The sequence below is a fragment of the Prionailurus bengalensis genome, chromosome A2 (genome assembly GCF_016509475.1).
Source record: "Prionailurus bengalensis isolate Pbe53 chromosome A2, Fcat_Pben_1.1_paternal_pri, whole genome shotgun sequence".
Classification (NCBI taxonomy): Eukaryota; Metazoa; Chordata; class Mammalia; order Carnivora; family Felidae; genus Prionailurus; species Prionailurus bengalensis.
The window spans coordinates 3447184-3505388 of NC_057348.1; the positions used below are offsets into that span (position 1 = coordinate 3447184).

Sequence of the window (58205 nt, forward strand, 5' to 3'; positions counted from 1 at the left end):
GAGCAGAGTAGTTGTACCGGTCTGGCCTGCAAAGCCGAAAATATTTACTCTCTGGCCTTTTACAGAGGAAGTCTGTTGACCCCTGATTTATGTGGATTCAGAAAGCCCCGAATAACCTGTTACCCCTTGATAGGTGCCTGGCAAAATAAATTATGGCACATTCATAAGCAGGAATAGAATACAGGTATTAAAAAATAGAGACTGGGATGTGATTCCCTGTCTGGAGCGAAGGCATCTTTCCTCTATATATGCTTTTGCACTCAAGTTTTATTATACTTTTTAAGCCATTAAAAATAAAAGCGGGGCTTCCCAAATATGGAGAGGGTGAAGGCGCAAGGAAAGGTCATCCTGCTGTTAGGAACTCATGTACCAGAGTGCCACCTGCTCAGGCAGTCTCCGGTCTCCCTGGGTCAGACGTGAGAGGGGAACGGCCTGCCCTCCTAGGTCGGCATTTCCCGATGCCCCAACCGCGGAGTCAAGCCTCTGGACAAACACAGGCACCAAAGGAAGTGAAGGCGGCCAGGGCAGAGTGACCGCCAGAAGGACTTGCACCTTGGCCTACGCTGTGGCCCTGAGGAAGCCTGTGGGCTGGACCAGGCCGGCCGTGACATCCTGGGCTGGGTCCCTAGGCGACTTGCAGTGGCTGCATCAGGACCCCGCGGCTGTCCTCGACGGGACCAGTCTGATGGGGGCGGGGCACCCTCCAGCCCGGGCAGCTCGCGGCTCCGTCGCCTCCCGGGACCCGCCCAGGCAGAGGCACAGCCATCAGCGGCCCCGGGGCTGGGAAGGAACCTTAGGCAGGTGGCAGCGCGTCCGTCCGGAATTGTTTAATGAGTCTACTTCTTACACGCATAATTATAAAAGAATAAGAATCGACAAAAATATTTTCTTTCCATAATATGTAGAGGTGGTTCGTTTCCGGTGGGGGTTTTCGTTTGTGTGTGTGGTTTTTGTTTTGTTGGTTTTTTTTTTTTTTTTTTTTTTTTGCTTCTTTTGTTTTCCTTTTCGCCCGCCCCCCCCCCCCGCAGGAGTCTTGGCGGGGAGGGGAGGGGAGGGGGAAGGCGAACCCTGAGGCGGGGGCGGCTCCGTCCCAAGCCCGGAGCCCCCGGTCTGCGCGCGCTTCCGAGCCGGGCAGGAGGCTCCCCGCTCCGGGCCGGGAGAGGACGGGAGCCCGCCCGGGGCTGGCGGCGGACCCCATCCCCGGTTTAGGCACCCTCTGCTCTGCTCGGTCTCTTAAATAGTCGTCAGAAGCGTGCCCCCCCCCCCCCCCAACAGAACGCGACATGAGGTGGGCGGGGCTGGAGGGCAAGGCAGTCGCATGCTTCGGTGGCGGCCGGCGCGCTGCGGGCCTGGGCCGGGCCGGGGACCGGGTGGGGAGGCCCCGCGACGGAGGCCCGGTCCCCCCAGGGTCTTCGCCCCCCTCCACACCCCCCGCCCCGTGCGCGGCGGAGTCGGGGCTCCCGGACAGCGTGGAGAGGAGGGGATGGCTTGAGGACGCGCCTCTGGGACGCGGGCCTCATCTCGCCGTCCTGGCCACCGCGAAGCAGCAGGCAAAACAGCCAGGAGCATTAAAACAATGAGAAAAGGCGCGGGGGCGGCGAAGGCGGAGGCCCCGGGGCGGGGCTGGCCAGCGGGGGCGGCGGGAGGAGGCGCCGAGTGGAGGGGCCTTCGGGTGCCACTCGGCCCCTCCCGCCAGCTCCCCCTGCGGTGGCGGCGGCAAAGCCACTTGTGCTCTGAATGTGCAGGCCCCGGGGCGCGGGGCTCAGAGGTACTCCTGTAGAAAGTGCAGCAGCGTGACTTCATAGTGCTCGCCGGACTCGGGGCAGCGGATGCTGTGTCTCTCGTTGGGGTAGATCTGGGGGGACAGAGGAGGCAGGGCTGGTGGCACGGAGGGACTCTGCCCCAGGTGCTGACCCACCCCGGCATCCTGTGTTCCCCGCTCCGGCCCTGGGCTCCTGGGGGGTCGTGGAGACGAAAGAGCAGGTACGCTGGGCTCGCGGACCTGGGTTCCAATCCCCCTCCGCCACCCACGTGCTGTGCAACCCTGGGCCCCTGCCGAGCTCCCTGACGGCAGCCCCACCCCCAAAATAAACCGGAAGAAGAACTCGGGCCTTTCTCCGCAGGTGCTTTCCAGGGCTCCCCAAGCTCCAGGCTCCACCCGCCGAGTATCTGCCCCCAAGGTAGGAGCTGCCCCCCAAACCTGGGGACACAGAGGGGCGCTGCAGCAGGTCTCAGGGACACTTGCTGCTGTCCACTGGGGCCACTTCGACTTCACCGGAAGTACCGAGGCCCCCAGGACAGGCGTCCCGCCCCAGGCCTTGTCTTACCACCCGAGGAGGCATTATCCCCACAGGGGGCAGTGACATGTTGGTGCCAAGGGCCACACCTAAGGAATCACCCGGTCCTTGAGACGTGGTGGAGCTGACATCCAGGCCCTAGGGTGGACGGCGACAGGCCTTCGGGCCTTGCTTCTGACCACGAAATGAGGGCCCTGGCACTCGAACAGGCCTCAGACCATGGGGATTCACGGGACAGCTTTGAAACCTGCTCCAGACTCTCCCAAAGTACCCAACCCTGGTCTCAAGTGGGACAGGGCTGGCTGGTGTCAGGGCCGGGGGCCTGTTCGTCACATCTTCCTGCCGGCAAGGCAGGTTTGTGAACCGAACTATCCTTTCCTCTCCAGGCCCATGGCCACTGCCCCAGCTCACTACCCTAGAATATGTCCAAGTGCCCAGGGGTCTCCCCTCCTCCTTCCTTGCCTTCTTTAATCCATCCCTGAATGAAGCCCGACTCTGATCATACTGTCCCCAGCTCAGAGCTCCGCAAGGACCTGCCAGCCTGACATCAAGACCTGCCTCCCCACGTCCTCCCAGGCCTCACTCCTTCCACACTTCGGGCACCAGCACTGCCTGTGACAGACCCTTCACACCAGCCTGGGTCCTGGCTGCCTGGTCACTTCTTCCTCCCCTTGGCTGTGAGGGCAGGGAGAGGGGTCTGTGCATTCCCCGCTGTGCCCCGGGCCTGGCCTGGGACAAGTGTGATGTGTGAACACGGAGGGCCCCACCAGGCTCCCAGCCAACTGTGAAACAAAAGGGGGTGCGTCCCGCCTCCTTCACAAGCTGCCAGGCTCCCATCCCCGTGGAGTGTCTCAGCTCGCCTCCAGCTTCTCCCGGGGAGGCAGGGGTACAGGACTACGGGCCCACCTGTGTGCTCAACGCTCTCCCGAGAGAAGCCATGTGGCCCTCGTAGCCTCACCTATGGCCACACACGGAAGCCATCCCAGCCGCCCGGCTCAGGGTCTCACGCTCAGGAAGGATGTGTGAGGGGGCACCTGGGCGGCTCAGTCGGTTAAGCGTCCACCTTTGATTTCCACTTGGGTCACGATTTCCCAGTCGTGAGATCAAGCCCCGCACCGGGTTCCTCGCTGACGGTGAAGCCTGCTTGAGATTCTCTCTCTCCCCCGTCCCTTCCCTGCTTGTGTGTACGTGTGTGTGCACTCTCTCTCTCTCAAAAAAAAAAAAAAAGACAGTTGAGGTTTCATCCTGGCCCTGCCTTACCCTGATATGCAGCTGCCTCTGGTCTGTTTGTGTGGCGTGTGTGCGGCTGGTGGGGCCTCCCAAGAGTGAGCTCTGCCTGCCCTCCGGCCCTGTCTGGAAAGGCATGCCCAGCCACAGGTCCCTATGGCCCGTCCCCACTGCCCTGTGGCCCTCAGTTTCCCCATCTGTTGAACTGGCAACACGGGCACTCCCCGAGGACAGGGCGCGTGGAGGCATCTGGGGTGGTGGCAGCCTGTGATAAAATCTGTCCCTCTCACCTCCCCAACTCCTCCTGAGTCTACCAGGCCTCCCACTCGCTCAGCCGGCCCCTTTCCTGCTGGGACAACGGCCTATGGCTCACGTCCCTCTGGTTCCCATGGGCCCCTGTCCACAAGGCAGCCAGAGGCTGGTCACTCCGGAAGCTGGCTGACACCTCTCCCCACCCTTTGATCAAAATCCAGCCGAGGCCCCGCCTCCACCACTGAAGCCCCGCCCCCCACCTCCAACCCCCTGGCCCCTTATAAGCCGCGGAAGCCTGCTGCCCCAAACCCCACCCCTCGCCAGAGGGGCCGCCCTCTGCCCCGCCTTGGCCCCAACTGCTCTCCTGCTCCCTCCATCCACCCTGGTCTTTCGCCCCGCGCTGCTGTCTCTGACAGCGAGCGTCCTGAGCCTGGTGTCTGCCCACCGCCCCCACCGCCCCACCAGGCTGAATCCCGTCCCTACTCTCTAGCACCCTCAAACGTCCCCTCCTGGGGGAGCGCTTCTCTGAGCCCAGTCACACACAGATGCTTTCAGCACCCTGTACCGTTTCTCGGTTCCAGATAAAATGGCGTGTGAGCGAGGATTTTCAGAACACCGGCCTCTCTCCACCGGCCTGGGCTGGGGTGGGTCTGGCCTGTCCCCTCGGCGTGCCCGGCACTGAGGGCAGCGTGGCCCCGGGCACCATCAGTGATCAGTAGTGACCGCTGAATGGACGCGGGGGACACGGGGCCTGGGGAAGGTTGGAGGAGGCCATCTGGGGGGAGGGGCCACCCACCTGGAGCTGGTAAGGTTTTCCGGCTCGGATCAGCTGGGAGACGAGGAAGTTTGTGTGGAAAAAGTGCACGTTCTCATCCAGGAAGCCGTGCAGGATCAGCAGGCGGTTGGGCCTGGAAGACAAGGCTGAGTGAGGGTCTGGTGGGACCCCCTTCACACACTCGGCCCCAGGGGCGGCCAGGAGAGCGCGAGGGCACCGGGGGCACAGGTGGGTCTGGAGACTCCCTCGCCTCCTCCCGGGCAAGGAGGGGCGCGGGTGTGTGGGCTCTCCGTGTGGAATGCCCTGAGCTACGGGGAAGTTTTTAGAGCAGTGCTGCCCCACGGTGCTGTGGGACGATGGAATGTTCTAGACCTGCCCTACCGAATGCGGTTATCACAGTCATCACCACATGTGGCTCCCGAGCACTTAAAATGTGGCAAGAGTGGCCAAGGAACAGTAGTTTGTTGGCTTGTTTTTTTTAAGTGGATTTTAAAAACTAACTTATTGAAGTGAAGTTCACGTAACCTAAAAATACCTCATTTTAAACTGAACGATTCAGGGGCATTTGGCGCATTCCCAGCGTTGTGTGACGGCCACCTGCATCCAGTTCTGGCAAAGCCCCCCCCCCCCTCCCCCAACCCGGCCTCCCACAACCACCAATCTGCCTCGATGGAGTTATTCGTTCGGTGGCTGTGGACAAACGCGAGCTTAGATTCAGTGGCCACATACGGCTCCCGGCTTCCGTACTGGGCGGCACAGGCCCAGAGCACTGGGGTTCCAGCTTGGCTGTCCCCAGGGAGCCCGGACCACACTCCAGACCGAGGAGAGCAGCCTCACCGGGACAGGGGGCCCAGGTGGGGTCAGCCTGCTTGGAGTGCCCGGCACTAAGGCGTGGGCCCAGGGCAGCCGTTCACCAGACAGAGCCACACCAGAAGGTGGCGACACAGTTCCTTCCTTCAGAGAAGGGCCACTAGCAAAGCGTGACTCGGTGCGTCTAAGCCGGTCCCACGGACCCGGATGTTACAACCACGTGGACTTGTGTCCTGAACCACCGCACGTCAAGTCCCACAGAACAGAGACCGATCAGGTTCAAGACCGACTGATGGCCCCACAGCGGGACACGTGCTTGGGGAGGGAGGGAGGCCCACGTGTGCAAGGCAGTGGGACTCTAGGGCCTTCTTTCCATCATTCTGAGGGTAGGGCCGAGGCCTCCTCCCTCCAAGAGCACCCGGGTGCCCACCTGCCTCGGTAGGCAGCAAGCAGGGAGGCCCTCAAGGGGGCGGGAGCCGCCAATGCGGGAGGCACCGTGGACACCCAGCTTCGTGGAGGACCGGCCTGGGGCGGCCTCCTGGACACAGAAACGGCAGGGGCCGGGGAGGGGTGGTGGGAGAGAAAGCGGGGGGGTGGGGGGGGGCCTTGGTGACCCAGAAGGCTGGAGCGGGCGGGGCCTTACTCATTGGGCAGCTTCTCCACGTGCAGAGCCACAGAACCCGCCTCGTAGCCGAGCTGGTTGTTCTCCGGGACGTCCATGTAGCGCTCAGTGTAGCCGGTGTCGTAGGCCATCCAGACTGTGACCGGGGCGCCCGCGATGGCCACCTGAGGGCCACAGTGGACAGAGTGGGGTTGGAGAGACAGAGAGGGGCGGGGGGAGGGAGAGGGAGAGAAGAGAGAGAGAGAGAGAGAGGAGAGGAGAGGAGACACACACACGCACAGGTCAGGTCTCGGGAGCCCTCGCTCGCCTGCCGGCTGTCCCGGGGCCTCCCCCGAAGGACGTGAGGAACGGGCATGCACGGGGGACTGGCGGGGGGGGCCCTCAGACCGTGCGCCCCCGTGGATCGTGGATCGAGCGCCGTCGAGGGAGGGCGGGTGAGCTGAACGAGTACGTTCAGGCCGGGATCGGCCCCTCCCCGGTCCCACCGCCTTCCTGCCTCCTCCTCCTCCTCATCGCCGCCCCGCGGTGCCCTGTCAGCGCCGCCGGCCTGGGGGCCCCTCCCCCGACGCTCTTCACACCATGCCCCACCTCTGCCCATCCGAGGCCGGGGTCCCGGGCTCAGCCTCCCACAGAGAGCTGCTGGTGGGGTTTTGTGCAGCCGGATGCCATCCTGGGGTCAGCAGTGGCGGGCAATGAGGAGGGGGGCTCGGCCCCACGGGGCTGCTGCGGGGAGAAACAGCCACGTGGCAAGGCCCCTGCCGAGATGCCTCTCCAGGGGGGGCGGGTTCCGAGGGGCACGGGAGGGTGCCAGCAAACGGGGGGGGGGGACGGTGCGGCACCCACCTTGAACACTTGGGGCTTATGGATCAGCCCCATGAGCGAGAGGAAGCCTCCGTACGACCACCCGTGGATGGCAACCCGGCTCAGGTCGACGAAGCCGTACTTCTCGGCCACGAACTGCAAGCCCTCGACCTGGTCCTCGATCTCCACCTGGCCCTGAGGGATGAGGCCAGGCACCTCTCAGAGGACTCCTCCCGCACGTGCGCCCTGCCGTCCCGCCTCCGTCCCTTGTGGACCAGAGACGGGTCTCTGGAAGCTACCCCTCTCTCCAGACCCTGTTCGAACCCGCTCTCTGGGGGGGCGGCCAGACGGGCCCGGCGCCAGCCCTGCCCTGCCTCTGCCTGGCTGGCTCTGAGAAAGTCACATCCGTTCTCTGGGCCTCTGTCTCCTAATCCCTAAAACAGGATGTCGGCGTGATAGGGCCCATTTCACAGTGGGCACAAAGAGGAAACGGGACGCTGAGTGTCCTGCACTCAGAGGCTGCCACCTGCTAAGGGCTCGGTGAACATCACCTTCATCATCTCCATCACCACCACCACCGCCATCATTCCCATCCTCTCATTCCTCATCACCACCACTGCCATCGCTCCTGTCTTCACCACCGCCGTTCCCATCATCACCACCATCATCACCACCACCATTATCATTCTCGCCATCGTCACCACCGCCGCCGTCACCATCAGTACCGCTTCTATAGCCACCAGCCCCCGGCTGGTCCAGCCCTTGGGACGTCCTGCCGATGGGGCCCGTGCTGATGTGTCTGGCTCATCTGGGCCTCGGGCACCAGGCGGGATGTGCCCGTGGGGTGCCGCTCAAAGGAGAGCACCAAAGTGGACATCTTCCCAGGCTCCAAAAGGCTGCCCTGCTTATTCCTGGCATCCCAGCCAGGCCCGCCCTCGGGGAGGGGCCCCGGGGCCGCCCCCACACCCCAGGGCTCCCCTCACCACGCAGAAAGGCCCGGAGAGACCACGAAGAGACGTTACCATTTGGTTTTTCAGGGCTCCTTCGAACCGAAGCCCCCGCTGACACGAGCCCCTGCCATCGATCACGACCACGGCATAGCCCAGGGATGCCAGCGTGTTGAGCCGCAAATACTTGATGCCTTTGAAGGAGTTGTTTACCAGCTGCACCTGTGAGGGGAAGGCGAGGAGGGGCCATGGAGCTTTGGACGAGCGGAGAGGCACCCAGTGCGTGACACCAAGCGGGAGGGGCCGGAGGCCGGTGGGCCGGGGCCGGGGGGGTCTCACAGCCTCATCGGGGCTCCTGTACTTTGCTGTCCAGGCTGCGGACGGCCCTGGAGGGGTTCTAGCCACGGGGGAGCAGGTCAGACGGGCCCACTCTGCCCCGAGCCCGTGCTCAGGAAAACAGAAGGGAAAGCCCCGCTCGGGCTCCCTCCTCGGCCAGGGCCTCTGCCGCCGGCCTTCCCTGGAATTACTCCCTGATTTCTTGAGCCACAGTCTGCCCTCTTTCTACCCTGTAGTTCCCTCTAAGAAAACAGACGAGAGCTGTCGTGCCAGACAGCCGTGTTCCCTGAGTCACCTGACTTCATCCAGTTCCTCGTTTTGGCCCTGCTGACGTCCGGAGCCTTATCGGTCTCCGTCACGGGGGGCCATGTCAGGGGCCGCAGGGTGTTGACTGACCCAGGCCCCCACCCCCAGCTGTGATGACTACAAATGTCCCTAGACATCGCCAAATATCCCCTGGGGGACGGAACACCCCCGGGTGAGAACTGCTGTCTTAGATGGACCCCAATTCCAACCCGGCCACCTGGGCCTGTCTTGTCCCCTTGTTGGAGAACTGGGCCCAGGGCCACCTCTGTCCCCAAGCTGGTGACCAGGGGTGAGAGGGGGTCACTGCTGGGCAGGTGGGCCAGAAGGACACACGGGTGCTAGCGGGGTTTCCCAGAGGGACAAGGGAACATCAGCAGGCGGAAGGGGAAGGGGGGCTGCATGGGAGGGTGGGGTGTGCAGAGACCCAAGGATCCCGTGTAGCCACTGGGGACGGGGCCTCCGTGCACTAACCCTTCTTTGGCCTGGCTGGTGCCCAGGTCCTGGCACGAAGGAAGGGGGGGTGTGGGGAGCAGGGCTGGCACCCACCTGGGGGCCTCCATATACAAAGAGGACAGTGGGGTGCTTCTTTCCTGGCTGCACGGCGTGTGGCTTGTAGATCATGCCGTAGAGCCGCACGTCCGACCGCGTGTGGAAATGGAAGATTTCGGGGGGCACGTAATCCGGGGGGCAGCCTGCAGAGACACAGCGGCTATGGCTCCTCGGGCCGGGGGCGCCCGCGAAGCACGCTGGCCGAAACCCACGCTCCGCTGGCCGGCCCTCAGCTGCAGAGGGCGCCTTCTGTGCTTCCTGACAGTTTAAATGACAATCCGAGGGCCCGAGGGGACTCTGGTCCTGGGAGTGTGCCCGGGGTACAGCCCCCTGACACCCGCTCATCTGACCTCCTGTGGGGGTGTCAACGCCACCCCTGGGATCTGAGTAGCAGCCAGTTTTAATCGTCTGCTTCTCTGACTTTCACCTTTGGTTTTGCAAAGCAACACCGGTTTTCCAATCGTGACAGTGCGGCAAAATCTTTTCAGCTTAGCTCGCAAGTTTACTGAGGTGGCAGACAGAGGAAGACAATTTAAAAAGAAAACCGAGTCAACTGTAAGGTAGGTTGGGGGCCGGCAACTGCTCCGCGTGAAGGGTCAGATGCTAAGTATTCTTGTCTCCGTGTCTTACCTACACACACAGCTTTGCTGTTGCGGCCCTAACGCGGTACCTAAGCGACCGGGAGCAGCCAGACCTGGCTCCCGGGCCACGGCGTGCCGACTTCTCACAGAGACGGTCTACAAACATGGCAAGATCGGGAGTTTCGGGACATGGTGCCTCGGTCCACCCGCCTGCAAGCCCGGGGCCGGGACACCTGACTTGCCACTGCCGTCCCCACTGCTGTGCCGTGTGTCCCGGTAGGACCCATCCTCCCCTGGGTGTCCCCGTCGGTGAAACCGGGACCAGGGTCCCTGCTCCGTCACGTCCGTGGTGATGTGGGGCGCGTCACGGACCGAGCCGGTCCCAGAGCGTGACGAGGTAACAAGATGCTTTCCAGCCCACAAACACCAGGGATTCTCATTACCTAGAATGTTCTGGAAATCTAGCAGACGGCAGCTCTGGGGTCAGGCAAGGGTGTCTTTTTTAGCGAGTGATTCCCGTGTGCCAGGCGAGGTACGGAATATTAAGGCCTTCTTCCTAGGGACCGCCTGCCATCGTGCCATTTCATAGAGAAGGGACACATCTGAGGGAGCCTGACCGCCTTGCCTAGGATTCCACAGCCAGCATTGGGCTCTGGGGCCACCCTGCGGGCTCCCGGGCAAACCGGCAAGATGCCTCATGTCCCCCGAGGCCGTGCTCGCGCCCCCGCCCCCGGCTCCACCACACACAAAGCCTTCGGGACACGTGCCCCGTGCAGGTGCCCTCGGAGACAGCTGCCCACGGGTGAGGACGCCCCGCACAGGGCCTGCCCGTGTGTGGCAGCTGGTCGTGAGCGGAATCTGCGCCCTGTGCTGTGTCGTCCTTAACTGCAGCACAGAAATGAGACGCTGTCCAGGTGGCAGGCCCCACGGGACAGTCAGGGCCACCGGCAATGCCCAGTGAGGAGCTCTCAGGGCTCCGGGGAGGGGCCAGCCCCTCGTGGCCTCGAGGCTGCCGGGACGGCCCCCTCTCATCGGTGTTACTTGAGAGGGTCACATCCCATTTCACAGATGGGCAAGCCGAGGCTCCTGGCAGGGGTGGGGGCCTCGGTCAAAGTCCCCGGGGATGTGGGGCTACTCACTGGCCGCCTCCATCATGCTGGCCCAGAACCGGGGCTGCTTGTGCAGAGGGTCGTCATCGGGGCCGCTCAGCTTATAGACGTGCACGCAGGGCGGCGTGCCCACGCTGCTGTAGTGGCTGATGAACATGTCGAAGTTCTGTAGGCGGGACGGGGCGCTGAGCACCGCACGACACCAGCGTCCTTCCCCGCCCCCCGTCACCCACCAACCTATTTGCTGTCTTTGCCCTGGGTGCTCACTTGTTTAAGCTTCAAACTCCTCTGCCCCCGCGAGAGGGGCGCTATTACCAGCACCCCCATTTCACAGGTAAGCAAACTGAGGCCAAGAGGAATTGGTCCTCTGGCCAAGGGCACACCCTCCCCCACCCTCCCCCCTCCCCCCCCCCCCCCCCCCCCCCCCGTGGTAACTGATGGACCCAGGGTCACACCCAGATGCTTCCGATGCCAGAGCGTGCTCACGTCGCTGGCTCTACAGCCGGCAAACTACCAAACGCTTGCCCTGGACTGGAAGTAGCCCTGTGCACGTTCACGGCCTGACTTTCTAGAACGTTCCCACAGGCTAAGGGGGTGGGGCAGTAATGCTGCCATCTAGCATGTCGGGGGAGTGCCCACCTGGCTGACTTTCTAGAACGTTCCCACAGGCTAAAGGAGGGGGGCAAGAATGGTGCCATCAACGATGTCGGGGGAGTGCCCACCTGGCTGACTTTCTAGAACGTTCCCACAGGTTAAGGCGGGGGGGGGGGGGGGGCAAGAATGGTGCCATCAGGCACGTCGGGGGAGTGCCCACCTGGCTCATGGAGCAGCTGTGGGAGAAGCCGGGTGTGGTGAGGCGCACGATCTCGCCCGCCGACTCATAGCTGACCACGTACAGGTGGTGCTCCAGGGGCGTGTCCTTCGTACCTTGGAAGTACACCAGCTTCGTCTCCTCGTTGACCCAGATCTGTGGGGACACAGGGGCTCCTCGTGAAGCAGCCCCAGGCCGGACCCTGAACTTCCCAGGCCTTTGCTCCCGCAGTGGCTGGGGGAGGGGGCCGATGCCCGGCGGAGAGACCCACGCTCTTCTCCCTGCCCCCACAGGGAGGGCCCAGAGTTCTGGGGATGGGAGACTCGCCCTCTCCCCAGTTTCTTTAGCCCACCAGCTGGAGAAGAGCTTTCTAGGAGAGAAGCGCCTCTCGGACCTGGTGGGGCAGGAGCGGACAGCGACCTCGCCAAGCTCGCCAGGTGTCCTCTGGGAGGACTTGAAGTCGGAATGCCAACCCCAGACAGAGACGCAGAAGCAGAGGGCACAGGGCCTGGGACAGGGGCTGAGGGAGGGGCTGGCCTTGCCTGAGGGCCCCCCAGTCCCCAAGCCTGGTCCCCCAAGGGGTCAGCCCGCCCTTTGGACCCAGGTGCTCAGGGTGAAGAAGTGGCACCCCCCCCCCCCCCCCGCCTGCTTCCTGGGTGAACGCCCATCAGACTCCAGTGTGACGTTGACATGGTGAGGCCTCCGGGGAAAGCAGGAAACAACCCAGCGACCTGGTAACACGGAGGCAAAACCCTTAAAAAAGTGTGTCCTCTGATGCAGCAAGTATGTTCCCGGAACTGTTCCAGAGGGCTTTGCTGTGTTCTTAATACTAAAAAAAAGACAACGGCTCGAACATCCCCGAGTACAGATCGCTTTCAAAATTACGGCACAATGCTCCGTGGCCGCGTAAAACCGTATTTTCTAAAACAAACAAAAAACAACAAAAAACACCCTGCGTAGCCCCTAAAACGATGTCCTGTGGAGCCGTGTGCAAACAGAAAAGATCTGCCGGGGTTTCCACCGTGGTCGGTCACCTCCGCGGGGAAGAGGTTACGGGGAGTCTGGGGTGAGGCCAGTGAGGGGATTTGCAAACGCAGGGTCACTCGGAACGGTTCAGTCCGCACAACAAACACGACGTATCCATTGGTGCATCCTCTCAAAACAAATGCACGTTTTCTAGAAACACAGGGCGTCGTCGGAAAACCCCCAGGCACCTGCAGTCATTCGCCGGTTTTGTCACAAGGACCACGTGAGACGAGGCACACAAAGGGGGCGCTCGGGACCCTCCCAGGTCCCCAAACAGCACGGGCGGCACAGACCCTCCGGAAGGGACGCGAGAGGCCCTCCCTTCCCTTTGTAAGTCTTAAACGCTGCTGTGTCGTCAACCACACTTCAGTTAAAAATAACATCAAGAGTTGCCGCGGCTTTTTTTTTTTTTTTTGCTTTTTTTTAAATTTCTGGGTAAAAACCCAGGCGAGCAAACACCGTAACGCCCCCAGCGGCAGAGGAAAGGGAGAATCCTGGCTGGTGGGTCCGCCAGACGCTGCGCCGGGGGCTTCCGGCTCAAGTCCCCTCAGGGGACATCCGGCGATGTCCGGGGACCTCTGTGGTTGTCACACCTGGGGCGGCTGGGGCTGGGGAGGCTGCTGATGCCCCACGGCGCTCGGGACGCCCCGCTGGGGGCAGAGACTCTGCTGTAAACGCGAGCAGACCAGAGCTCTCTGATGGTCCCATTTCACAGACGACGAACTGAGTGTTCGCTCCCGGCTGCCGAGAGGCAGGAGGCACCTCTTCGCGTGCATTGACCGTAGCAGAGCCAACGAGGCACCCGACTTCCTGGCACCCGGCCCTCCGACCTCGCCTCGCAAGTCAGAGCGGGGCGTGAAATCTGACAGAATCAGGACCGCACGTACCACGTGGCGTCCCCACTGGCTTCCTTCCAACAATCCACAGGGGCGTCCTTCCAAGTCAGTGGAGGGGTCCGCGGGCGGGGGAGGTCATGCTCTCATCAACGCCCGTGTCTAAGGGACCTGGACCTATCCACGTCACTCCTCGCTTGCTCACTCAAGTGCTCACTAACCACTGCGGCTGCACGGACAGCCCTGTGAGGCACGCACGTGTGCTAACATCTCTCACGTCTGCTTTTGGTCCAGGAGGCACTTATGCTGGTGTGAAGAAGGGACACAGGAAGTCTGATTAAGAGCTCTCTCCACTGAAAGGCCCGGGTGGCTCGGTCGGTTGAGCATCCGACTTCGGCTCGGGTCATGATCTCGCGGTTCGTGGGCTCGAGCCCCGCGTCGGGCTCTGCGCTGATGGCATGGAGCCGGCCTCGGATTCTCTCCCTCTCTCTCCCTGCCCCTAACCCGCTCTTGCTTGCTCTCTCTCACTCTCAAACTAAATAAACTTATAAAAAACTTAAAAATAAATAAAACGTAAAAGCTGGGGCACCTAGGTGGCCCAGTCCGTTAGGCGTCCGACTTTGACTCAGGTCACGATTTCACGGTTCATGAGTTCAAGCCCCGCGTCGGGCTCTGTGCTGACGGCTCGGGGCCTGGAGCCTGCTTCGGATTCTGCGTCTCCCTGTCTCTCTGCCCCTCCCCCACCTCTGTGTGCTCACGCACGCTCTCTCTCTCTCACCCCCAAAAATAAGATAAAACACTAAAACAAACACTAAAAAAAAAGAGGTTTCTCCATAACATTTGGAATTTTGTAGAACTGGACCCAGGTGAAGATTTGGTCAGAGGCAAGTCCTGCCACGTCCTTATGATGGCCAGAAGCTGCAGGACAAGTGTCCCATAAGCTGCTCTCCCAGGGAGAGGTGGCCTCATGGAGCGGGGGAAGGCTAACGGGATGCAACAGGTGCACAGAGCAGCCCCCGATTCCCGGACCAGGGCTGTCTCCGGCTGGCCGGAAGCGGAGCCCCGCGGCCCTGGGCCCGCGGGAGCCGTGGACGGGGCCGTGGATGGAGCCGAGCGGAGCAGAGCAGGAGGAGGACGCAGCCAGGAGGGAAGAGAGAAGCCACAGGCACACGGGGTCGGCAGGGCAGCTGAAGCGTGCGCACGCGTGTGTCTGTGCACGTGTGTGTATACAAGCGTGCGTGCAGGGCGGGCGGGGAGGGTTGCAAAGAGATTCTGGTACCTTGGAGCCGTGCCTTGCCAAAACCTCCCACTCGCCGCTAGTCAGCGCGATCTCCTCCTTGATGGGGCACTTAAATTCATCTGCAAGTAAGGAGAGGAAGAGGTGAAAGGGGCCCAGGAAGCCGTGAAGGGGACGCAAAGGCACTGAAGCCAAACTCCACCGGAGCCCAGGCGGCCGGGGCCAGGAGGGAGGAGGGAGGCGAGGCCGAGCCAGCCGAGCCTGGGACACGGTAAGGTGCGGGGCCAGTGCAGGGTGCTGGCACCTCCCGGGGGAAACCAGACCTCTGCGTTTTTACCGGAAGCACCGATTTTAGAACCCGGCACGGGCCAAACCAGCGACTTCTGGACTCTCGTCCGGTGACCTCTCAGAATGTGTTAGGTTTTGGAGAATGAGGTCTTGATTAGAACACTTGGGCTGAGCAAAGGCTCAGCTGAGATCCTATGACAGACCTTTGGAGTTTTTGTTGTTTTGGTAGATCTCACTTTTGAATTTCCATCAGGTAAATAACTACGGATGCTAGTGGGCACGCGTTACAAATTTATTAAGACGGTTTACGAGTGACGGCGGTTTCATGCCGGGCCTGCCTGACAGAGGCCCGGCAGACAGCGACTCCTGCTGCAGAGATCTGGGCCCAGAGATTGGTCACAGCTGGATCTGGGGTCCCCACTCGCGGAGGCTGGGCACGGCTGACTTTTCGCTCCTTCAGATCCTTACCGGAGCCCGTCCGGCGTCGGGCCTGCAGGGAGCGGGTGCAGGGCGGGGAGTGGAACCTCTCGTGGCCGCCGCTGGAGCCCTGCCCCTTGGGGAAGGACCCGGCGCACCCGCTGACGCCTGGCCATGCGCCGCCCTCCCGGCTGCCACATCCTCTCAGCCTTCCGGGTTCAAGGCCACACTTCTCAGTGGAGGGGCTGCCCACCACACCTGCTCGGCCCTCTCTCGTGGGACCCTCTGCCGCGAAGGGCCCCTCGTGCGGCCTGGACACACTGCCCCAGCCGGCATCCCACTTCTGGCTGGCGCCCCAGGCTCCTGACCTTCCCTCCTCTTCCCCAGGCGCCCTGATGGCAACTTTCAAGAACTCATGCCTTCTGGTCCAAGGTGACCGAGGTCTCGCCTTCTCGGCTACCCAACGGCCGCCTAGCAGGCACGAGCCACGCGATGGTAAGCGTGAGCTGGGGACCAGGCGGGCCGCACGGGGTGGGAGGGAGAGCTGGCGTGCCCACTGCAAAGGCAGGAGGTCCCTGAGGGGCACCTGCCACGAGCTCCACCCAGCGACCACCACAGGCAGGAATGAGGCTGTTCCAAGCGAAGGCTCCCGAGCTCACATCAGGTGGTGGCGGCCAAGTCAGAGGGACACACGGCGGGAAAGCTCATGAGCAGTGAGCCACAGGAAGCCCGCCTTCGGGATGGCCTAGCCAGCCCGCGCTGTGTTGCACCCCGAGTGACAGCAGTGACAGGTCCCCGAGACAGCAGTCACTCCTCTGTTGCCGTCTTACTCGAGGCCCATCAGTTCGAGGCTTCGCCTGTTCCTGACGCTCAGGCGTGGCTCCCCGGACACCACACGCTCTCAGGCCTCCATTCCCTGTGCGGGAGCTGACTCTACACTGGGGGACACTGGGCGATGTCGGGGACGTCTGGGGCCGTCACGAGGGGGGCTCCCGGCACTGAGTGGGCGGGGGGGGGGTCAGGGATGCCGCTCAGCCCCCAACAGAGCCTACGACGTCCTCGCTGAGGACCACCCGGCCCAGCGTCCGCAGTGGCCGGGGGTGGGGTGCCGGAGGGGCTCTGGCTGGCTCTCAGCCCACGCTGCTTCCCCACCCCGTCCCGAGGCCGAGATGCCATCTGCGTGAGGACCCCCGCATACCCGCTGCGGGTATCCTTCTGCTCCCTGGGACTCCAGGCACGCAGACCTGCCCACACAGCATGTCCAGTCCCGGGCACTGACGTGAACACATCCAAACCCCAACTGGACGTCTCTCTCCTAAATCTGTCCCTCCCACACTCTGTCTGTCTCACGCTGACACTCCAAAAACCTTCCGCTTTCTCTCTCAGACCCTACATCCAATCCACCGGCAGACTGCTGACTCAGAGGTCAAAGTGCATCCAGGATCGCATCCGCCTGGGTCGGCCCAGCCTGCTGCCCTGACCCATCCTGGCTGCACTCCACACAGCAACCCCAGGAACCGCTTAAACTGATGTGAGGTCAGTGGTAAAAGCCCAAGTCCTCCCTGAGGCCCCCAAGGCCCGGTGCACCGTGCCCTGGCCCCCTCCTCCCTCCCTCCCCCAGCTCACTCTTCTCCAGCCACACGGGCCTCCTTGCTGTGTCCACCAGGCCAGGCAGCTGCTGCCCCAGGACCTCTGCACAGGCTGTGCCCTCCACCTGGAATGATCTGTGTGGCTGCCTCGGCCCCCTGTTCCGGGTCTCTGCGCGTGACCCGTCGGCAGAGACGTCCCTCTGACCCCCCCGCTAGAAAGAAGGCCCCTCACTCTCTAACCTCCTGTCCCGCTGCACGTGCTCCCACACTCACCCCGAGGTAAGGTCTTCACTTGTTTTTGGATGACTGCCCACCCTCCTCCACTAGAGAGTTCCACAAGAGCAGGGACTGTCCTTTCTCTCTTTAGATTCATACCCCTGGCACCTAGAGCAGGGGTCGGCCGCTTTTCCCACAAGGGGCCAAACAGCACGTTTTCAGCGATGCAAGACATATGTCACACTGCCGCCACCCTACTCAACTCTGTCATCGCGGCATGACATCAGCCACAGACAGCCTGCAAATGAATAAGCGCGACCGTGTGCCAATAAAACTTTATTTGCAAAAACGGGCAGTGGGCCGGATTGGATCTGTGGCCGTGGTGTGCCCGCCCCTGGTGTGAGAAGGGCCTGGCACGTGGTCGGCGCTGAATACACGCTACCGACCGGATGAACAGACGGTCGGCTGCGAGAACCCCTGCCAGGCCGCCCCTGCCAGGCCGCCCCTGCCAGGCCGCCCCTGCCAGGCCGCCCCTGCCAGGCCGCCCCTGCCAGGCCGCCCCTGCCAGGCCGCCCCTGCCAGGCCGCCCCTGCCAGGCCTCGAAAGATGTTCCACAGAGGCTGGCTTTCTGACTCCTCCCACCCCCGCCCCTTCGCGGACCGCTCACGCTCACGGGGCGGGTCAGTCGGGCTTTGCTCACCTTCCCCGGGGCTGAAGGGCTCACTCCAGTCGTAGCCGCCGGGCTTTAAGATGGCGGTGACCTTGTACAAGTGGCAGAAGCCGGTCTTGCACTCGTTGGCACGGAGGAAGCAGAGCTCGCCGTCTCCCTCGGACTGGGGGAACGGGTAGAAGATGTCATGAACCTGCCGGGGCAGAAGGCGGAACGTGCGTCAGGGGGCGGGCCGCCGCCGCTGCGTGGCCAGGCGTCCGTGCGTCCGTCCGTGGTCCGTGGAAGGCGAACTCGGCCCGCTGCCCTGCCCCGGCCCCGCCCCGGCCCCGCCCCGGCCCCGGCCCCGCCCCGCCCCGCCCCGCCCAGCCGGGGATCTGGGGGCCCGGGCGGGGCGCAGCACCCGGCGTCTCCCCACGCTTACGTTGATCCACACGTCGGTGACCTCCTCGTACACCACGTGCGGCTGGACGTTCCTGGGCACCGCTCTGGCCAAGGCCACCCGTTCCTGCTCATCCTCGGTGGCGGGGATGAACAGGGCCGGGGGGAGGAGGACAAGCTGGAGCCGCTGCTGGGGCCGGTCCAGGAACATAGCCCAGGCACTGAGAGGGCGACAAGAGAGAGCGGCCGGAGGCCTCAGGGCCCAGCGGGGGAAGCCGGGTGACAGACGCCTCCCTCCCCGAACGCGTGGCGTCACAACCACCCTTCCTCTGGCGGCCTTGCCTACACTCGACCGAGTAACCCGGTAGCACACAAAGGCTTCTCGTTATAGCTCAGGCCCTCCGGAGAAGATGGGGGGCGGGGGGGGGGGGGCGCGACAGAACTCTAACGCAACCATTCTGGAGACATCGCGTGTCATTAGGACTCAGAGCAGCGTTTCGAAGATGTCTGCAATTTCTGCCAAATCCTCAGCCCACGTTCACTATCCTTTATTTCCTGTTTTGCTCTGAATGGACATTGTACTTTTGTGTGTGTGTGTGTGTGTTAATAAATTGTTCATCCTGTCAAACAACCTGAGTGCTTAAGGACTTGGGATAGAGGCAGGCAAACGTCAACTTAAAAAAGACAAAATCCCATTGGAGGTGGGGACACCTGGCTGGCTCAGTCGGTGGAGGGGTCGTGAATTCGAGCCCCGCGTTGGTGTAGGTATCACTTAAAAATCACGTTTGGGAGCTACTCTATCATTATGTTCTGTCCTCAAAACAACTGTTTTGAAATAAAACTTCTCAAAACTGGGGGGGGAAAGTTCTCTGTACCTTTTTTTTTAAACGTTGATTTATTTTTGAGAGAGACAGAGCACAAGTCGGGGAGGGGCAGAGAGAGGAGACACAGAATCCGAAGCAGGCTCCAGGTTCTGTGCTGTGGCACAGAGCGCGACACAGGGCTTGAACCCACAAGCCGCGAGATCATGACCTGAGCCGAAGTCGGGTGCTCAACGGACTAAGCCACCTAGGCGCCTTATGTTTTTGGTTTTTTTATTTTTATTTATATTTAAAAAAACTTTTTTAATGTTTATTTTTAACAGAGAGAGAGAGAGAGAGAGAGAGAGAGAGAGACAGACAAGCAGGGGAGGAGGAGCAGAGACAGGGAGACACAGAATCCCAAGCAGGCTCCAGGCTCCGAGCTGTCAGCACAGAGCCCGACGCGGGGCTTGAACCCATGAACTGTGAGATCATGACCTGAGCCGAAGTCAGATGCTTAACCTCCTGAGCCATCCAGGTGCCCCTCCACCTTCCCCGACTGTAAACGGACAATGTGTTTTAAACGGAGATGCCGGTACCGTAAGTAGAGAAGCTGAATCTCAACACGGAGCGAGAACGACTAAAACCAAAGAGCGATGCCACAGGGACAGGAGATTCCAGCCAGAGCCTGCCGCCCGCCAAAGGCCCGGCCCCTGGGTCCAGGCTGCCTCTGTGATACAGGGGCCAGCAAGTAAATATTCCAGCCTCGTGCGCCACACGGTTCCTTTTAAAAGCAGCCCGTCAACCCCGCCAACGTGGCGCGAAAGCAGCTACGGACGATCTGTACACCAGCAAGTGTGGCCCCGTGACCATAAAACTTTATTCCTGGACGCTGAAATGTGGATTTCATGTCATTTTCGTGTGTGATGAGGTATTCTTCTTTGGATTTTCTGACTTCTAACTGTTTAGAAAGCATGAAGGCCGCTCTTGGCTCGCGGGCCATACGGAAACTGACATCGGGCTGCCTGGCCTGCGCGCGGTGGCCCGGGGCCTGGCTCCAGAGACTTGCCCTTGATGTGGCCGCAGGGTCACGAGGTGAGTGACAAGGCAACACTCACTATTTGCCGTCCCGGGTCCACCCGGCCCTGGCGATGTACTCCACCCTGGGGAAGAGCGTGCTGAAGGGTTGTGCCAGCTCCTTCTCTTGGCTCGCCACGATCTAAAGGGAGAGCAGACTCAGGTCACACTTGGGCCCGACCACATGTTGCCTGGGAGGAGATGGCCGCTGCTGGGGGGGGGGGGATACTGTGTCCCCCAAATCCCTATCTTGGGGTCCTGACTCCCGGTGCCTCAGAAAGGGCCTTATTCGAAGCAGGGCGGCTACAGTGTCATTAGTTAAGGTGGTGCTGGAATAGGGTAGCCCCCTTTCGTAAGGGGGATGTGAGGACTCAGCTGCCAGGCAGAGGACACCTTGTGACAAAAGGCAGGACAAGGCGAGGAGCGGGGCCGGGAACAGACCCCCTCACGGCCGCAGAAGGAGCCGGACTGCCCACACCTTGCTATCAGACGTTTAGGCTCCAGAGCCAGGAGGCAACATGCTTCTGTGGTCTGAGCCCCCGGCATGTGGGGCTCTGTCAGGACGGCCTGTTGGCTGGAAAGCGAGGGCTCTGGCCTGGGCTGTCACCACAGAGCCAGGCAGCCTTGGGCGACACAGCGTCCAGCTGCCGCGGCTTCCCAGAGGCTAACGGGGCCGGCGCTCGGCGGTTCCGGAGGATGAACCGAGAACCACGCTGCTGGCAGGGGCTCAGTGAAGCCACCTAACGTCAGGTCTGTGTAAGATCTGCCAGAACGTTCTGGTACGGAGTGTAGAAAGGAGGTTTTGGTCAGGGTCTGATCATTCCGAAACCAAAACCTAACCCCCGATCGTGAAAATAAGCACATTTTACCTTCCGCCTTTTGGGAAACCTCACACAAAAAGTCATCCCGGCACAAACGTCCCAGAGCTTCCTCAGCCTGTCTGAGTGCTCTGACCTCTGACCTGGGGGGAGGGGTGGTTTCCATCTGACCTGGCATCCCCTCGGCCCTTCTCGGTTATAGCCTCTCCTGCCCTCCCGGCCGCGGGGTCCTGAGCAAGTGCTCCCGGGGTGATAAGGACACTTGTTGTCAATACTGACCCGGGGTGACAGAGAGAAGCGTCTGGAGCACTGACCATCCCGGCGAAGTTATAGGTGAGGACCTGCCCAAATGCCAGGGACGGGGAGTGGCCGGGGCGGAGCTCTAGTCCCCTGGACGACTACCCAACGGAGCTTTCTGCTCTGGAGACTGTTCTGGAAGCTCTTGTGGGACCTTCTGCTCAAGGACCGCTCCTCAGCATCGCCTCCTCACACCCCAGGACCACCCAGAGGCAGATGAGGCCGGGCCACCACTCATTTTCGAGACCGAGGCAGGGTGACGGGGCGCTACGGAGGCAGTGCCTTTTCGGGTTCACGTGCCCCTGGAAAGGGGGCAAGCGGCCTGCTGATGTCGCCCAACTGTCCCCCCATCTCCACCACCTACCCCGGCCCCACCCCTCCTCACCCAGCCCCCACCCCGGGCACCCTGGCCACGCTCACCTTGCCCTGACTATCGGTCTGAAACTCGGCCAGCTTCAGGGCGATCTTGGGATTCTTGCTGCCTGCAGAAACGAAAGGGAGGTGAGTCCGGCAGGTGTCGCCCGTGAGGGCTGAGAGCAGGTGTCTGGGGTGGAGGTTGTGGGGTGATACCCTAGGAAGGTGACAAAGCCAGTGTGGGAGGGAGGGGCAGGAAGGGACCAGGTATCCAAAGGTCTTTCCGTGGGCACGTCAACGCTCTGGTCCGGGCACAAAGTCCCTCGGGCAGGCCTTTCTGACTCTGGCCCTGGACCTTGTTCCGTGACAACCGTCTTTACCATTTAAGAACGCAGGCCAGACCCCGTGCTGGGTGGGAAGGCGGGTCGTGGGGGGACAAAACGTAAAGAACATGCCTCCCTGCCTTTGGAGAGCCTGAGAGTTGGTCGCAAAGACAGGACACGTCCACAATAAGACCGTCAACGATGCGGACAGGTGACACGTGTCCCCCGTGCCTCAGCTGGGCCCCGAGCTGTCGGGAGGCACGTGGCTTACTGGCTGGGATGGCCAAATGGCACTCGCCACAGACAGGTGCGGGTCAGGCTCCAGCCCCACCTACAATCAGTCCCCACCGTGGCCTGCACGGTGCTCGCCCCGGGACGGGCAGCCCCTCTGAGCCTCAGCTTCCCACCCGTGCAGCGGGGCAGGAGGAGGGCCGACCCTTCCCACTTGCACCAGGGATTGGAAGTATCCCTGGAAGGCCCTGTCAGGTGGAGCACATAGTAGGCGCTGCCCACATGCTTCCCAGGGGACCCAAAACGGGCCGAACCCGGCCTGCAACGTATTTTCAGTTAGCTCGCCAAGCATTTTTAAATAATTCGAGGAGCATTTAAGAGGCAGGCCGTTTCTTGGAGCCATCTGGATTTCTGGCCTCCTCGAGAAACAGGGCAAACTCGAGCCTGCATTCTCACGAGGTGCCAAGTATCTGACGTGCCCTTGGATGGGGCCGCACCCCCAGGCCCCCCCTCTCGCACCGTCTCCCCGGGCCCCGAGGTCACCGATAGTGGCACCGGCCCCGCTGCCGTTGTCGAGCCCGGCCTGCCTCTCTGGGTCCTGGTTGGTGCACGCCTGCCCTGCTGGGCAGCCCGGGCCACTCCCCAGTGCCCTCACCTGTCCTGGGGTATCGGTAGGAGTCCGTCTTCCTTTCTTCTAGTGCGGGAGAGGGCACATGAATAATTTCCACCTCAGACTCGTCAACTTCCTCATACAGGATCCGCAGCGTCTTACAGCCTTCCGGACCTGGAAGGGGCAGGGGGAGCTGCTGGGGGTGCCACACGTGCCTGCTGTCACCCCACCTTCTGCCGCACATAAAGGGGACCCCCAGCTCTACCACGGCAGGGCCCGGATAAGAGCCTGAGCCCCCGGGCTAGAAGCCTGGCCCCGCTGTTTACTGTAACCGTTACATCTCACGCCAGGGCCTCAGTGTTCTCACCTGCGCGATGGGAAGAACCGAGCCGTTCCTAGCACGAAATGGCATGAGAGGTGGCCCTATGTGGTATTACGGGGCTGAACTGAAATCCCGTGTTGGGAGCCCCCAGCACCTCAAAATGGGGCTGTTATTTGGGGACAGGGTGTTAGATGATGAGTTTGAGAGGAGATCGTCAGAGTGGCCCGATCCAATCTGATTGGTGTCCTCATAACAAGACATGAGGGCACAGACACGCAGAGGGACGACCACGTGAGGACACGGGGAGAAGACGGCCGTCCGCACACCGAGGAGAGCGGCCCCAGGAGGAGGCAGCCCCGGGGACGCCTGATGGCCGACCTCCCACCTCCAGGACCAGGACGGTAAATGCTTATTGTTGAGCCGCCGTGTCTGGGGGGCTTCCTTCTGGCAGCCCCAGCGGAGTAACACGCGGGGCTCAGCTCAAGAAGGCTCGGGATAAGAATCGTGACAAGTGCGTGCATCCCCGAGCAGTGGCCGCTTGGAAAGGAACGCGACACGGGCAGTGCTGACCTCACGGGGAGGGAGCCCACGGCTGTTGCTTCCTCCTGAGGCTGCCGAAAAGGGTCCCCATCTGCAGCGTCCTATAGCCCCACCGGAGACTCGCCCCAGATGGAGCAGGGGTGCCTCCAAAACAGCGGCCCAGCCCCACCCGGTCTGCAGGGGGGGGGAGGGGGCACAGGAGGGGTGAGCCGCTGGCCTGAGGCCATGCGGTGTGGGACTGGCCGCACCGCAGCCCGAACCCCTGCCTCAGACTTCTGCGTCCACCTGCCCCGCACGAAGGACTCCTGGGCCCCAGACCCTGACAGCCAGGAAGAATACTCTCGGGTTGCCATGGCCGAAGAAAAGCCCCATCCCTTCGTGCGAGACAGCACAGGAGGTGACCCCGGATGTGGGGTCTGGGAGGGGGCTACCCCAGATGGCTGACGGCCGTGGCGTCGGCGGGGGGGGGGGCGTGGGGATTCTGAGCCGGTACCAGCACGCCAGAGAAAGGACCTCTGAGATCATCTAGACCAGCGGACCCCAACCAAGGGCCGTTCTGTGTGCCCAGGGGTCGGTCACCTGAGCTGGTCAGAGCCCGAGGAACACCTCAAGTAGAGGTCAGGGATGCTGTTCAACACCTCATAGTGCTCAGGATGGCCCCCAGCACAGAGGATGAGCCAGCCCCGAAGTCCAGAGTGCCAAGGGGGAGAGATCCAGTTCATGGCCAAGGACCCCATCTTACCGACCAGGACGCCTCAGGCCTGCAGACAGCCACAGGCTGAAAGAGCTGACCCCGGACCCTAGCTCCAGAGGCACGGGCCCCGGGGCTACACGCCGCACGGCAGCGCGCCGAGGAGCCCGGCCCAGGTGGAAGGAGAGGTCACGGCACTGTCCTCTGTAACCTGCGACCCGGCCTGAGTCTCGGGCAGCAGCAGGCGGCCTCAGGTGCCCCTCTGATGGGGCGACCCCTCCTGTTCCTGGGAGCCGACTTAAACACATCGTGCCGGCTTCTTTGCATCACAGGATTTAGTGTCTTGCTTCCGTTGATGGCAGGACCATAAGGTCTTCTTTCAAGTTAATTTAAGGACAAGGTGAGTTGAACTAGAGCGAACAGGAGACGGGGCTCTGACGGCAGACGGCCGGAGCCCGGGGCCGGGACGTGAGCACCGCTGAAGCTCACAGGGGTACGGAGGCCACGGAGAAATCAATTAGCAGCACAAGAGGGTCTGATGCTACCGGCACGTTCCAGAAACAAGTCCCCCACCCAGAGAAGGTGGATCTTGCTTGACCGAACACTGGAGGGGACAACATAGCCCCGCACTACGGGGACGAAGACACAGAGATACAAAAGGACCCACTGATCTGGCTTCTTCCATAAAGAGAAAATCCATCAAGATCGAAGCCGTGTGTAGCCTCCGCTCAGCTCTCTTATAGCTGGAATTTTCTCTGTGGCAGGATTCAGGATCCTCGGGCCTGCTGACATTTGGGGCTGGATCACTCCTTGTGGGAGAGAGCCATCCTGGCCACCGTAGGGCGCAGAGCAGCACCCGTGGCTCCTGCCTGCTTGGTACCAGTAGCCACCCAGTCGTGACAACCACAGATGTCCCCAGATGTCACCTGGGGTCTCCTGGGAGCAGAATCGTCCCTGGCTAAGAACCACTGAGAAACTCCCAGAAGATCAGAAGATGTATATAAAAACGTTCAGGGGCGCCTGGGTGGCTCAGTCGGTTAAGCGTCCGACTTCGGCTCAGGTCACGATCTCACGGTTGGTGGGTTCGAGCCCCGTGTCAGGCTCTGTGCTGACAGCTCAGAACCTGGAGTCTGCTTCAGAGTCTGTGTCTCCCTGTGTCTCTGCCCCTTCCCTGCTTGCTCTCTGTCTCTATCTCAAAAATAGTAAACATTAAAAAAATTTTTTTAAAAATGTTTGCCATAGCACCGTTTATAACAAAAGGCGAGACCCAAACCAAACACCGGAAACAGCCGAAGTGTCGGTAGGTGTGGAACCAGTTAAACACGCCGTGGCCCATCGTCACCCCAGGGACAGTCAGTCATCAGAGTCCTCTGTATCCTGACTGCAACGGACAGAAAGTTCGTACCCCCAAATTCAAATGTCAAATCCTACCCGAAGGCGCTGGTGGGGGGAGGTGGGGCCTCCGGGAGGGGGATTAAGTCAGGAGGGCGGGAGCCCCGGGAATGAGACGAGCGTGTCCTCACGACAGAGGCCCAGCGAGCGCCCTGCCCTTCTGCCCTGTGAGCACGCGGGGAGAGGACAGTGGTCGTGAGCCAGGAGGCAGGTTCTCAACAGACGCCGTATCCGCTGGCGCCCCGGCCTTGGACGGCTCGCCTCCAGAACCCGGAGGAAAAGATGTCTGTTGTTCCCCAGCCCCCCGGGCCTGCGGGGTCCTGTCAGAGCGGCCTGAACGGCTTGGGACACGACTACCGACACAAAAGGCTCTGCGGTTTGTTTTAAGCGAAAAGAGCCGGGAGCAGAAAAGCAGGCAGACCGTGGCTCCGCTACCAGAAGGAACGCGCGGGAAGCGCTTTGGCAAACGCGAGGGCGCCTACCCTCCCCGGAGGCGGCAGGGCACCACCAGTAGCCGGTGAAGCGGTCGAATTCTTCCTGGATGACGAAGGTGGCCACGCCCGCAGACCTGGGGTCATCGAGGACACTGGGTGAGCCTGGACAGGGAGAGAGCCGCATGCGGTGAGGAACGCAGTGCACAGCCGGCCTCCGCCCCCAAGCACCGCGCACATTCGAGGCTGAAACATCCTACGGCTGAGGGCGTCCGGAGCGCTGAGGGGTTGACCCGCAGCCCTGGCCCCTGCCCGCTCAATGCCAGGAGCGTCCTTAACCAGCCACCACAGCTAACGGTGTTTCCGGACGCGGCCAGCGTCCGTGCCGCCTGGGCTAAGCTTCAGGTTTAGGGAGAGAGCGCTGGGGCTGCGGGCAGGAAGGGCCGTGTGACCGGAGCCCCTGACTGGTGCAGAGCTCCACACAACATGCAGGAGAAGGAGGTCACTTCTGGGGAGCAGGGGGGTGAGGGAGAACTCAGGGAGCACGTGAGACCCGAGCCCGACCCGGAGGAGACGGACGGGAACGGGGGGGGGGGGCGGTTCACGTGAGCGGAGGCAGAACAAGCACCTGGTGGGGGGAGAGGCCACCCCGGCCGACTCACACAGAGAAAACTATGGGCCAGGCAGCTGGACTCCCCGTGAGGCCGGGGCAGAGCCACGCAGGACACACAGGCGGGGGAAGCGGGACAGCGGGGTCCGAGAAGGCGCCCGGTGGTCGGGGTAACGGGAGTGGGAACGGGGGCCTTTCTGGGGGCTGCGCTGGGGGCCAGAGCGGCCGTCCACACGAGCACCCACCCGGGACAGGAGCCGGCCCCCTGCGTGGCCTCACCTCTATGGCAGAAGGTCAGCCGCCGCTCCTCGCCTGTCTCAATGTTGGCCACCCACAGGTCATTGTTGTTGATGAAGGAGAAGAAGGCGGGGTCGGCAGGGCAGATCTTGGGGTCCATGCGGGGCCCGGTGCACTGGGTCTTGATTTCCAGGGGCTTCATGGGGGACACCTGGGGACACAGAGGTCTGGCTCAGGGGGACGGGAGGTTGCCCGGCCACCCGCCCTGCCCCCAGCCAGTGACCAGGGCTCACCATGAACCCGTTCTTGCCCCCGTCCCGACAGTGGAAGAGGCTGTTGCTGGCCTGGAAGAGGAAGAGGCCGCTCTCGCTGTGGAAGTCGTAGGAGGTGATGCCAAAGACCCCCAGGCGCTTCCGTTCCCGAAGGAGCTCTTCCTCCCGAGAGTAGACTCCGTGGTGGGGAGTGGCCTGGGGACACACACAGATGGGCCCGCGTCAGCAGCCAGGAGCCCGGCACCCGGGCACTCCTGGGAGGGCTCGGCGCACCTGCCGTGGCTCCACACCAGAGAGAACTTTCTGCTGAGCAGAGCTGTCCAGCGGAGCTCCCCAACCAGGGGGCCAGAGCGGCCCGAGCCCGGGGGGCCGTGAGGTGCCCAGGCGGGCTCGGCAACAGGGCTGGTTGACAGGCTCCGGGCTCACCCGAGGCTTCCTCCCCTCTGGGCCCGTCTCTGGGCTCGCCTGGGCCCACATCTGCCCAGAGATCCTCTCTGAGGCAGACGGGGCTCTCCCCTAGCCGCCGGCACGGGCGGCTACCCAAGGTACTCTCCCCTGCTCCCCAACGCCAATGCCGCAGACGCCCTCCCTCCTGCCCTGAGCACCATCCCATCCAACCAGAGCTTTGGGTGAACCCTCCCTCCACCACACACTTCTGCTTTCTGCACGGGGGGAGCGGGGCAAATTCAGGACCACCCGGCCACCCAAACACCCAACCCGGAGGGGTCTGGGCGCGCGGCTGCCCCGAGGAGAACTCTGAACGCGACGAGGCAACGTTCCCGGCAAGAAACGTGTTTTTGAAAAGCAGAACCCGGAGTGCAACGACCGCCCCCCCCCCCCGCCCCCCGCCCACCCCGCCTGGTGGGCCTGGGGCGGAAGTGAGGGCGGTCACACGGGTGTGGAGAAGTGCACGATGTGCCTCCACCCACCACCTCCTGCTGCCACGACCACAAAGAAATCAACATAAACCACGGCAAAAGGCACCCCCGTCCCTCGCCGGCCCTCTTCTCCCTAGGTGAGCCGACTTTGGATGAGGTTAAGTACCAGCCAAGCCTCCCCTGCAGGAACCAGGTTGGTTCCAAGTCTTTGTGAGGCGTGGAAAAGACACTTCTGGTAAGAGCGCTCATCAGAGCCCGCGCTGGGGCTGGAGCACGGCGGGAAGGGGGGGCCTGCACCTGTCTCCCTCGCCCTGGGCGGGGGTGGGGCGGGTGGAGGGGGGCCCAGGGCAGCGCCGGCCGGAGCCCCGCAGCACGGAGCCCCGCAGCACGGGCTCACCTGGAAGTGATCCAGCATCTGCTTCCAGGACAGGAGCAACAGAGCCTCCTTCCGGACCTTCCTGGGGATCTCTGAGTAGAGGAGGGAGTTCTCGCGGCTGCCATAAGGCATCCCTTGGGGGGGAGAAGAGAGAAAAACCAGAATGGGTGACCTTGCCCAGGGCGAGGAGAGGGCCTGGGGCAAGGACTGGCCTCAGGGGTGACGCTGGCTCCCCGCGGCTGGCTCCTCTCCAACCTCTCCCTCCCCCCGCCTCCCCCTGCGCAGCCCTCCCCACAGATGCTCCGGCCCCGGGTTCAAGCCCATTAGCAACAGTAATGGGATCTTCCACACCTGAGAGATTTGGACAGACGCCTTGTGCTAAGTTACCGAAGGACTAACACGCAAGAGAACAAAAGGGGTCGGGGAAACCCAGCTCTCAACAGGTGAGGCTCAGGGCTCGGGTGTCTGTTCCCGTCAAAGTCGTCTGCGGAGGCCAAGGATCAATCCAGGGTCAGAGAAAGAGCAAACGTAGGAAGGGAGCCAGGAAACGTGCACCCCACCGGCACCCCTCCCCTCGGCTCCGCTGGGCCCCGCCGGCCCCCACCCGCTCGACACCAGGAGCGCCTGGGTGGTGACAGCCACAGACGCCCCCAGATGCCCCCACTGATCTAATCTGAGCCTGTCTGCAAGAGGACAGTAGCCGCCTGGTGAGGACTCCGGGTGGACGAAACGAGCCGGACGCAGGAGGCGCGTCGCGCGGTGTCCCCAGTGGGTCGCTCGGAGGGACGTGGGCTACTTCCCCAGTGAAGTCGCTGTTTCTCGTGTTCTTGCCTCTCGGCTGTGTCTTACTGTCAAAGGGGCGGTCGTGTTCTTAGTGGCAAATGAAGCAACAGCCTCTCTTCCAACCCGCAGCGTCTTCAAGTCAACGCATGACGGCGGGGCTGTTGTTAACGGGCTAACAATGCCAGGCCCCTCTCGGTCCCGTGCTCTCCAGGGGGAAGACTCCACGTGGCGGTGGCAGCCTCTTCGGGGACCTCCTCGTACGCGCTCTCGCCTCTACGAGCGGGGACAGGGAGGCCCCGCGCTCGGCGCCTCTGGGGCCAGAGCCTGACATATAATGTCTGTTCTCGTCACGACTCTCTTTACGGACAGCTGGTTCATGTGGCAATCCACGAGGGCTTTCCACTTCCGATCAACGTGGCACGGGAAGTTCAGTTAGCAACAGAAGAACGTATCTCAAGAGGAAAGGTTTCAAGGGCAACCTTGGGAAGCTCACGCTGAGAAAAACGCAAAGGTGATGTAGACGTGCGCGTGGGCCACACCCACGGTTTCACGGCCAGGGCCCCTGGACACTGTGCCGTCTGCCTCTCATCCCCAGCTCGAGGCACAGGCGTGACGCCGCCCCCCCCCCCCCCCGGGGCATCCTTCCTTCTCAAGTTCATGTGACAGGTGGGGACAGACAGGTGGGGACAAGAATCTCATGGTGCATGACCCCATTTCTGTGCAACGTCCAGGACAGGCAACCCCAGAGGGACAGGAAGCGGACTCATGGTGGCCAGGAGCCGGGGGCGGGAGGGGAGCGAGAGCTAATGGCTCCAGAGTTCCTTTCTGGGGTGACGGAAACGTTCTGGAATTAGACGGTGGGGTTGCACAACGCTGTGAGTGCACTAAGAGCCAGAGGCGCCCACCTTTAGAAGGGCGAGTTTTAGGCTCTGTGGATTACACCCCGTTAAGAGCCGTGCGGGAGCCGCGTGGAGGGCTGGGAGGAAGCAGCCGGCAGCCCGAGCTCCGGACCCCCTGTCCTCGGGGCTCAGCGGGAGAGCCACAGGCCTCCCAACAGGAAGTCAACAGAACGGCCTTGCCAAGGACATCGGAGCCACCTCCTCCGCACAGCGCGTTAATAAGTGACGGCACCAAATGGCACAGAGCAGCACATTCCCTACGGCGCCCTGGCACCTGTGCTGGTGATGTCACACGCTGGGCGTGTAAGCCCGGGGTCTGATTTCTGCTGCCCCTGCCCCTCCCCTGCCTCCCCCCTTGCCAGCTCCACCCCACCTCTGGGGAAAGCACCCCAGCCCCCAAAATCCACCGGGGTGGCAGGTGGCCCAGATGTGCACAAGCACCATCTTCGGGCACTGTGGCCTCAGGAGCCAGAGTGATGGGCATGTGACCCGCACTGGGCCCGGGCTCTCCTCTAGGTCACGAGGACACAAGAGGCCCCCTCCCCCTGCTGAGGGACTCCCAGAGTGGTCACGGGCCCTGCGTCGTCCTCTGTCCTACAGGAGACGCCCACCTGCGGGGGACAAGCCGACCAACCCACGCGGAGCCGGAGAAGCTGCAGTCCGAGCCCTGGAACCTGACCGCCACCATCGTCGGCCACGGAAGCCGGCACATTCCCTCCTCTGCTGATTTCCTTCGCGCTGGACCTCATCCGTCGTGTGCATCCGACAGAGCCCTCCCTGAGGCCCCGGTGACGGTGAGGCCGGCGCGCACTTGGGGGGGAGGGGCTCCCAGGGGAAGCACGCCGGCATGGCCCTCGGAGGCCCCTTCTGTTCCATCCGCAAACACGGCCGGCTGCAGCGTTCTTGGGGCCAGACCAGCACAATGACCTATCATGAAAGTACTCGGGGGCCCCAGGGGGGCGTGCCCCAAGAACCTGGACACGAAGTGAGCTTCGGGGCACCCCGAGGGTACTGAGTGATGCAGACGGATGACCTCAAAGGTGAGCTACGTCACCCTAAAAGAGCAGGATGGCTCGGAGATGTCCGGGGAAGGTTCTGGGGTCTCCGCCAAGTCCGCAGTCCTTGTCTAGGGCCGTCTGTCCCCTACCCGCCGTGGTGGCAGGCGTCCTACGGACTGCAGGGACCCACTCACCCCAGCCCCAGACACATGCACGGGCCGCAGACAAGACACCTGACCTACGTCGAACCGACCCAGTTCCCGCTCCCAGAAATTCCGAGAGCTCGTCCATTTGTGCGGGTGGCTGGAACCTGAGATGGGTCAGCCTGGGCGCGTGGCGGTGGAAGGCAGGTGTCCGGTGGGGGCAGATGTGTGGAGTAGAGCGTGTGCGGGGCAGACGCCTGGGCCCCTCGCAGCTCCTGGTCCCCAGGGCCACGGCCTGAGGCCCGGGGTGCGGGCTCCCCGGCACACCCGAGTCCTTCCTGTGAGGTGCCCTTGGTGGTTCAAACCAGCTCAGGGGGTTTCCATCCCTTTCGGCAGCTCTGCGGTTGGCTGAACAGTGGCCCCCAAATGCTCAGGTCCTGATCCCCAGACCCTGTGAGTTCGTCACCTTCTGCGGCAAGAGGGAGCCTGCAGAGGGGATTCGGTTAAGGGTCTGGAGTTGGGGAGAAGCCTGGATTACCCGGGTGGGCCCCGAATGGAATCACGTGCCCTCATAAGGGAGACCGAGGCAGACTTCAGACACAAGGCAGAGGAGGAGGCCCCGTGCCCCGGTGGCCACACCTGAACTCGGAAGAGGCAAGGAACGGGTCCTCCCCCACAGCCTCTGCAGGAAGCGTAGTGAGGCCTGCAGACACCTTGACTCTGGCCCGGAGAAACGGATTTCGGACTTCTGGTCTCCAGAACCGCGACAGAATACGTTTCTGTTTGTTTTAAGCCACCGAGTCAGCGGTGATTTGCGACAGCGGGAGCCCCACGAAACTCATTACACGTATCCGGCCCAGGACGGCAGCCTGACCTTGAGTCGGCGAGGAAAACCGCGCTGGGGGCCGCGGCACCACGGGGAAGAGAGAAGCAGCGGCCGCCACAGTCCACGTGTCCCGGCCACCTCTGACCCCGAGAGCCAGGCCCCCTGAATGACCGTCGCCCGAAGCACGCCCAATCCTCGTCTCTCCCAAGCCCGAGCTGGCATCCCTTCTCTGTAAAGGGCCACGCGGTGCAGATCTTCAGCGGCCGCAGGGGGCACACGGCTTCTGCTGCAACTACGCTCGGGAGCGGCCGCGGAGGGGACAGAGACGAACGGGGGCGGCTGAGGCCCAGCAGAACCAGATCTCCAAAACAGACGGCGGTCGCTTGCTGAGCTCCGTTCCCGATCCCTCCTCTTCCAACCCCGCGCTCACCAAACCAGCAACGTGCTTTCCACACACGTCTGTCTCTACGAAGGGGTGCTGCACCGAGTCTGCGGAGGGCAGAGCCACCCGGCGTCCAGTTGCTGCCGTGGCCCTCGGCGGGGGTCAGCCGCAGGCAGAGGACGCCCCTCGCTGACAGGTGCGTGCCACCCCTCACGCCAACGCTGACCGAGGGCCCGGCCGGGGCCAGCATCATCCCGGAGGGGCCGTGGGTCCTTAGAGGACGGTCGGGCCCTGAATGTCGAGTCGAAGGCCGAGGCTGAACACCTGCCCCGGGTCACCAATCGTGGGCCGTTGCTGCTTCCACAGGGACACGCCCGGCCCTCTTGCCGCAGGGGCCCCGCGAGACCTTCGGGCAAAGCAAGGCAACGTCCGCTTGCTCAGTAGAAACTCGCTGCCCACCTGCCAGGAGCCAGGCCTGCGTGAGGCCCCACCAGTTCCCCCACAGGCCCTCCCGGGGCCGGCAGGGAACACAAACCCACGAACGGCAGCCGGGGATGCAGACAGCGCTGCCCCCAAGGCACGTGGCGCAGAAGGAAGCGACGAGCAGGTAACGTGCTCATCCAGGCGTCTGGGGCGAGGACCGCGATCGTGTGACAAGCCGCTTGTGTCGTTTATCCCCGGGCGCACTCAAAGAGCCTTCCCACGCGTGGGCCCACGGCGCGCACCCACGTGAGTTACTTGTGACTCCGACGGCCAGGAGCCGCTCACTGGCCCGGCCCGGCCCGGGGGGCTGGGAAACGACTCAGGGGCAGGCCCAGCCGCCCTGGTTCTGGAGACGATCGCGGCGGCTCAGAGCCACATCCAAGGCCCAGCCACGGCACGGCTGCAACCCAACGGGGCAGGGCCGCCCTCTGCTCCACTCACCTGCACACCTGCCGCCCCCCCACCTCCCCCTGCAGCACCCTCTTGCGCCAGACCGCTGCTGCAAACGGAAGTCACCGTGGGTGGCACGGCCTCATGGGACATCTGCCCAGGGCCAGGCCCTTGTGTTTGGACCTCCTGACCGATAGGACCGGCTGGGCCTCAGGGCGCCTGGAGGGCTCACCCAGGTAGTAGAGGCGGTGGGAGTGGGGGCCCGACTCGTCTGTCTTCTGCACGAACTGGAAGTCGTGTGGAGCCTTGTTGACGATGAGGCCCGAGTTCTTGCGGCTGCCGTGGATGATGTTCCGGAGCCCGTCCCACGAGTGTTTCTGCACCTGGAAGCGGGAGGCCGGGTCCTCCGTCCCGACCGCGTCACCCCGCTCAGACGCTGGCGCCCCAGTGGCCATCCTCTCTGTCCCCTCAGAATTCAGCGACAAGCTGTAAGGGGGAGGGGACAGCGGGGAGACGATGAGAAGGGAGGATGACGCCCATGTGTCACTGACAAAGCTGCCCCCTCGTCAGACGCTCCTGAACCCCTCCCGACGAGCCCCCCTGCAACTGTCCCAGCCCCCCTAAACATGTCCCAAATGCATCGTTCTATTTCTTTCGAGCACCACAAATGCTTCCGAGATCCAAGCCGCTGCCACCCGTGTGCCGAATGACCCCAACATCTCGCTAACGGACCCAACACATCCACCGCAGATCTGACCCCATCGCTTAAACGTCTTCCTTGCTTTTCCACAGTCCTGGGGGTAAAAACCAGTCCTTGTCACGGCCTTCAAGGCTCTCTGTCCTCTGACCCCCGCCAGCCCCTCGAACCTCATCCCCTTTTATCAGTTGCCCAGCCAAACTGGCCTTCCGTTGGCTCTTCAAACAGGCCAGACGCCTTCCCACCTTTGCACGTGCTTCCTTCTGCCTGAAACACTCTTCCCCTCTCTCCGCTTGACTAACGTCCAATCAGATCTCAGTGTACGTATCTGTCGGGTCCTCAGAAACCTTGCGTGACCATCTGTACCGAAGCTGGTCTCTCCATTAGGCGCGTCAGCGACTAATGTCCCCTGCCCTCAGAGCACTGGCACAAGGGTTGTCTGTTGATCACCTGTCCCGTTCATGGCAGTGGCCCCAGAACCTCAGGAGGCCCCTGGCTCCCAGGACGCGTTCCACAGAGGGCCGTGTGGAATGATTATCTTGCATTAAGCCCTCGGGGAGACACGCTCGCTCACACGCAAAGAACTGAGCGTAAAGAATTAATCGGCACAGCTCGTCCCCCATGCCATCCAGCCTGGGGTCCAGCAGGGGAAACTCATGCCTCACGGGACAGGCTCAGAGAGACAAGCAGCTGTGCACAGACGGTGTGAGAACCCCAGCAGAGAGAACGGACGCCCCTCGGGACAGCCTGCCCCACCCCTCCCCCGCTCCCTGAGCAGCTGTGGCCGAGGCCCCGTCCCTCCCTTCTCTCCCCCTGGCTGTTGGGCACATTTCTTGAGCGGACTGGACTAGCTAGGCAAATATTTGCTTTAGGGAAATCTAAACATAGCCACAGTGACCCGGTTCCGGAAGAGCCGGGCTCTCTAGTGAGGCCGCCAAGGTGCGCGGGGCGGCCTCCCTCTCCTCCGTGGGCATCGGACGGCCTAAGGTCTCGCTGAATGCTGGGCCTCCTTGTGCTCTGGGATTAGCGGCTTTGCTCCGGGATTAGTGGCTTTGCTTTACAGGCGGAGCCCGGGCTTCACTGGTCAAAAGTGGGAGTTGTTACTGCTACACAGGGACAGGGATAGGGCCAGCCCGGGCCGAGGGCTTCAGAGAAGCACCAGGCAGAGCTGTGCCCACCTTCACACGGTGCCCTCCAATTCCCAGAAGGGCCTGCCCCTTCACAGCAAGACACGCCCCCCGAGTCCCCATACGGGAGAAAGGACCCGTCTCCTGCTTCGAGGGGCAAGAGGAGACGCTTCTGAGCATGGCCTCCGTGGGCCGATTTTCAGAGTTCCCTTTCCACCCTGACCCTGTATCAGACGAGGGACAGAAAAGCCTCCCTGACTCCCGTCCTACTGGACCCAGCCAGGGCTCGGGGGGCTCGGGGGGCACGGCAAGCAGGCGGTTCTTGCTCCCCAGCCACAAAGAGTGCCCTCAGTTCACAACTTCCTACGATGGCTTTGAAGACACGGATCACAGGCCATCAGGGCTTTTGGGACCCTCGGGGCAAATGAACCCAAGCCAGAAAAGACGGGAGACCCAGTGAGGGTCACGTGCAGCATGTCCTGGCCCGCCCCCCCCCCCCCCCCGCCCCCAGAGCTGTGGTTTACCTCCACGGGCGGCGCTGGGCACGGGCAGTGTCGGGCAGGGGCTGGGGCCAGGACGGGCCGAGCGCTCCGGAACCCACATGGCCCCGAGCGCTGCTGACAACCAGCCCAGAAAACCAGGCCAGGGGACTCCTCCGACCGGCCCAGCCCCCACCCCCACCCCCCCGAAACTGCGGCCACCGTTCAGGCCTTGCTCACGGCAGCAAAACCGATCACAACCTCCAGGGTTCCCAAAGGGGACCCCATAAGCTGAGAGCCAGGCAGAAACGCTCACAGAATCATGTGGCTTATTTCCATAGCAAGGAACAATAAAAATGATCTTGCCTCCGATCACTGCAGAGAGCCCAAGGAGCAAAAATGTGATCCAGGAGATGAGAAATGAAATGAAACATCGGGAGAAACTTCTAGGAATCTTCTAGATGTGGCCAGGCGGTCTGAGCTCCCAGACAGGCCAAGGCTTGGTGCTATGACTTGGTCCTCCACTCACCTCTCTCTTCCCCAGAAGTGCAGAGAGACTGCAGAGGAGGCGGGGGAAGGGGAGGAACAGGTGAACCAAGTGCCCCGCTTCCCACCCTAGGCCAGCCTGAGCTCCTCCAGTCAAGGGTTTACACAGCTGGGGAAACGGAAGCGGATTCCAAGCCACTTGGGCCGGGTCCACCTACGCTTTCCTTCTGCCAGTCAGCAGGACGCCTCGCGGACCACGAGGCCACCGGCAGGCGGCTCGGGCCCTCCGGTGCCATCACCGTCAAGGCCCCACGGGAGGTCTGCGGCCTGTGAACTGGTGCTCCGAGAGCCAGGGCCGCCGCCCCGCGGGGCATCCGCCAGAGACCCAAGCGGGCCCGTGACGAGGGCGGCGGGCAGAAGGAAGAAGGAACCGCGGGTTCTCGGTGCCGGCCGCAGGTCTGGGAGCATTCGGCCAACCGCAGAGAGACAAGGCGGGCAGGGAGGCAGGCGCCGGGGAGGTGAGGGGCGGGGGCCCGCCGTGCTCCGGGGAGGAAATGCCTGAGCGGCCCTCAGGACACTCGCCGTGGCCCCGTGGGGCGGGGGCTCCCGGGAAACAGCGGGCCGTGCCCTGCCCTCCAAGGCCTGCCTCCGGCACCGTGCGGGCCTCCCACTGTCGCGACCGGCCGGCGCAGACTCAGTTTGCAGCCCACGCCGTGGCCGCCGGGGACCTAACGCACGTGAGAAGGGCCACTCGGGTCTCTGTCACCAGCCGACCTGCTGATGCATTTCCCCACCGGACACCGGAGCCCGCGTCCGGGGAGCGAAGCAGACTGCTCAACGTCACCCCTGTCTTCCAGGAGCTCTTTAGTGCCCTTCCTGCCGGTCGCTCCCACCGGCTAAAAGCAAACGAAGCCACGGGGGCTAGAAGCCCACTCGCCGGAGGGCTTCCTGTGGCCTCCGCCTCGCGCACGGCCCCAGACGTGAGACTCACCAAGTGCCCCGGGGCCTCACGTGGACAATTATGATTACTCCTCACCGTGACCCTGACAGGTGAGTTCTGGGGCCAGCCCCATCGGGGAGGTTGCAAAGCAGGCTCAGAGGGATCAAATGACCCGCCCGATATCAGATATCACCCGAGTCTGACGGACCCCGAACCCACATTCTAACCTCCGGACCAACGGTTCTCAGCCGGGCCAGATCCTGCCCCAGGGGACACCGGGTGATGTCTGGGTACATCTGTGGTTGTCACGGAGGGGTGCTCCTAGCATCGAGGGGCTGGGGGCCAGGGGTCTGCTCCACCCCCCACGGCGCCCAGGACGCCCCCACAGAGAATAGCTTGGCCCCACGTGAGCAGTCCCAAGGCTGAGAAACCCTGCTCTCGCCTACATTGCCACCTCACGCGGAACAGCCAGAACAGTCCTGGGGCATCGCAGAAAGGTAGGGGGTGGCAGGGAGAGGCAGGGGTCTTCCCAGACCTAGGACATCATCGGAAATTTGGGAACCTCAATGACACCCCCACGGGTCAGGGCTCCCGCGGCCACACCCCTTACCTTCTCCAACCTTCTGTGTGGTCGTGATCCAGGCGGAGCTTCTTAACCTTCCGCATTAACCACTCGGCTGACCTCAGGAGGGTGGGGGAGCCTGCGGGCAGAGAGACCCCCGGGCTGCAACCCCCAGCGGTCTGGGCGTGCCCGCTCTCGGCCCTGCTCGCCTGCCCACCGCTCTAGGCAGCCCTCTGTTACTCTGGGGACACCCAATGCCAAGGGCGTTCTGAAGAGGCTCTGCCTGGAAATTCGAGAGGGTGCCCGGCATTTGCCAGAAACCAGCATCCTTTTTGTCGTGCGGTCCTCCCAAGGCGAGAAGTCCCCGAGAAGACGGCAGTCTTAAATGACGCCAAGGACGCCAACCCCGGTGCTCACCAGAAACCCAACAGTCCCAGGGTCCCCATTGTGGCCGCACTCTGATGGCCTTCCTGACCTCCCCTTCTCGCCCCTGACCATGATCTCCAACCACGCTGGCCTTACTCTCCCCTACACACACCGACTCCTTCCCACCCCAGGGCCTTTGCGCTTGCCGGTCCCACGGCCCAGGGGCCCTTCCCTGCCTTCTGTGGGACTCGCCCCTCTTCTCCTTCACGCCCCGGTCTCACCTCTGCAGAGGTCTTTCCGGACCCCCAATCCAAAGTCACCGCTCTGTCACCCCCACACAGCATCCTGTCCTTCCATACAGAGCTAAGTCTGGGGTAGTGGCTCTCAAAGGGGAGGACTCTGCCCCTCCTCCCCAGAGAATGACCGGGGACAGCCGTGGTTGTCACAACTGGGGGTGCTCTTGGCACTGAGTGTGCCGAGGCAGAGAAACTCTGCATTCTTAATTTGGGGGGGGCAGTGGAGTAAGATCCTCAGGCCCACACGAGACACTCGAATAAATCCCTGATGGGTCAGACTGTACAAACCACGGTGACCCCAGCATCTGTGAGTGACCTCCCCTCTCCCTCAGTTCACAAATGGAAATGGTGCAACGTCCCAGGACCTCAGGAGCCCAAATGATTATGGAATACAGAGTCTCTTCGGGGCCAACTGCATCCCGTCACCCAGCGGGTCTCAACCAGGGTCAATTGTGCCCCCACGAGCCATTTTTGGTCATCACGGCTGGGAGACGGGCCCCCGGCACGCAGACCGGAGGCTGCTAATCAAACCACAAAGCACAGGACGCTCGCCTCCACCCCCACTGCGAAGAGTGACGTGGCCCCAAACATCCCCAGTGCTGAGGCTGAGAACCCCTGCTCTGGGTGAGGGGACACCCTTCCCCGGGATGTCACTCCAGGAGGGCAGGCTTACACCGTCCTGTTCCATGCCTGGCACACACAGGGTTTTCGGTAGAGTTAATGAGTCCCAGTCCTCCCTTGAACGCTGTCTGAAGTCAAAGGGAGCCCTGCTTTGGTCAGCACCCAAACACCCCTGTGATGAGCCAGGCCCCAGGTGGCTGGGCGGGTGCCGAGAGGCTTCAAGAAAAGGGAAGCAGGGGCCCCTGGGTGGCTCAGTCAGTTGAGCGTCCCACTTCGGCTCAGGTCACCATCTGGCAGCTCAAGAGTTGGAGCCCTGCGTCGGGCTCGCTGCTGTCCAGCCTGTCAGCGCAGAGACACCCCCCCACCCCCCTGCCCTTCCCTCCCCCGCTTGCATTCTCCCAGAAATAAATAAATATTTGAGAAAAAGAAAGCAGCGCCTGGTCACAGCGCCGACACCGTGGGCGAGCCCTGGCCTCACTCTTAGTCCTGTGGTGAAAAGAGGGGTCGCTGTGGTCAGAGAGAGGGGTTCAAATCCTGACTCTACAACGTTTGGTCTCTGTGACCTTGAGAAACCGCTCGACCTCTCGGCTAAGTCAAATTAGGTTGAGTGTAACCTCTCGGTTACATTGTGCTTCAGTTTCCGCCGCTGTGAGATGAGGCCACGGTGCCTGGGTGGAGGGCTGCTGTGACAATTAAGTGCTCAAATAAAACACCAGATGCGACGGAACCTACGTCCCCGCCAATGCTGTCACCTAGACAAGTTACTGACCATCCGGCAGCGGGCGGGATTGGACCGACGCCCCCCTAAGAGCCAGGATCCCCACCAAAGGCTGACTGAGGGCCAGGCGCTGGGCTCCCCGTGGGGAGGATGCAGCCACGCCCCCCCCCCCCCCCAGCGGCCCGAGGGCAGTGACCCCGGAGTTGCAGAAAATCACTTCCTGCAGATGTCTATATCCTGGAGCACGCAAATGAATCCCGCCAGCCCACACGCCAGCCGCCACCGTCACCCCACGGCCGGCACCACTGACCTTCTAAAGGGTCCAGAAAGCCTCCATTCCAGCCGCAGGCGTGGGATACAGACCCTGATGGAACAAGCATGCCGTTAGTGCAGCAGGTCAGCGGAGATCCTGGCCAAAACAGCCCGCTCTCCTTCCCCTGGAGAGTCCTGACCCCGCCCCCCCCCCCCCAGCCCCATTCTCTCTACCTGGACAGGTCCTAGAGCCACCTCACCGCCCTGCAATGCCGCCTGCGTGCCCTGAACTGCACCGGGGAGGAAAGACCTCCCCCATCTGGCCCAGTCCTCCCGGGAACCAGCCAGGGACTCGACCACAGTGCACACCTCCAGGGCTTTAGTCCAAGCTCCTGGAAAGCACGCTGGTTCTTGCCACTGAGGCAAGTGACTTCCTCCCGGTGGGGGGGAGGGGGGAGGGGAGAACGACGGCGGCGGGGGAAAACGGAACGAGCGGGGCCCTTCTGACGGCTCGGCGGCAGCGTGGATGGGGAAGTGTCAAGACTGGTCTAGAGCCCGGTGGGAAGCAGGTGGGCGGCTGGACAGGGCCGGAAGGGAGGCTGAGAAGGGGCTGGAACCTGTGGGGGTGTGGATTAGGGGAAGCCAAGCGCCCGGGGAGGGGTGAGTGGGTGGGGGCAGGAAGCAGGTCCGGGAGGCGGCCTCTGCTCTCGGACGGGGAGCATGTGTTCGCACGGGGAGGGGAGCTCCAGGGCCGGCAGGGAAGGAGCGCCGTCGTGGGTGCGGCCGCTCCCGGAAGGGACCGGAGCCAGGTGGCTTGGGCAGCGACGGGACGAGAGGGGAGGCTGGGCCGAGCGAGGCCGAGAGGTGGCCCGGCCACCGGAGGCGGCAGAAGGGGAAGAAGGGCCGAGGAGGGCCCGGGGCGGAAGGGAAACCGAGGCGGGGGCCGTTGGAACCGGGAGTGTGGCCAAAGGCAGGGCCGGGGCGCGGGGAGGCCGGGGCGGAGGGCGCCCGAGAGGCCGGCCAATGGCGGGTCCGGGGTCAGGGCTGAGGTGGGGCCGGTCAATGGCGGGCTCGGGGTCGCGGCCGAGGCGGGACGGGGCGCGCAGGCGCTGCTCACCGGGCTCGGGGCAGGCGCGGAGCGGCGGCCGGGCTGGGAAGGGCGTCCCGGGGCCGGAGGCGCCTCACGCTAGAGGCTCCATGCCCGGGACTGCGGCCCCGGAAGTGGCGGGCGCGGGGGACGGCGGCGGCGGCGGACACGGGGGAGCCGGTGGCTCGGGCCCCTTTGACCCGGAAGTTGAGCGGCCCAGGCGGCGCCCTACGATTGGCCGCCGCCCGGACGGTACCAAGGTGGCTGCGATCCTGGGGGGGGGGGGGGGGAACGCGCCCGCACAGTCCCTGGCGGCCAGAGGCTTGGAATTTCCCTCGGCAGCATCTTCCGGCGCGGGGAGCCGGAGGGGACATTGGAGAGAGGCGCCCCCGTGCGGTTTGGTATCGCCCAGCCCGACCGATGGGGCTTCTACTAATGGCGCTCAGAGAAAGCGCTGTTCGCCGGAGCGTTGGTGGTATAGTGGTTAGCATAGCTGCCTTCCAAGCAGTTGACCCGGGTTCGATTCCCGGCCAACGCAGGCGACGCTGTTGTTTTTCATCTCCCCGCCCCATAGCCTGTTGAAACGTCCTTTATTTAAAAAAAAAAAAAAAAAATGCCGAATTAAAGTTTTTCGTACCTTGCAATGACTTTAAAAGCGACGGGAGAAATTTAAAAACCTCGTCCCGATGACCCTGGAGTAGGGTTTACCTGCCGTCCTACGCTGGGAAAACGCGTGTTTCCGCCCGGGATCGAACCGGGGACCTTTCGCGTGTGAGGCGAACGTGATAACCGCTACACTACGGAAACTGGCAAGAGGCGGGTTTTCTGGGACGCCTATACAGCCTGCTTTTGCGGGGATTCCCGCGCTTCCGGCCCGCGCCCCGCTGAAGGGAGGAGGGGGCGGGGACCGGTTGGGGGGGGGGGGTCTCGGAGGAGCGCGCTTCCCCCTCCCCACCCCCCCAGACCAGGATTAGAGCCAGGAGAGCGAGGCAGTGGCCTCAGGTGCAGACATGAAGGGGGTGCCAGAAAACGCAACAATCAAGACAAACGGATATTTTCGGGCAACATACCAAAATACTCCTGTTACTAGCCATAGAATTCCCTAACGAACAATGTATCAAAACCGTACGTGGAGACAGGTTTCGGCAGTGCCCTGCCCAACCGCAGTGGGGTCTGAGGCAGGAGCAAGAATGTGCATTTTTGAGTGGCTATCCGCCCCCCCCCCCGCCCGAGTATCCTCAAGAAAATATTGAAACTTAAAGTGTATGACAGTTCAATCCAAAACATTAAGAACTTTATGGTAATGTTACTCTCCTGCGCTTAACGGAAACAAACACATCAATACTTTCAACATCTGCTTCTGCGGGAAAATTAACCAAGGAACAGCATGTGAAACACCCGTTGACGGGACGCACGTCGTTCCTTATGCCCCCAGAGCCCCCTGGGGCCCGGCAGACCACTGTCACGGCCATGTATCATGAAGACCTAGACTCCTTTCCTACTGCTGCTGGGACAAAGTGCCACGGACGGTGGCAGAGTCTGTGGGCGGCCTGGCCAGACTCAGACATTGTTGCGTCCACCGCCTCCTCCACTGAGCTGGAGGCAGCTCCTTCCTTCCAGATGCTCACCCGGAACCTGGGAGCTGCCCTGGGCTCTTTTCTCCCCCACCCACGTCCAATCACCCAGCACATCCGATTAGCGCTGCTTTCAAACACGCCCAAAGTCTGATCACTTCTTCCCCACCGGAGGGCCATCACGTTGGCCCGCCCCACCGCCACAGTCCTGTACCTGTGCCCCTCTGCCCCCTGCCAAGCCTCCTGCTCTCCCCGCCCCCCCCCAGTCCGTCCTCCCCGCAGTGGCCACCAGAGGGTGCCTGTAAGCACCGAGTCAGGGCCCACCCTCCTCTCTCTCGGCAGCCCTCCAGGGCTCCCACCTCCCAGAGGCAGAAGCCCGAGTCCTTCCCATAATCCTCAAGGCCCCGCTTGACCTGTGGCAGTCCCCTCCCTGCCCTCATGTCTAACCTTTCTCACGCTCCCTCACTCCGCTCCAGCCAAACAGGCCTCCTCGCTGCTTGCGCCTCCAACTGCCAGGCAGAGCCCTGCCCCAGGACCTTTGCACGGGCTGTGACCTCTGGTTTCTCCCAGGTATTTTTTCGGGCTCATTATCTCTCCTCCTGCGATTCTTGATTTCAACGTTACCTTCTCAGAGGAGGCTTCCCTGCGCCCCTCCCGCCTTGGCATCCACAAATTCAGTTTCCACCGTTGCACCGTGTTCTTTCAAAGGCTTATCAGTCTCCGAAACGATCCCATTTGTGGATTTGTTTTCTCGTCTCTCTTCTGTCTCCTCCCCTAGACTGCGGCCTCCTCCCCCAGTGCACAGTTTGCCTGTTTGTTTGCCTTCTGTTTCTTCAGTAACCGTTTCTTGAAATTGCGGAGAGTTGGCCGGAGGAGAAAAGGCCTGGGCGCGGGAACGAAGCAATACAGGTGGGCTTCCTGGCGGAGGGGGAGTAGCTCAGAAAACATGTTGTCTCCCTGTGAACCCCGTCAAGCCCTGAGAGCTCGTTCACCCGCCAAACGAAACAACAAAAACTCCCTTCAAAGGATTACTTGGGTCGTTCAGACGCACTTGGGGGCGCTTGTTTGCCAGTGAGGTCCTGCCAGCGATCCTGGGGGGGGGGGGTCCACCATCTGAGAGAGGCGCCTTGGCTGAAAAGGACGATACCTCCGTCCCTCCAGCAGGTGTCAGCAGGAGCATGACCACCGGGCGTCCTGCAGGGTCCCCGGCCTCCCAACACCACCCCTCCCGCTGCCCACACCACCCTCCCTTCCAGCCCCGCTCGGAGCCCCAGGCCTCAGCGTCTCAAAGTCAGACACTCCGCTCCCCCCAATACGCACCCCAGCACTTGCAAGAGTGTCCCTGTCCCCAAGCTGGCCGCCTCAGCTGATGGGATTGGTGGCCACTTCCTGGATTGTTCTAGCAGGTGGCTAGCCATTCTTGGAGTTGGAGGGAGGAAGCGGAAAGAGAAAAGAGAGAAAGAAGGGAAGGGCACAGGGATTCAGTGTTTCCAGGCTGGGAAATATCTGTTGCAAAGGCTAGCTGCCTCGGATCCCTTGGGGGGTCAGAGAATAACACGCATCGAGTAGCGGAATACGTGCTGGGAAACATTCTAAGGAGATGTCGCACTGCATTTATTTAAAAAAATTTTTTACAAATGTTTGATTATTTATTTTGGGGACAGAGACAGAGCGCGAGCAGGGGAGGGGCAGAGAGAGAGGGAGACAGAATCCAAAGCAGGCTCCAGGCTTCTGAGCTGTCAGCACAGAGCCTGACGTGGGGCTCGAACTCACAAACCGTGAGATCACGACCTGAGCCAAGATCGGACGCTTAACCGACTGAGCCACCCAGGTGCCCCGGAAATGTCACTCTTTATTATTCATGTTTTTATGTTTCTGTCTTTTCCCGGTTCATTTTTATTTGGGGGGGGGGTTCTTTTTTTTTTTTTTTTACTTTTTTTTTTTTACTTTACATCCAAGTGAGTTAGCATATTGCGCAATAATGATTTCAGGAGTAGATCCCAGTGATTCGTCCCCTACATATGACACCCAGTGCTCATGCCAACACGTGTCCTCCTCCATGCCCCTCGTCCATGTAGCCCACCCCCCTGCCCACGACCCCTCCAGCAGCCCTCAGTTTGTTCTCCATATTTAAGAGTCTCTTCCGTTTTGGCGCCCTCCCTGTTTTTATATTATTTTTTGTTTCCCTTCCCTGGTGTTCATCTGTTTTGTATCTTAAAGTCCTCATATGAGTGAAGTCATGTGACATTTTCCTCTAATTTCACTTAGCAATTCCATCCACGTAGCTGCAAATGGCAAGCTTTCATTCTTTTTGATTGCCAAGTAATACCCCATTGTGTATACAGACCACATCTTCTTTATCCATTCATCCGTCGATGGACATTTGGGTTCTTTCCAGACTTTGGCTCTTGTCGATAGTGCTGCTATCAACACGGGGGTGCATGTGTCCCTTCGAAACAGCACACCTGTGTCCCGTGGATAAATGCCTCGTAGTGCAATGGCTGGGTCGTAGGGTAGTTCTGTTTCTAACTTTTTGAGGACCCTCCAGACTGTTTTCCAGAGTGGCTGCACCAGTTTGCATTCCCAGGAAATGTCACACTTTAAACTCACTTGGTCTACCCAATAATCCCATGATATGGGCACGATCAGCAGCAGCAGCCCCCTTTTAATGGTGAGGAAACCAAGGCACAGAGGGGTTAAGTAACTCGCCCAAGATCGCACAGCGTGTAGTAACGAGAGTGGAGATCTGAAGCCGGGTGGTCTGGCTCCAAAGTCCTCGGCACAAGACCAGCTAGGCTGCCTTCTCCACAGATGAAGTTCAAGGGAGTCAACGTACCTAAAAAGAAAAGGAAAGAAAAGCCCATTGGCTCTGAACCAGCCATTAGAAGATCCGCCCTGGACCTTATCAGGGTCATGAGCGTATTAAGACATAGTGGTCTGATGGGTTTTCAGGCAAAAGAACAGAAACAACCCAAATGTGCCCCCCACCCCCACTTTGGCAGTGGATGGAGAGGGCGAGGGGAGTGTGCTGATAGACAGAGGCCCCCTCCCCTCTGAGGCATTTCTCAGGGCACCTGGGTGGCTCAGTCGGTTGAGCGTCCGACTCTTGATTTGGGCTCAGGTCATGATCTCACGGTTTGTGGGTTCGAGCCCCAAGTCAGGCTCTGCGTTGACAGTGTGGAGCCTGCTTGGGATTCTCCCTCTCCCCCCCCTCTCTCCCGCACCCCCCCCCACTCTCTCTCTCAGAAACAAATAAACTTTCAAAAAATAAATAAAAACACTAAATAAGATCCTTTGGATAGAACTGATCTCCGTGAGCCGGCACTTTTTCGGTGAAAAACCAGTTGAAACTAACGACAGTTCCCTACTAGTCAACCAACTAGTTAAATAGTGATGGTTAAGGCGCCAGGTCTTGAGCTAGGTGTTTTCATCGCTTCTTTCTCCTAACTGACCCTCTGGGAGTCGAGATTGCCTTTATGCCCATTTCACAGATGGGGGAAAGTAAGGCTGAAAGGTTTGAGTTACCAAAGGAGCTGTGTTCTGGAGGGAGGTTGATTTCCGTAAACAATCTCACGGGCTTCACCCCCACACCAACCCCCCGCAACGGGGCCGTTTCCCTAAGAGGAAATTCTGCCATAGCCAGACACGTGACAATGACATTATTGGTTTCTGTGGTGTCAGAACAACAGTCGTCTTCATTCTCAAACACCGTGGTGGCAATTCTGGGATTCCAGCCCCCAAGGAGGTTTGCGGCAGCTGGAAACTTCCGCCCCACTTGACATCTGCAATTTTCCTCGCTGGGGAGTGGGGATTTGGACCCTGGCATTCTGACTCCAGAACTCACATTTCTCAATTTCTTAAAAATATTTATTTATTCTTGAGAGAGACAGAGACAGAATGCGAGGGGGTTTAGGGGCAGAGAGAGAGAGAGGGAGGGAGACGCAGAATCGGAAGCAGGCTCCAGGCTCCCGGCGGTCAGCACAGAGCCCGACGCGGGGCTCGAACTCACAGACTCCGAGTCAAAGTCGGACGCTCCACCCAGGTGCCCCCAGAGCTCACATTTCTAAACCTCTCCACAGTGAACCCAGCCAATAGAGAAATCGGTCACAAATGATGGCAAAGTAGGCGTGTTAGGGCTGCAGGAATGGGAAGGAAAGAGGCAGGAGCCCTGAGTGGCTGGCAAGGGGGAGTCTGGGTCACTCGCCTGGCTGAGCCGGTCCCCGCTGCCTCCTCCCTTCCCTCGCGGGCCCTCAACCCCCTCCACCTCGAGGCCACTGCATTGTTCGGGGATATTCTTAGCTCTGCACCATCAAAGCAGCACAGTCTGAAGGCTAAACGTAGGGAGAGATGGACGTCAGAGGGGGAGCGATCGGGACACTTGTCTGTCTCCCCACACCCCCCACCCCCTCGAAGCGGCTGGAATTTCCCCGGGACTGGGTTTCTCGCTCATTCTCTCGTGGTTGTGGGTAGCCTGGCAAATTCGGCCTCACCGTGCGGCACTGGGCGCGTGGCTTTCTCTCCCTGAGCCTCAGCCTCCTCGTCTGTGAAATGGGTGATGGTGGGGGGCGGATTACATAAACCAAGGGCAAGCCACGGAACTTGGCACAGAGTAGGTGCTCCGTTACCCGGTTCCTCCGCTGCGCGGTCTCCGGGTCCAGCTCGCCGCTGGAGGGTCACGTAACAAATAAACGGCACTGAGGGGCTCCAACAACCAAGTACGGCTCGTCCGCAGCCCCTGGTGATACTGGGCAAGCCGGGTCCTGCCCTGACCTCGGTTCGCTCATCTGAAAAACGGGGGTCACGACAGCACCCGCCTCCTGAGCGCTAAATAAAGAGGCAGCGAGGGGCGCCTGAGGGGCTCAGTCGGTTAAGCGTCTGACTCCGGCTCAGGTCATGATCGCGCGGTTCATGAGTTCGAGGCCGCGTCGGATTCTGTGTCTCCCTCGCTCTCTTCCTCCTCCACTCCCGCTCTCTCTTTCAAAAATAAATAAACATTCAAAAAGTTTTCAAAAGATAAATAAAGGGGCCGCGATGCTGGGAAGGGCGTCCCCCATCGGGCAGCTGGCCTGAAACAGGCCCGTGGGGCTGAGGCCTTTCTCTTTCCCTCTTCTTCAGCTGGCCCCTTCCGCCACTGGCCTGTCCCCCTTCAGGCAGGGACACAAGGCCCCTGTCCGCTCTCCCCGCTTGCCATGTCCACTCTTCCCCAGCACGGCCCATGTGCCTCAGCCTTTGCTCTGCCCACGGTATGCACAGCCCCATGGTGTTCAGCAAAGACATTAATTCCACGAATGATCTGACTCCCTTCTAGAAATTTCTCTCCCGTGAGGAAGTAAGGCCCCACGCGCTCAAGAACCCATTGCGATGGCTCCATACTGACTGCAAGGTCCCACAGTCTGGTTGTTACACACACACACACACACACCCTGGGGCCAGGCGGCCTCCGCCTCGACACCCGCTGACTTGCTCTGCAACAGCCGCTAAGCTACTGTCCCTCTCTGTGCTTCAGGTGCTCACTTGTGAAGCCTGGTTGGCGGGAAGGGTTTAATGAGTTAATCCTCATAAAAAGTAGGTTTGCCGAGCGTTAGTTTGGATCTGATGGGCAGCCTGACTGGGCCCTGCGAGCCCAGATGCCTGGTGGGGCCTCCCTACGTTCTCTCTGGAACTTTCCTGTCTGCTCCCTTGTTAGCTCCCCGGGCCCTGCCCTCGCCTCTGTGAACCGAGGAACCCTGCATGGAATTCTCTCCCCGCCCCCTTCCCCGAGCCAGCCAGCTCTGTCTGCAGGACCCTGACCTGCCTGGAACTCCCCCCCCCAAAAAAAAACCGGGGTGCAGTAAAGAGAGAGGGAAAGGAAAGCAGGGCGATCAGAAGGAGGGATGGCACCGGTTGGTGTCTCCAGGACATTGGGGAGGGGGTCCGTTTGAGAGGGGACACAGGGGGACACCAGTTCTGGGGGTCCAACGCTGCAAGCTGTCCCTGGATGGCAAAACTGAGGCACGCCCGGCCTTTCCTGCCCTCTGCTGGCGTGGGGACGGGAGGCCCGGAGCCGAGAGGGGGGCTGGGCGAAGGGGAGGGGGCAACTGGGGGGGGCGGCCGAGACAAAGCAGGATGGGGGTCTGTCCCACAGCAGCCCGGCCTTAAGGACAGCGGGCTCCGCGCATTGGCATTGTCTCCGGAGCGGGCACAGGGCTGGGGGAGGGGGCGGTGCGCCCCCCTCCCCGACAATGGAGCGCCCCCAAGCCAGCCAGGCTGGGGGAGCTGCGGCCCCGCCCACCTTGCGGCAGAGGGCGGGGCCGAAGGGGGGTGGCTGAGCGCCAATGAATTCAGCTCCACGAAAGCCAATTAAAGCCTGCAGGGGGCCCAACGGGAGACCCGGAGGCAGGGGGGGAGGGGGCCCCCACGTGAGCCAGGCTGTGGGGGGGGCCTTGGAGAGAGACCTGCGTGGGGGCATCGCAGGAGGGGTGAAGCGCTCCCTTCCCCGGGCTGCGCACACCAAACTCCTGATTAGGAAGACGGAAGCCATTGAGCCCCAGGAGGGTGACAGGGCCCCTGGGGCATAAAACGTGGAGGGACAGCCTGGGAAGCACCCCCTCACCCCTGCCCTTTAACCCCCCCACCCCCCCGGAGAATGCTGAACAGGAGGCCGGATTTCCTTGGTCAACAAGGGTCAGCTGGTCCACCCCTTGGCCAGCCACCGCTCAAGGGGTCCACTCCTTCAAGACCCTGGCAGGGAAAAGCAGGCCTTGCCTCCGGGAAGCCTTCCAGGAATGCTGCAGGCCCTTCTCTGGGGCCCTCCCCTCCTGTCTGTCCCCTCTCTGCCTCCCCCCAGGCCCCTGGGAACCTCCTCCCCCTCCCTGAGCCCCACCTCTGAGACTTCCTTCCCTTCTCTGAGCCACACTCAGACTCCCCCCCCCCCCCACTCTCTGAGCCCCCTTTCCCTGTCTGAGCCCTTCTCCTCTCTAAACCTTCCTCCTCCTCCGGAGACCCCTTAGCTCTCTGTCCCTGGGACCTGGGGCTTGAAGTCTCAGCTGGGCCTGGCTTGAGGGGCTCCAGGATTCTTGCCCAGCCAGGTTTCTGGGATGGGGGGAGGGACCTTCCAACCCCCCACCACCCCCCACCACCCCCCCCCCCCGTTCTCAGCAGCAGAGCAGGGGGCTGTGAGTCTACAGTCAATATTTTGGGGGTGACATGGGGCAGGGGCCGCAGTTTGAGACCACTCTGTGGCTGTCAGCCGTGGGGGGTACACTTGGGGATTCGGTGCATGAAGGCGGGGAGCATGGCTCGTGAATGAGCATGTGCGAGCCCACTCACAGGGGCCACCGTCTACACACACACACACACACACACACACACGGATGCGCGCGTGCGCTTTTGCCCACAGGAAGGAGGCTAAGGAGACCCAGAGACAGAGACAGATTTGGGGAAGGGCTGGGACCACACACCTGGGTAACAAGAAGCAGCCCTGGGAGCATTTAGAGGCCGGGCATTCCTGGAGCCGAGAACAGCAAGTGCAAAGGCCCTGAGGCAGAAACAAGCTGGTTGGTGGATAAAGAACCCAGGGGATGGGAACGGTGAGTGGTGAGGCCCAATGAGCAGTAGGGCCTGAGCCACGGGGTGGCACACAGGGCTGAAGGGGGCAAGCTCAGGAGCCACGCTGCCTGGCTTCCAATTTAGCTGGCCAAGTTTGCCTTCCAGCAACCCGAATGCTCCATGCCTTAGAGTATCTGCTTCCGGGGCGCCTGGGGGGCTCAGTCGGTTAAGCTTCCAACTCTTGATTTCAGCTCAGGTCACGATCTCGCGGTGTGTGAGTTCGAGCCCCGCGTCGGGCTCTGTGCTGACAGCTCGGAGCCTGGAGCCTGCTTCCCATTCTGTGTCTCCCTCCCTCTCTCTCTCTGCTCCTTGCCCGCTCACACTCTGTCTGTCTCCCTCTCTCTCTCTCAAAAACAAACATTAAAAAGTGCTAAAGTAAATAAAAATAAATAAATACAAAAGTTGTCCAGAAAAACCGCCAAGGCAAAGACCGGCTTGGTTGCCAGGAGGCCCCGGGCATTTTGCGACCAAAGCAATTGGCCGCCTTCTCGTGGTTAAGTTTCAGGATCTGGATGGTTGTTCGTCTCTCAGCAAAACCCCGGGCTCCCCTAGTGGCCCCTGAACTTGGGCAGTCACGGCAGCGGCCGGTTTTAAATTCTGCCCAGAAAGAGTTAAGTTCTTCAAAAGAACCCTGTTCCCCAGGCCTTACCTGCAGAGACAGGCCTCAGAGCAGCAAAAGGGAACAGTGGCTTGGGGACCGGAAAGGCGCTGTCTCCAGGACCCTTATGTCCCCTCCTGGGAACACTCTAGTAACCATGCCTTTTAACTTCTGATGCTCTGCCTTGCTGACCCTGGACGACGGCCCCTCCCAGCTCATTCCCAGAGACAGTAAACAACCTGTCCATCGGTAGGTTTTTCAAAGACAAACCAGGGGATCCAGAGCCCCCGCCCCCAACACCCCTTCCGTGGGGTTCTCACACTCAGGGTCGCTACCTCCTGCCCTGATCCCCTGGGGCTGGTGCCAGGGGGACTAGGGACGGCTCCCAGGTCCCAGGGACCGCTGAAGTTATTCCTACGAGCTGGTCCTAAACCTGCTACCCCTGCCTTACCCTTTTCTTTCTATGGAAACAGCAATCACGTCTCTTGCCCGGTCCGCCCCCGCCGCCTCCCCATGTGGGCCTGTAGGGTGTGGTGAGCCCATCGCCTTCTGGAAACTAAAACAATTTCTTGTCAATGGCAATCGTCTCTTCATCTGCTGGCCTTGGTAAATCTCAACATTTAATACACTATATATATATATATATATACATATTTTTTTAAGTTTGTTTATTTTTGACAGAGAAGAGATAGAGAGAGAACACAAATGGGGGAGGGGCAGAGAGAAAGGGAGACAGAGGATCCCAAGCAGGCCCTGCGCCCACAGCAGCAAACAGCCCGAAACTCACAAACCACGAGATCATGACCTGAGCCAAAGTCAGAGGCTCAACCGACTGAGCCTCCCAGGCGCCCCCATACACTATATTTTAAAACTCATCTACTTCGGGGGCGCCTGGATGGCTCAGCTGGTTAAGCGTCCCACTCTCGATTTCATGATCTCACGGTTTGTGGGTTCGAGCCCCGCGCCGGGCTCTGTGCAGACAGCTGGAGCCCGGAGCCTGCTTCGGATTCAGTGTCTGTCCCTCCCCTGCTCATGCTTGTGTGCACTCTCTCCCTCTCAGAATAAATCAATAAACTCCAATCAAAAATACAACTTATTTTTTTTTTTTCTCACACTTTGGTAAAATACCCGTAAAACCTGTTTCTCGTCCTAACCGTTATAGGAACGCTAGGCCACCGTTCCCACCGCCGGTCGCCAGACCCTTTTCACCCTGCCAAACGGAAACGGCGTCCCCATGAAACACTAGCTGTCTGTTCCCACCCTCCCTCCAGCCCATGCCCTGTATTTTGAGACACACGCACCTGCAAAATTTCTGCCACGCCTGTGTGCAACTGTGGTCCACAGGATGTCATTCTAGTATCCTTCAAAAGCCATCATCAGAGTGTTCCCTAATGGGAACTGGCTAAGTCATTCCCTTTATGTAAAGAGATGGCAATACTGGATCGAATGTTTGAAACTTGCTAAGAGAGTAAACCTGAAAAGGTCTCATCACAGGGGGGGAGACTTTGTAACGATGTGAGGGGAGGGATGTTGGTTAAACGGTGATCACTGTGGCAATACATAGGAATGTCTAATCATTACCTTGTATGCCGTGTATTAACACAATGTTATAAGTTAATAATGTCTCAGTAAAACGGGGGGAGGGGCGCCTGGGTTCCTCGGTTGGATGGGCGTCCGACTTCGGCTCAGGTCATGATCTCACGGTTCGTGGGTTCGAGCCCCACATCGGGCTCTGTGCTGACAGCTCAGAGCCTGGATCCTGCTTCCGATTCTGTATCTCTCTCTCTCTCTCTCCCCTCTCTCCCTCATACTCTGTCTCTCTGAAAAATAAACATCAAAATTTTTTTTAAAAAACTGGGGGAAAAAAGTAACAGAGAATACACAGACACCCACCCACACGTACAGGGCAAAAGCTCCATATTGGGCATAGAGCTTGCTTTAATTTTTTTTTTTTAAATTTTTTCAGGTTATTTTGAGGGAGAGAGAGAATCCCAAGCAGGCTTCCTGCTGTCAGCGCAGAGCCCGACGCGGGGCTCGAACTCACAGACCGTGAGATCATGACCTGAGCCGAAGTTGGACGCTTAACCGACTGCGCCACCCAGGCGCCCCTATTTTTTTTTAAACAGGGTGGTGGGATTTGATAGGATGTGGGAGATCAGGTCAATGAAAACTCAACGAAATGACAGTAAGGAGGGAAGGCCAGGGAGGAGGGAGAGACAGAGATGGGCGAACCAGCCTGAATTCCCTCGGAACGTGTCCCCCACGCTGTCGCTCGTGGCCATTCTGCCTAGAAAGTTACCGGCGGGGATGGTGGGGACCCTGGCTCCTTAAAAAGCACCTTAAACGAGTCCTTGAACACGGTGACCTTATGGCTAATCCCTCCACGGCGTGTGGTTTTTCCATTCCTTCCAGATCTTTGCTAACGAACGCGCTCTGCTTCTGCGAGCAAAGTTTATGAGGTTTACAGGGTCCCCTGCAGGTGTCCCCGGGTCACTCGGATCATGCGGTCCTGACCTCGCCTGTGTGGGTTTCCACGTGGATGTACGTTTCCGGTTCTGCTGAAGGGCTGGGTCCCCCGGAAATTCTACGTCTGACTTCGGGAGGCACCGCCAGACTGTTTTCTTCCGCAGCAACTGCCCCGCTTTGCTGCCCCACCAGCCATGTGTGACGCTTCCAACGTCCCCCCCTCCTCGCCGGCCCGTGCTCTTGTCTGCTTTTTTGTGTTGTCGCTGTCCTCGCGGGGGTGAGGCGGTCTCTCCTCGTGGTTCAAACTTGTATCCTTCCCTCTGACCATGACTGTCGGGCGTCTTTGCCTCATTGGCAGGATTTGTGTCTTCTTGGAGATACGCCTATTCGGATCATTTGCTTTTTAAATTCTTTCTTCTTTTAATTGTTCTTTTCCATTCATCTTATTTTTTTTTAAGTCTATTTGTTTTTGAGGGGGAGGGGCAGAGAGAGAGGGAGACAGAGAGAATCCCAAGCAGTCTCCAGCTCTCAGCACGGAGCCTGATGCGGGGCTTGAACTCACAAACCATGAGATCGTGACCTGAGCCGAGATGAAGAGTGGGACGCTTAACGGACTGAGCCACCCAGGTGCCCCTCTTTTTTTTTTTTTTTTTTTTTTTTTTTTTTTTTTTTTTTTTTTCTTTTCTTTTTTTTCTTTTCTTTTTTCATTTTTTTTTCTTTTTTTTTTCTTTTTTTTTTAAGTGCCCAGTCACCCTGCCTGGCAAGAAGCCATTCTCCTTCCCACTTTACAGATGAGGAAACTGAGGCTCAGAGAGGGGCAGTGTCTTGCCCAGAGTCACAGACCAAGAGCGAGTCACGGCCAGGACTGGAGGCCAGGCTGATGTGACCCTGGTGACCAGGGGGTGGGGGGAGGCGCTCCTGGGTGGGTGCCCCACCCACAGAGGAGGGAGGGAGGGGCCTCTATTCCAGCTCAGTGCAAAAGGGGCCCCCAAGGCCTTGGAGAGAAATGAAGAGGGAAATGGGAGGCAGAGGCTGGTCTCAAGGCCACATCCCTCCCCGGAGGAGCCCCACCCCTGCCCCCACCCCCAACATCCCCCCCTCCCCCCCCCCCCCCCCCCCCCGGGCCCATGCAGCCACACACACCCACAGGGGTAACTCGCGGGCCACGCTGGCACGCGGCCATAGGTACACACGCGTGTGCGCGTGCACACACACACACAGGCCCCCGCGTGCACACTCCGCTTCTGATTCTTCTAAATCAAAGCTTCCGTGAGATTCTAGGTCAGGCAAGTGGCCTCCCTGCCTCCTCCTGGTAGGGCCTTCAGAGCACTAGTGTGAGAGGGTGTGTGTGTGTGTGTGTGTGTGAGAGGTGGGGGGGCAGAGATGGGGTAAAACCACACCAGAGAAGGACGGAAGCAGAGTCAGGGATGGGGCGGCGGGGAGATGGAGAGGACGGGGGGCCCTCCCTCCGGTCCCTGGCTGAGCTGGCCTCCTGCGTCAGTCCTCAAAATAGGCCCTTGAGATGAGGGATGTTTGACCGAATTTTCCAGAAGAGAAGGTGGAGGCTGGGAGAGGCCCGGCCCAACTCTTAGTGACCTGACTGGAGTCCCTTTGCCAATCGGAGGCTGGGGTCTGGACCATTAGCTCTGCTGGGTGGGAGTGTACCCCTCCTTTTTGGTTTCTTTTTTTTACTATTAATTGCTTTTAATTTATTTATTTTTGAGAGCGAGAGACAGAGAGAGAAAGAGAGAGAGCAAGGGAGGGGCAGAGAGAGAGGGAGACCCAGAATCTGAAGCAGGCTCCACACTGTGAGCACAGAGCCCAACAGGGGACTCGAACCCAGGAACCAGGAGATCATGACCTGAGCTGACGTCGGGCGTTTAACCGACTGGGCCACCCAGGCGCCCCCCCCCCCCCCCCGCTTTCTTTTAAATGGTTTCACCCAGGGGCGCCTGGGTGGCTCAGTCGGTTAAGCGTCCAACGTCGGCTGGGGTCATAATCTCACGGCCGTGAGTTTGAGCCCCACGTGGGGCTCCGTGCTGACGGCTCAGCACCTGCTTTGGACTCTCTCTCTCCCTCTCTGCCCCTCCCCTGCTCCCACTCTCTCTCCCAAAAATAAATAAATAAACATTAAAAACACCATAAATGGCTTCCCAGAAAGATCCAGATCCCCAGCTCCTCTGGAAAGAAATTAGCCGATGCGGCTGGACCCACTGCAGGGACCCGGTGGGATGTCCCAAGACCCGCCGGGGCAGCAGAGGGGCGCCTGTGACCCTGGGCATGTGTGGCTCTGGGCGGTGCAAGGGCCCCCCCCCCTCCTGGGGTCTGGCCCCACCTCCTCGCCCCTGCCAACCGCCCCAGGGCATTTTCCCAGGACAATGGAGATACATCCCCCTCCCTCCTCCTCCCGCCCTCCCCTCTCTCCTTCTCCCTCCTCCCTTCCCCTCTTCCCAGCTCCCGGTGGGGAGAAGTGGCCTCAGGCTGCCATCAGCTCCAAGGGGCTTAAGTGGCCCACTTCCGGGGCTGGCTGGCACCCTTCGAAGACACCATTAGGGTAATGAGCTCTCAGCCCCTCCCAGCCCCAGAGCTTGGCAACCACAGAGGGGGTGTCCCGGGCCCACTGGGCTGCCGGCCTGCAAGGGGAGGGGGCAGGGACCCCGGACGGAGAGCCCCAGAGATGCACACAGGGTCAGGTGGGGGCAGGGAGCCAGAGACGAGGCGGAAGAGAGATGCAGAGAGCGAGAGACGGAGAGACAGAGGGAGACAGAGGAAACTGAGACGGGAGACAGACCAGAGGTCAAGGGAGGAGGGGGAGACAAGAGAGAGAGAGAGAGAGAGGGAGGCGGCAGTGGGAGGAGGGGATGAGAGAGAGAGAAGCTCACGCGCGGAACAATTGAGGTAGAAGACAGTCTTTTACAACCTAATCTCAGCAGCGCCAGTCATCACCTCTGTGTGACCGCATCTATTGGTCACACGGACCCAGCCTGACACAGAGAGGGAGAAGCCTACCCCGCTGTACACACCAGGAGGCGGGGGTCGGGGGGTGCGTGTTGGAGGCTGATTTGGACTTGAGTTCCCTGCTCTGAGGCACGGGCTCACCGGCATCTGTCACATAGTAGAGACACGCTCATTTTCCAGGGCATCAGGGTCTCCTCGTCTCGAGTCAGTTCTCTGGGGATCTGCACAAGGACACTGGCCCTCTTTAGGGATCTTTTTGCTTACAAGGGAAAGCAACTCAACTCAAACTGCCTTGAAAAACAGATATAATAAGGGGCGGGGAGGGCGTGCTGGCTTGTGGACTGGGAAGCCAGGATTAAGCGGGCTTCAGACACGGCTGCCTCCAGGGGTTCAAACATGATCCTCGCCGTCTTGCAACCCTCCACGCAGTCACCAGCTCCCCAGACCCACACCCTTCTCTCCTAGCAACTCGGGTGGACACGGAGACTCTTCCCTGCCGGATCCGGCCAGAGTCCCCCAGTGAAGGATCCGTTTGGCTCAGGGGGGATCACCGGCCTATCCCTGAACCAGTCACCGCGGCCGACAGTTCTTGGCCCTTTTTTGTCTTCCGGAAGCTTCTCTGGGTCTGAGGCGTTCTGCTATAGCATTTAAATGCACCCGGTTTAGGGCCACATTGCTTAGGATCAAATTTCCCCCGTCTGCTGCTTCAGAGCTGTGGGTTCTCGGAAAAGATACCTAACCTCTCTGTGCTCGGTTTCCTCGTCCGTCAAATGGAATTGCTTTGAGGATCACACGAATTAAACCCTATCAGATTCTAGAAGGTGGCCGACATCCAGGAGCATTAGAGGTAGCTGGCCCTGGCCGATGTTCGGGTACTTTTTTTCTGGTGTGAGTTTCGTTGCTGGCGAACATCACCCTTCCCCCATCCCCTAAGTTAACCGTTGACGCTGTCCCCAAAAAAGATGTCCCGTCATTTTCACAGGCAGAACTGCCCTTCTCTGCTCCCCCCGAAGTCCCGTGGGAGCCATGGGAGCTGCTTTGACCAATTAAACGGGAGCTGAAGTGACACGTGCCCCCTCCGGACGGAAACTTCTACAGCCAGGGTACCACTGGTCACATTGCCTCTTTCCTTCAGCTGCACTGACCGGCAAGTCGGAGGGGGCGGTGGCTCCACCAACCGGTGGAGGACGCAAGACATCCTCAGCCAAACCCCGACAGAGGGGTGAACGCAAGCAGGAGGTGCATCTCGGGCCACTTTTGAGCCACGGAGATCTGGGGGATGTTTGTTACCGCGTGTAACCTTCCCTAACTGATACACCCCTGGGTTTCTGACATCTCCTTGTCTCCACCACAGGCACAACCAGAGATCGCGCGTGACCTGGTCCAATGTGACGTAGTGTAACTGTTGGTACGTCTACGTCTAGGACAACAGGAGTCATTTTTGTGCCTGTGACCTTGGCAACATCAGACACCGGGTGGAGGGCTTGGAAAAAAGCACTGTCCATGCCACGATCTCCCCTGACGTCTGTACCTCTCTCCATCCTTTCTCATAGCTGGCTCTTCCCGGACCGGCGACATTTTAAAGCTCTGCCTCTCAATCTTGCTAATGACTCATTTTTTATCCCTATTCTAGTAGCGATCCTGCACTCAGAGAAATTGCCTACCGTTCCCTCCCACAGCTTCCCCCCCCCCCCCCCACGGCCACCGGCAGGAAAAGAGCTTCATCTGGCATCACTGTGTGGCTCAGCCCCCGTCCCTGCTGGACTCAGTTTACCTTGTGGTGGTTCAGCTGTGGTTTCTTGAGGGCTATTCTGGCCCTGCCGTTCAGTGTGGCTGCGGTGTTACTGTCCTTTGCTTTGGTTGAGCTGGGAGCCTGATGTCACGGAAATTATGGTCTTTAAACAAGACTCTCTGCTCTATTCTGTGTAAAACAGTCACCCGTGCAGATTTCACCTTCCTTCTTACATCGGTTAAGATTCTCTGGGTTGGGGCGCCTGGGTGGCTCAGTGGGTTGAGCATCTGACTTCCGCTCAGGTCATGATCTCGCGGTTTGTGGGTTCGAGCCCCGCGCCGGGCTCTGTGCTGATGGCTCGGAGCCTGGAGCCCGCTTCGGATTCTGTGTCTCCCTCTCTCTCTCTCGGCCCCTCCCCC

At 60.9% G+C, this 58205-nt stretch overlaps 1 protein-coding gene, 1 long non-coding RNA gene and 2 other non-coding genes across 11 annotated transcripts; 2 read left to right on the forward strand and 2 right to left on the reverse strand.

The window, feature by feature from the left end:
* Positions 1 to 249: 249 nt before the first annotated feature.
* Positions 250 to 41260, reverse strand: DPP9 (dipeptidyl peptidase 9). 8 transcript variants are annotated; one of them, XM_043586246.1, is made up of 22 exons: positions 40902 to 40959; positions 39843 to 39896; positions 37580 to 37670; positions 33473 to 33726; positions 28358 to 28470; positions 27104 to 27277; positions 26853 to 27021; positions 26015 to 26128; positions 22633 to 22761; positions 21490 to 21551; positions 19996 to 20096; positions 18121 to 18298; positions 17730 to 17892; positions 14562 to 14641; positions 11427 to 11579; positions 10643 to 10778; positions 8920 to 9065; positions 7807 to 7953; positions 6827 to 6979; positions 6005 to 6147; positions 4573 to 4684; positions 250 to 1855 (listed from the first exon to the last, which is right to left on the reverse strand). In XM_043586246.1, exons 3-22 carry the CDS (start codon positions 37633 to 37635, stop codon positions 1763 to 1765), a joined length of 2676 nt encoding a protein of 891 aa, XP_043442181.1. In that variant the 5' UTR covers positions 37636 to 37670; positions 39843 to 39896; positions 40902 to 40959; the 3' UTR covers positions 250 to 1762. The 8 variants fall into 8 exon arrangements, 7 of the variants coding, with proteins under 7 accessions (XP_043442181.1, XP_043442178.1, XP_043442174.1 ...); XM_043586243.1 differs by lacking the exon at positions 40902 to 40959 and adding an exon at positions 40019 to 40150; XM_043586239.1 differs by lacking the exon at positions 37580 to 37670 and having other exon boundaries at positions 40902 to 41260.
* Positions 15607 to 17513, forward strand: LOC122486737. Its single transcript, XR_006298215.1, has 3 exons — positions 15607 to 15719; positions 16611 to 17092; positions 17181 to 17513. It is a non-coding gene; the product is annotated as an uncharacterized LOC122486737 (long non-coding RNA).
* A 77-nt stretch (positions 41261 to 41337) lies between the features above and the next one.
* TRNAG-UCC lies at positions 41338 to 41409 on the forward strand. Its single transcript has one exon. It is a non-coding gene; the product is annotated as a tRNA-Gly (tRNA).
* A 196-nt stretch (positions 41410 to 41605) lies between these two features.
* On the reverse strand, positions 41606 to 41678 carry TRNAV-CAC. Its single transcript has one exon. It is a non-coding gene; the product is annotated as a tRNA-Val (tRNA).
* Between the last annotated feature and the right edge of the window lie 16527 nt (positions 41679 to 58205).

Coding starts and splice junctions, on each gene's coding strand:
- DPP9 (XM_043586239.1), bottom strand. CDS start 41,245: ATGTCCCCTCCGGCTCCCCGCGCCGGAAGATGCTGCCGAGGGAAATTC. Junction 17,893..18,120: donor TCACCGACGTGTGGATCAAC/GTAAGCGTGGGG, acceptor CTGCCCCGGCAG/GTTCATGACATCTTCTACCC. Junction 6,980..7,806: donor GAGCCCTGAAAAACCAAATG/GTAACGTCTCTT, acceptor CTCATCCCTCAG/GGCCAGGTGGAGATCGAGGA.